Genomic DNA, 72,089 nt, shown 5'->3' with positions numbered 1-72,089 from the left:
TTCTGACTATTCCTGAAGGTGAAGGCCCAAGAAGATCTATTAAGTAAGCTGATGCCAGCAGTTATCTTTCAATTGCACATTTGATGTAAAGTTCTTGTCAAAATGTTATAGGAACCATTGTAAAATGCAGGAATGGACGTACGTTTAAAATGAGGGTCAGGGAGTCTGTTAGAAAAAACAGACAGGAGTCAGAGAGACTGGGTGATTCAAGTGCTAAACTACTTGTCTGCAGTATCAAATTTACTGCAGTTTAAGGAATTTTGCAAGAAAAAAAATATTCTTTTTTAAAAAAGAAAGAAAGAATTTACCCTATAAGATCTGGTTCTTTGTCACCTGTCAGAGTAGCTCTCATCGAAAAGAAATGTTGGAAAGGATGCGGAGAAAAGAGAATGCTCCAACACTGTTAATGGGAATGCAAACTGGTACAACTACTGTGGAAAACAGTATGGAAGTTTTTCAAAAAATTAAAACCAGAACCACCATAAGACTCAGCAATTCCATTTTCAGATACATATCTGAAAGATACAAAACCACTGTTTCAAGAAAAATCTGTACCCCAGAGTTTTTAACAGCACTATTTACAACAGCCAAGGTATGGAAGCAACCTAAATGTCCATCAACAGAACAAATGAATAGATAAACACACACACACACACTACTCAGTAGTAAAAAAGAATGAAATGTTACCATTTGCAGTAACATGGATGGACTTGGAGGGCATTATGCTAATGAAATGTCAGACAGAGAAAGACAAATACTATATGTTATCACATATGTGGCATATAAAAAAATAACAAACTAGAGAATATAACAAAAAAGAAGCTTACTCACAGATACAGAGAAAAAATTAGTGATTACCAGTGGGGAGAGAGGTGAGGCGAGGGGAGAAGGGCAATATAGGGGTAGGGGAAGCTATTAGGTATAAAGTAAGCTACAAGTATATGTTGTAGAACACAAGGAATATAGCCAATATTTTATAATAACTATAAGTGGACTATACACTTTAAATATTATGAATCACCATATAGTATACCCATAACTTATAAAATATTATACAGCAATTATACTTCAATTAAAAAAAAGATCTGGTCATTTTTCTCTGATGTGCCCTTGGTCATGACTGAGGAATCAGCTGTGGGCTATGCCCAGGTTCAGGCGTGTCTCCAGAATATTGGCCACTAACCACTCAATTTGTTGACATCATTGTCTAACTGTAAACAGTTAAGTAATTACAGATGCCATTAACTTAGGCCAAGGAGTTGTGGCCCCAAAACCACAAGGCACTTTAAAGGAAAAGTAATCCTTTATGTTCCATTCATTAGCTACTACTTTGCATTCACTAAACTTGGACATACTCCAGTACGAGAAGGGGAAGTGAGTTCACTGCTCTCATACCAGGATTCAGTTCTGGCACTTGTTTTCATACTAGACTCAAGAGCAGTGGTATCAAATGTTAGCAGCATCAGAGTCATGTATCCTCTTGTGATTACTGGGCCTCACTCTCAGAGTTCCTCATTTAGGTTTGGGGTAAAACCAGAGGATCTGTGTTTGCAACAAGCTCCAGGTTATACTGATTCTGCTGGTCTGGAGCCACCCTTTGGAAACCAGTGACCAGGAACTGGAAGCTATGTCCCACATAGGTTAAGCTCTTTCTTTCCCAGCATATGGTAATAGCAGATACTACTCAATTCTGAAACGTTAACTACCATTTTGACTCAACTGAAGGATACAGGCAGTTTTGAGAATTTCTAAAGTCTCTTTGCTAATAACCCATAGGGACCTACATTTTAGCCTTCTTCATGCCCTGGAAAGACTGTTTAATAATATGTGTAAGTAATGAGTAACTGTATGCTCAGGGTGCAGCTTTAGCTGAGTCCTTTGCATCAGGAAGATGCCCTCAACCATGAACTCTGCAGTCAGGGTTCTGCAGGTTTGACAACCTCAGCAAAGAGCTTAGCCCAGATCTGTGTTCATTCATTGATAATTTCCATTGTCACAGTTAATTATGGTGACAATACACCAAAGGCCACCCCTATAAATATCTATGTGGGGCTTCATGATTGGATCATTTTTTAAAAAACGACAGAACGAACACATCTAAGTTCAGGTGGAGGTGTAAGTTCCAGTGTCTGTTAAAAATTCTGTCAAACTACTTCGCAGTAAAACACATTTATACTGTTCTACATATTCAATTATATCGATTCATATGGTGAGATTGGGTTTTTAGAGAGGAATGGCCATGTTTTCCTTGAATCTCAAGACTGTGTATGTCACGGTCTAGTAAGGTCATGAAGTCTGGGGTCCTGCTCTTCAGAACTGAAAGGAGGAAGAGGAAAGAAGAAATCGTCAGATTCCAGGAAGAGCGTGGAGCTCCAAGCTGGGGGTTCTCATGGGTGCAGACTGGGCAGAAGATGGAAGAGCACAGAAATCCACAGAGGAAACAACTCTGGTGTTCCTGCCACACATAAGGTCATTACATGCAAAGTCCAGACTTACACCTGTTCCCAGCAGGAATTTCCTCAACACTGAAGGGAAAGATGTTTTCCGTCTGAACCCAACGACTATGAGCCCATCTCTTGGCACCTCCAGCAGCACCGTGTTCACAGCACTCAATAAAAAGCAGTTGTTATAATGAAAATTTTCCAGGAACTGACACTCCAATGCTTTGCAACATCACTAAACATAGCTGGATATTCATCCAAGCACAGGTGAAACGATAGATGTAGATTTTGTTTTCTATAAGACTCAGAACAATAGCTCTGACTCCAGGAATCTAAAGCTGTCAAAGGCCACAAATTTGCCTTTTTAATTGGTATTTTATATCCTACTTAGTTCCACAAATAATTTGAAGAGGTTTATAATATGCATGGAGAAGGCAATGGCACCCCAGTCCAATATTCTGGCCTGGAAAACCCCATGGACGGAGGAGCCTGGTAGGCTGCAGTCCATGGGGTCGCTAGGAGTCAGACATGACTGAGTGGCTTCACTTTTACTTTTCACTTTCATGCACTGGAGAAGGAAATGGCAACCCACTCCAGTGTTCTTGCCTGGAGAGTGCCAGGGACGGGGGAGCCTGGTGGGCTGCTGTCTCTAGGGTCGCACAGAGTCTGAGAATGACTTAAAAAAATAATATGATAAAAAGGAAAAAAAAATAATATGCATGCCACCTTAAAATAAGAAAATGTGAATGAAAAGAATGAGAAACAACGTGGATAGAATGGAAAAACATGATCAAAAAGCCTTATGCAATCTCCAAAATTGGAGACTAGACCAGAAATTGGGCCCTGAGCTTTTCAGCAGCCATAATATTAACGGAAAATTCATACTATCAAACAAAGCATACCAATTCACCAGAAGGAAGGCTCTTCCCCAATTTGGGGGATGAAAGTACATATCTATGGGAGATGGCCTGGCCTTGGTGGGTTAACCTCACCCTTCCAGTCAAGCCTGCCAGGGAAAATCACAAATGGAATTGATGTCAGATGTGCATCTGAGTGGTGGTTCCAATTGATCTAGGGTTAGTTACTTGCCTCTTAAAAAGCAGAAAAACATACTCCACAGCTGGCATGTGAATTAAGATGAGATAAACAAAAATCACTAAGTGCTGTTCAAGGGGGAAGCATTTTAAAATCATGTTTTATTACTCTTTTAGCTTTCCTTGCCATGAAATCAAGCATGCCTTCCCATGCATCCTCCTGGGTCCCTGAGACCTACAGGTGAATCTCTGGTTTCAAAACTAGCCTACATCCTGGAGAGCTGATTTACTTTGGGGGCTTGCTCTCAGTAATCAGTAACTGTGAACAGCCCCTGATTTATTACAGCCCTTCTCAAATTCAATCTCTTCACCAGCAAGTCAGAGATTAATCTGAGAAACCCAGTCTGTGTTCATTTGTCACAATCTCTACTTTTTGCCCGGCTCACTCCATCGTCCTTTCTCACCATCCTTTCTGTGGAGCCTGACACATTCCAGAAAACCCCTGCATGTATCCACAATTTGTATATTCAATTCTTTAAAAGCCATTACACTTTGTTCCTAAAGCTATGTAGAAATGACATCAGTTGCTTAATGTGAAATGTTCAATATAATGAAAGATTGTTTTTAATCCCAAATTTTCAAATACCAGAGATAAAATACAAACTATAAGAAAAGTGCTACAAAGCCAAGGTGAAAATTTTACCAAAAGACCATCAAAAACAGAGGCTCCAACTTGTAAGTAATATGCTAACATTATGGGAATTTGTCTATATTTACTTTGATATTGTTGGTGGTGACTGGACCATTTAAGATGATAAAATCTCTTTACTCAAAGCAAAGGAATTCACACAAAAGAAAAGAAGGGGTTATCCATTTCTTGTTCTGTAATTTTTCATCAGCTCTACTTTGTATTTTTCATGACACATGGGGACAGGTCCTCCAGGTGAGAGGGGGCTCAATGGCTCAAGTTGATAAGATACATGAGTGCATTTCATCCATGAGATCACCATACAGAAAACTGCTGTTTCAAGACACTGGCCATATGTGAATGAATGTAAGTGGCACTTTCTTCATATTTAAAGAGATAAGATGTCTTCTATTTGAAGAATCTACTTCATTATTAACAGGACACTATCCATCCCAGATCCCCGTAATTTCTCTGTATTTTATTTTTTAAGACAAGTGATGAAGTAGGAACTGTATTAATACTTTCTCTGAAAAAAAGATTGATAACTTATAAATTAACTTTCTAGATAGAGTAATCTTGCTGCTTTAAAATCCCAAACTTAGAAAAAATCTGCCAACTTGAATGGCAATCTTTCTAAAATGAAGTGTATGTGTAAATGATTTACCAAAGAATTTCAATTCTTTGAGAATATAAGAACAGTATTTTCCCCTCAACCACCAATTTCAGTGGTGCTACATCAGCTGAGCTTTTCCCCTCTAATGATGTCCTTCAGCAGAATCTGTCATTACTGATTACTTTCAGTCATTAGCACATAGCTAAATTCAAAGCTCCTCCTTGTACCTAACACAGGCTAGATGTTTGAGGGCCAAGAGCTAGGAGTGGGGTCTGGACCATGGTTTGCTTATTCTTTCTTTCTCCCACCCTAGCAAGCTGGATTTGAATACTGGCCCCACTCCTGGGTCCAGCTGCTTCCCGGTGGGAAGGGAAGGAAAGGTAAGGAAAGTACCACTGCAGCTCTGTGCTCACAGCACTTAATAAGCAGCAGTTGTGATAATAAAATGTTTTTAGGAACTGATGTTTCAGTGCCTTGCAAAACCCCTATATATAGCTGGGGCTGTGCTGTGTGCTTAGTCGCTCAGTCGTGTCCACTCTTTGCGACCCCATGGACTATATAGCCTGCCAGGTGCTCCTCTGTCCATGGAGTTCTCCAGGCAAGAATACTGGAGTGGGTTGCCATGCCCTCCTCCGGGGGATCTTCCAAACCCAGGGATCGAACTGAGGTCTCCCACATTGCAGTCAGATTCTTAAGCACCTGAGCCACCAGGGAAGCCCATGTATAGCTGGATATTCACCCAATTGCAAATGAACAGATGGCTTTGACATGCCATTTTACAGAACTCAGAAAGGCAGCTCTCTGACTTGCCTTTGGTTTAGTCTGATAGTTAGTGACTTGGGTTGATGGGGTACACTCCTCACAGGGGGCTTCTCCCCTTCAGATGGATGGTGTTCAGCTGCATCTCAGCCCCTCTGTTACAGAAGATCCCTCAGAGCAACAGCTGAGCTCCCTCTGCCTCTCTAGCAGTCCACATGTCCGGCCCCTTCTCAGAATGGACCGCCCCATCATTTGGCTTGAGGACCTCCTGGGAAGCCTCACAGCCCTTACCCTTTCTCCAGTTTCCATATTCCTTCATGTGAAGCCATGGGAATAATTAGAATACTTTCCCCATTCTCTCAAGAAGCACAGAGAAGTTGGTTGGGGTGGGGCTGCACCCTACTTCTTCCAGGCCACCTTCATGGTTTAAGACTTGCCTGCACAGAGGACTCTACTGGGCACCCCTGGCCTAAAACTGACAACAGCCCTCTTGTGCTTGTATACCCCAAACTCCAGAGAATGCATGCTGAGTATTCTTATGAATTCTCTCAGCATCTTTTGCTCTAACTTGTTAAGCCTCCAGCGAGGGGATCAGAATCAAGTCTATTGTAAGCACGGCAAGTTCTATAAATAATTATCTTGAGGAAAAAGAGAGAGTTAAGTTAAAAAACAGATAAAGAAGGCAGAGTTTGCTTAAGTCCTCTTCTGTAATATATTTGATTTGATCGAAAAAGGGAATAGAATCAAAGTCCTCAGGGAAAGAACTAGAATACTGTTTCACTCCTCTTGGAAAGAGTAACTCCTAAAAAGTTCACTGTGCAGAAGAAAAAGAGACATATGTGATCTTCAGATATCCACTAGTGATCAACAAGGTACGTGCTATGGTTTTCTCTTTCATTGTTTCTTAACCCTAGAGAAGAAAGTTCCTTATACATCATGTCATATGACACAGGGAAATATTGCCTCATCGCCAAAAGACAACCTTCAGCTACCTTGACTTGTCTGGCATTAGTATGTCAGGATTGATGGAGTGTTCTTCAGGGGGAAATTAATTAATACGCATACGTGACTAAAACTTTTCATTAGTTTTGTGTGTGTGTGTGTGTGTATGGTGGTGGGTTAAATACTTTGACATACAGTTTGGTCAATGACTCAAGTCTAATTAGAAAACTAACAGAACTTTTGATTGAAGAGATGGCCTAACAAACCAGAGTTTATACAATAATTTCATATCAACTATTAAATATATAGATACCTCCCAGCATAGTGTGGTATCCTCAGAAATGCTGCTGACTCATTATTAGTCCACATGAATACTCATACCCTATACTTTCTTATAGAAAAAGTCTTCTTACTCTTGCATGTACTTGTTTCCTTAAATGCTAGGATAATTTTTACATCCATGAGTAAATATCCAGTTTTGGTAGGTTAAAGTATTAAATAATGTATTATCTTTTGGAGACTAATTAAAGACTGGCTAGTATGATGATATTATTTGTTGGCAATCTTCTTATCCTCAGATATCCATCTGAGAGTTCAGTGTTCTTTGTTTGTATATAATGTGACATGTCTGCAAAATATAGGTAGAAATTCAGATGTGATCACATCTCAGGTTTTAGTCTTTATCATAACAGAGTAAAGCAGGACAGTAGAATCCTACTAAAGCCACATTAAACTTTGGCTGCAAGTAGTTCTGACCACCTAATCAGAAGGAATGATTTCCAGCATATATTAACCTGGATGTAAATTTGTACAGCAAAACATGCGGCAGGTCCAACCAAAGCTTTTTTAAATTGAAGCACAGTTGATTTATAGTATTATATTAGTTTCAGGTGTACAACTTAGTAATCCAATATTTTTACAACCAGTGGGATTTGGTGAGAATTTTCCTTCATGCCTGTAATGCTTATCAATCACTCTTTCAACTTGACTTCTTCAAGACCTTTTCCAAGTCTCACCTCTTCTATGAAATGGAAGTTAGAAAATCAAAATTGGAAGCTATAATAATCACAGTTATGATAAAATTTCATCCACAACTAAATAGTGATCTTAAAATAGTGTTGGGCAGAGAGCAGACCTGAGGCTGAAAAGTGGAGTGAAGCTGAATTTAAGCCATTTCTCATTGAATGGAATCTAAAATATAATATTAAATGGGTGTAAATATTCTCAGCCTTCTGGTTTGCAAGGCAGGCAAAAGCATATAGGCATAGTGTTGGTACTATTTGCAAAATCCTAAATCAGGATCAGTCCCATAGTCTCCCACAGTTAATAAGAATAGATATTTCACTCCTGTTATATCTGATCCCCCTTGTGGAAGCTACATGAGAGCATGATGGTTAAGAGAACAGAAAGTAGAGCGAGGCAGCTGGACCATCAAATTCCCACATCCCTCTCCTCCCCCGCCACTGGCTGTGGAGCCTGGGGCATATCACTTCCATTTGTGAACTTCAATTTCTTCATCTATGGTAGAGTGGCAGGGATAATATATATTTCTGATAGAAGCCACATTCTTAGGGAAGTTAAACAAGATTAGAATGTACTGGAATGGGAAGAGTACCTGGGTTTCAAGGAAGGCTAGCATTGGTTCTTCTTGATGTTCTCAGCCAATGTAGTTCTCACAGACAGCCTGCCTCCTCTGCTCTGCGTCTGTTTGCTGTGCTACTCTTGCTTTGAATGCTTTCCTTCCAACTTCAAGGGTCTCTCTCCATACTTACTTCAGTCTCACTACTGTGAAACCATCCCTGACTCTCCCATCTCCTCCACAGGGACGTTTCTGCTCATGCATGGTGTGTGTGTGTGTGTGTGTGTGTGTGTGTGTGTGTGTGTGTGCAGCTGTGCATCTTGACGGCCCAGTTTGGTTAGAGACATTATGAAGACAGAGATACTATCGTGTCCTTTATCTTCTGAATCTTCATGAGTGTTTACTAAAGACTTGTTGACTTAGTCCTTCAATGAGGTAGCAGTCACAGTGCTGAGTGTCTACAGATGATGTCTCATATCATAATGTGAACATAGGCTGCTGCTGCTAAGTCGCTTCAGTCCTGTCCGACTCTTTGTGACCCCATGAACTGTAGCCTACCAGGCTCCTCCATCCATGCGATTTTCCAGGCAAGAGTACTGGAGTGGGTTGCCATTTCCTTCTCCAATGTGAACATGTGAAGTTCTAGAAAATTATAAATACTACGGGATCAAGAAGTAAATGATTTTTATTCAAGTGAAGATTATTTATTTACAGAGGCATAAAAATAAATGACACCCTGTGTAGAAAATTATCCAATTTATGTGAACTTAGCTTTCAGAGAAATGGTGTGTGAAGTTCTGCTTTTTAGTTTGCTATTCAGTCATTCAAAAGCCCAGACAGATCTGGGTAAGTAAAGTGAGGCAAAATATAGTGAAAATAACCTGAAATGGCATGCTTATTCAGCTGTAAAGTGGATACTTTAAATAAAATGTATGCATTCATTACAACAAAAATGAATATGTTCATTAAAACATAGGCCTTTAGAGCAGTAAACCAAGAATAAGGAGGTTAGAATGCATTAAGATAGTCAAGGCAAAATAGATATGATCGTTAGTCATTTCTGTCTCACCATGGCTGCCTACAGAGTTCACCAGTGAACAGAACTTACTGAAAATCAGATCTACCTCTGATAAGGGAACCAGAAGAGATGAATCTTCCATTTGCACAATAAAACATAATCTACACTGTAGGTCCGGAGAAGGCAATGGCACCCCACTCCAGTGTTGTTGCCTGGAGAATCCCAGGGATGGGGGAGCCTGGTGGGCTGCCGTCTATGGGGTCACACAGAGTCGGACATGACTGAAGCGACTTAGCAGCAGCAGCACACTGTAGGTCAGATAACACATGCTGTCAATCTGCCTCTGAGCCTTTCAGTGTGCGAGATTGGGGAAAATGTCATCCTCTCTGCGCCCCATTTGACTAAAATGCAAATGAAAAGGTTGAATATGATGACTCCTAAGCACCCTTCTACTCTGATATTCAACACAATTCTTACATAACTCTGATATAATGCACAATTCTTGCATTATCTTGGGCAGCTAAACTCCTCCTATGCTATGTATTATACTCAAGTTCCTAATTATAAACGCTAAGATTACTGTACCTTTTAAAACATTATTTCATGAACTGTAATGGGTTGACTGCTCTCTAGCTTGGTGGTGGTGTGGATAGATTTTCTGGGGTGGAGCTTCACTTTAACCATGACCAAATTCAGAGTATAGACCATTAAAGTCCTACTATTCTCTTAGGGTCAAGGCACTTTCCTAGACTAGAAGATGAATCAAAAGGCTCAGGGAAGTTAGGAAGCTTGAATTGGGTTCCCATGGCTTTGACTGAAGAAGAGACAGGGTTTCGAGACCACTCTTGAACAGTGAGAAATAAGAATGTGTTCATTTGGACAGGAGAATGGGAGGAAGGTCAGGCAAACTAGTTTTCTGCCAGCTGTGTGTTTCTGGTCTTTCTAAAACTAGCTGTATATATGCTGCATATACCTAAATTCCTCCCCAATTCCTTTTTAGGTAAAACTCTAGTATATACAGACTTACTGTTGTATAAAATTTTTCTGTAGCTGCCAAAATTCGAGTTTGCGTATAAGCAAACCTTGTGGCACTCCTATTATGGAGAACCAGAGAAAAAGAAAGAACTGGATATAGAGAAAAGGAAAGGAGAGAAGAATTAAAGATCAGCAGGTATATTTTCAGGACTACCTTAGGAAAATGAATGGACAAATGAAAATATAGTGTTCCTTCTCTCAATACATGAAGGTTTATATTTCTAAAAACCCTTGAGCTGACTTTTGGGTCTGGTCATGAAGAAGTAACAAGAATCGGATTCACCCTCCCAACATAAAAACTACAAAACTGAACAAAAACTACAAAACTGTTCCCAGGCAGTAGACAAACAGGCAGCTTGAGGCTGTGATCTCTGAAAGAAAGGATATGGCACATCCACCCTGCAATCTCCTTCAGGGCACTTTCCAAGTTGCGGCACAGGGAAATCACATTAGAGGAAGGAGACTAAAAATCACCATCGACTTCTAAGACACAGTGAAGCCAGAAGTCCATGGAGTGACATTTTTAATGTGCTGGTGCTTAGTTGGGGGACGGGGAGGGTCTGTCAACCTAGAATTCTCTAACTAGCAGAAATATTTTTCAAAACTGAAGGTGAGGGCCTCCCTGGTGGTCCAGTGGCTAAGAATCTGCCTGCCAATGCAGGGGACATGGGTTGGATCCCTGGTCCAGGAAGATTCTACTTGCCCAGGGTCAACTAATCTGGTGCGACACAGCTATTCTTGAGCCTGTGCACTGCAGCAAGAGAAGCCACCGCAATGAGAAGCCCGCACACCCACCTAGAGAATGCCCGCACCCAACAGTGAAGACCCAGCAAAGCCAAAAGTAAGTATATCTATTTATATTTATATATTTATAAATATATACGTGTATATTAAAAGCAAAGGTGAACGGGGCAGGGACAAATTAGAAGTTTGGGACTAGCAGATACAAATAACTATGAATAAAAGAGAGAAACAATAAGGCCCTACTGTATAGCATAGGCAGCTATATTCAATATCTTTTAATAAACTATAATGGAAAAGAATATGAAAAAGCCATAATATGGTGTGTATATATATATAGAACTGAATCACTCTGCTGTTCACCAGAAACTTAAAAAAAAAATTTAAATTAACTATAGAGTAATTTTTAAAATTGTTATAAAAAATCTAATTCTTCCAAAAAATGAAGGTGAAAAAAAGAAATTAAAAAGAGAGAGACTTTGTTGCTAGCATGTCTGTTTCACAGTAAATACTAAAGGATGTTCTTCAAGCTAAAGGGGGAACTAGTATCAGTTGGAAACTCAAATCTGCACAAAAGAATGAAGAAAACCAGAAATAATCAACTTTAAAAAAAGCTTTTTTGGTTGTTTTTAAATTTTTTCTTTACAGTTTAATTGACTGTATAAAGCAAAAATAAAACAATATGCCGTGGGGTTTATAGTGTATGGTGAAGATGCATAACAGCAACAGCACAAAGTGAGATGGTAATAAGTGGATGCATATGGTTTAAGATTTTATCTGGGACATGGGATAATGAGCTGTGATAAGTTAGGATATATATGATAGTCCCTAGGGTGACCATTAAAAAAAAATAAAGAGGTAACACTTAAAAGGTCAAATATCTAAATCTAAATATTGTTTAAAGCATGAACTATAACATAATGAAATTAGCACAGCATTTAGCAAAAAAAAAAAAAAAACTTAAAAAGCCAACAGAAGTGGGGAAATGGAATCTCAATCCAAAAAAAAAATCTCAATCCAAAAAAATTCAAGAAATGAGATTTAAAAAGAAACAAAAAACAGATGCAGCAATTAGAAAACAAAAGTAAATAATGCCCAGGCCAAGTGTAATAGTGCCTGGGGATAGCTCACTTCCTGTGGAAAAAGATCTTACAAATATCATTATAGTCACTAAATCACGTTAGCATAGTGGCACACAAAAATCAACAGTGATATCTACGCAAACTTTAGTTTTAGTCACAAAGTCTCACCCAATTCTTTGTGACCTCATGGACTGTAGCCCAACAGGCTTCTCTGTTCATGGGATAACCCAGGCAAGAATATTGGAGTGGTTTGCCATTTCCTTCTCCAGGGGATCTCCCTGATCTGGGGATGTCCATGATCTAGGGCTCTAACCCACATCTCCTGCATTGCAGTGATTTCTTTACTGCCAAGCCATGGGGGAAGCTCATGCTAACTGCGCTATTTACTTTAATAAGTTGATATATTAAATTAGCATGAATAGGTTCTTAGTAATTCCCACTGACTATGTTGCACTCAAGATAAATTTTTAGGACCTTCTTTCCTAGCACTTTAAACAAAAAGCTTGAAAATTTGCCTTGCCTCAGTTCAGTTCAGTCACTCAGTCATGTCCGACTCTTTGCGACCCTATGGACTGCAGCACGCCAGGCCTCCCTGTCCATCACCAACCCCCAGAGCTTACACAAGCTCATATCCATTGAGTCAATGATGTCATCCAACCATCTCATCCTCTGTCGTCCCCTTCTCCTCCCACCTTCAATCTTTCCCAGCATCATGGTCTTTTTCAATGACTCAGTTCTTCACATCAGGTGGCCAGAGTATTGGAGTTTCAGCTTCAGCATCAGTCCTTCCAATGAATATTCAGGACTGATTTCCTTTAGGATGGACTGGTTGGATCTCCTTGCAGTCCAAGGGACTCTCAGTCTTCTCCAACACCACACAGTTCAAAAGCATCAACTCTTCAGTGCTCAGCTTTCTTTATAGTCCAACTCTCACTTCCATACATGACTACTGGAAAAACCATACCCTTGACTAGATGGACCTTTGTTGGCAAAGTAATGTCTCTGCTTTTTAATATGCTATCTAGGTTGGTCATAACTTTCCTTCCAAGGAGTAAGCGTCTTTTAATTTCATGGCTGCAGTCACCATCTACAGTGATTTTGGAGCTCTCCCCCCAAATAGTCTGTCACTGTTTCTGCTGTTTCCTCATCTATTTGCCATGAAGTGATGAGCCCAAATGCCATAATCTTAGTTTTCTGAATGTCAAGTTTTAAGCAACTTTTTCACTCTCCTCTTTCACTTTCATCAAGTGGCTCTTTAGTTCTTCGCTTTCTGCCATGAGGGTGGTGTCATCTGCATATCTGAGGTTATTGATATTTCTCCTGGCAATCTTGACTCCAGCTTGTGCTTCTTCCAGCCCAGCGTTTCTCATGATGTGCTCTGCATAGAAGTTAAATAAGCAGGGTGACAATATACAGCCTTGACATACTCCTTTCCCGATTTGGAATCAGTCTGTTGTTCCATGTCCAGTCTAACTGTTGCTTCCTGATCTGCATACAGATTTCTCAGGAGGCAGGTCTGGTGGTCTGGTATTCCCATCTCTTTCAGAATTTTCCACAGTTTGTTGTGATTCACACAGTCAAAGGCTTTGGCATAGTCAATAAAGCAGAAATAGATGTTTTTCTGGAACTCTCTTGCTTTTTCGATGACCCAGCAGATGTTGGCAATTTGATCTCTGGTTCCTCTGCTTTTTCTAAAATCAGCTTGAACATCTGGAAGTTCATGGTTCATGTACTGTTGAAGCCTAGCTTGGAGAATTTTGAGCGTTACTTTGCTAGAGTGTGAGATGAATGCAATTGTGTGGTAGTTTGAGCATTCTTTGACACTGCCTCTCTTTAGGACTTGAATGAAAACTGACCTTTTCCAGTCCAGTGGCCATTGCTAAGTTTTCCAAATTTGCTGGCATATTAAGTGCAGCACTTTCACAGTATCATCTTTTAGGATTTGAAAAAGCTCAACTGGAATTCCATCACCTCCACTAGCTTTGTTCGTAGTGATGCTTCCTAAGAAGCATTGGACTTCGCTTTCCAGGATGTCTGGCTCTAGGTGAGTGATCATACCCTCATGATTATAAGGGTCATGAAGATCTTTTTTGTATAGTTCTTCTCAGTATTCTTGCCACCTCTTCTTAATATCTTCTGCTTCTGTTAGGTCCATACCACTTCTGTCCTTTATCGAGCCCATCTTTGCATGAAATATTCCCTTGGTATCTCTAATTCTCTTGAAGAGATTGCTAGTCTTTCCCATTCTGTTGTTTTCCTCTATTTCTTTACATTGATCACTGAGGAATGCTTTCTGATCTCTCCTGGCTATTCTTTGGAACTGTGCATTCAGATGCTTACATCTTTCCTTTTCTCCTTTGCTTTTCTCTTCTCTTCTCTTCACAGATATTTGTAAGGCCTCCTCAGATAGCCATTTTCCCTTTTTATATTTCTTTTTCTTGGGGATGGTCTTTATCCCTGTCTCCTGTACAATATCATGAACCTCTGTCCATAGTTCATCAGGCATTCTGTCTATCAGATCTAATCCCTGGAATCTATTTGTCACTTCTACTGTATAATCGTAAGGGATTTGACTTAGGTCATACTTGAATGGTCTAGTTGTTTCCTCCACTTTCTTCAATTTAAATCTGAATTTGGCAATAAGGAGTTCATAATCTGAGCCACCGTTAGCTCCCAGTCTTGTTTTTGCTGACTGTACAGAGCTTCTCCATCTTTGGCTGCAGAGAATATAGTTAATCTGATTTTGGTGTTGACCATCTGGTGATGTCCATGTGTAGAGTCTTCTCTTGTGTTGTTGGAAGACGGTGTTTGCTATGACCAGTGCGTTCTCTTGACAAAACTCTATTATCTTTTGCCCTGCTTCATTCTATACACCAAGGCCAAATTTACCTGTTACTGCAGGTGTTTCTTGATTCCCTACATTTGCATTCCAGTCCCGTATAATGAAAGGACATCTTTTTTGGGTGTTAGTTCTAGAAGGTCTTGTAGGTCTTCATAGAACCGTTCAACTTCAGCTTCTTTAGCATTACTGGCTGGGGCATAGACTTGAATTATTGTGATATTGAATGGTTTGCCTTGGAAACGAACAGAGATCATTCTGTCGTTTTTGAGATTGCATCCAATTACTGCATTTCGGACTCTTTTGTTGACCATGATGGCTACTCCATTTTTCTTCTAAGGGATTCCTGCCCACAGTAGTAGATATAATGGTCATCTGAGTTAAATTCAGCCATTCCAGTCCATTTTAGTTCGCTGACTCCTAAAATGTCGACATTTACTCTTGCCCTCTCCTGTTTGACCACTTCCAATTTGCGCTGATTCATGGACCTAACATTCCAGGTTCCTATGCAATATTGCTCTTTACAGCAACAGACTTTACTTCCATCACCTGTCACATCCACAACGGGGTGTTGTTTTTGCTTTGGCTCTGTCTCTTCATTCTTTCTGGAGTTATTTCTCCACTGATCTCCAGTAGTAAATTGGGTACCTACCAACCTGGGGAGTTACTTCATCTTTCAGTGTCCTATCTTTTTGCCTTTTCATACTGTTCATGAGGTTCTCCAGGCAAGAATATTGAAGTGGTTTGCCATCCCCTTCTCCAGTGGACCACATTTTGACTGGTTCCTCTGCCTTTTCTAAATGCAGCTTGAACATCTGGAAGTTCTTGGTTCATGTACTGTTGAAGCCTTGCTTAGAGAATCTTGAGCATTACTTTGCTAGCATGTGAGATGAGTGCAGCTGAGCAGTAGTCTGAGCATTCTTTGGCATTGCCTTTCTTTGGGATTGGAATGAAAACTGACCTTTTCCAGTCCTGTGGCCACTACTGAGTTTTCCAAATTTTTTTGGCATATTAAGTACAGCACTTTCACAGCATCATCTTTTAGGACTTGAAACAGCTCAACTTGGCTTCAGACTCCAGGGTGCCTGGCTTTAGGTGAGTGATCACACTATTATGAATATCTGGGTCATGAAGATCTTTTTTGTACAGTTCTTCTGTGTATTCTTGCCACCTGTTCTTAATACCCTCTGCTTCTGTTAGGTCCATTCCATTTCCGTCCTTTATTGCGCCCATTTTTGCATGAAATGTTCCCTTGGTATCCCTAATTTTCTTGAAGAGATCTCTAGTCTTTCCTATTCTATTGTTTGCCTCTATTTCTTTGCATTGATCGTTGATCACTTAGGAAGATTTTCATGGCTCTCCTTGCTATTCTTTGGAATTCTGTATTCAGATGGGTATATCTTTCCTTTTCTCCTTTGCCTTTAGCTTCTCTTCTTTTCTCAGCTATTTTTAAGGCCTCCTCAGACAACCATTTTTCCTTTTTGCATTTCTTTTTCTGGAGGATGGTCTTGATCACCGCCTCCTGTACAATGTCACGAACTTCTATCCACAGTTCTTCAGGCACTCTGTCTATCAGATATAATCCCTTGAATCTGTTTGTCACTTCTACTGTATAATTGTAAGGGATTTACCTCAGATAATACATTTTAGGACTAAGAACAATTTCCCCCATCATTGAGGTACTTCTGATTCTATGTTTGGGTGTTCCAGTGGCTGCTTGAGACAAAAAGCTTTGGGTATTATCTTTTATTTAAGCTGCCAGGCTTAGTGACTGTGATGTTTTGGCCTCCTGAAGGAGGCAGAGCAAGATGTTAAACTTTGTAGCCAAACAGACCCACAGTTAGGGTGTTGAACAGTCCCCCTGTGTGAACTCAGGCTGCCCCACAGAGAGGCTGGAGAGATCGAAAAAGGGCCAGTTGAGGATGTCCTCAGTGAATGTGGGAGAATGACCTGAAGGTTGACAGATGGCAGGACAGAGGACCAGGTCCCAGGCATTGTAGGCATAGGCAACCTGAGAGCCTCAAGGCAGGGGTTTGTTTGTGGTAGAAAGAGTTCCAGAGGGCACATCAGAAGAGCCTATGCAGAAGGGAATCCAGGGGAAGAAGGGAGAACCTGGGTACCGTGAAACTGGACTGTGGGAGACATGGGTGAATGGAAATTAATCTCTGTTTCCTTCTGATTTGCCTTTTGCATTTTCTCACACTCTTTGGAAACTGCCCTCCCACCTGCGCTGTGCTCAGGGGAGCCCAACCCAGTCTTTTATTGTTGTTATTTACAGCAGAGCAAGACAAAGAGGTAGGATGCATCCAATGGGATAAAAGAGAGACCCATGTGTGGACTCTGTGTAGGACGGGAGACATCCTTTCTGCAGCTCTTCTCTGTCCAAACACTGGAGGGCTCCAGGTTTCACATGTCGAGGCAAATTTTTCCTTTACAGATAACGTCTGCAATTTAATCCCATCACTGTTATTGTAATGTGAATAAGAGCAACTTAACATTCACAGGCTTTGCTATCTCCATCTATAAACCATGGAATAGGAGACTGACAACATTCCCAACTGGTAGGGAGTCTGGTGAAACAAAGTCATTACAAACACTTTTATGTCATGTGTGATAAAACAGAATTAGAATTCCATTTCTCCAGCATTTAAAAACAACATGTAATAAAGTCAACGCACCATTTTACAATGACTAATAAAATCTAATTTAAATACAAATTTAGTAATTTATAAAATTGAGAGAGATGCCAAGGACCTACTGTTTTTTTTACTTCAGTCCAAATGCACTAACACTGCTTTCTTGTTCTCTCATAATTGTTGATAGACATTAAAAGCAAAGCCAAGTTATGACCTACATAAAAAACGTACAATTTTTATAGTGTCCAGAAGTGATTTTTTAACTCCATCATCTTGGTAGTGTATCTAAGGAGGCTTTTATACAAGGACTATTCTCTCCTTCATCCGCTTTGTAACTCTGAGATCTTTGTTTTTCCAGTGGAATTTAGGATGCTTCACTTTTTTAACCTTGCAGCAGCCATCAAATGAAAGAAAACTTTCAACACCTATTTTTTTAAAAAGATTTATTTATTTTATTTTTTGGCTGTGGTGGGTCTTTGTTGCCATATGTGGGCTTTCTCTAGTTGCAGTGAGCAGGGGCTACTCTTCGTTTTTGGTTCTTAGGCTTCTCATTGCAGTGGTGCCTCTTGCTGCAGAGCACAGGCTTTAGGTACTCAGGCTTTAGTAGGTGCAGCTCTCAGGCTGTCAAGCACAGGCTCAGTAGTTGTGGCACACGGATTTAGTTGCTCTATGGCATGTAGAATCTTCCAGGACCAGGGGTTAAACCGGTGTCCCTTGCATTGCAAGGTGGATTCTTAATCGCTGGACCACCAGGGAACTTCCTTTCTCATACTTGAGTATAAATTGTACTTCTATGACTTGCTGAAGGTTGTCTCCAGTTTCCATTGCAGAGTTGTCCCTATAATGAGCTCTGGAAACATCTTGCCTCAGATTGCCTCAGATCAGAAGCCAATCAAGCAGGCAAAGGCGAATCCAGTTACGTGATCACTTCCCATATACAATGTTTTGATGCTTTGTTTTACTTTAAAACATTCCAATTCCAAATGCCTCTGGACTTATGAGCAAAATCAAAATAAATACACACACTGATGCAGAACAGAGGGTAACCTCTCTCACACTCAGATATAATAAAACTCAATCAGACTCAGCTGTCTGCATGGCAAAGGCCCTAAAAAGGGCTCTGCACAAAGCTTTTGAGGTTGAGAAACCCAGGGCTACGTAGAATAATTTGCTCTTATTTCCCCCCCGCCCCATGGTTCTGATTTTTAAGTGTAGGGGATTACCCATTGCCTGCAGCTCATTAATCATGGTAGCTTTTGATTATGAAAAGTGCAATCCAAAAGATAGTAGTCTGAGGACTTGGCAGAGAAGTTCTATGCCCATACCCGAGATGTGCCAGAACACCCCATACTCTGCCAACAGTGATTACACTTGGCATTAATTGAAGATGCTGAGAGCTATAAGCCTTCCTGAGTTTAGCCACCTGGAGCAGATTAAAATCTGGGTCCTGTCGGTGAGGAGGTTTGAGGGATTGGGAATACAAGGCTGTTTTAATCTTTTCCAAGTCAGGCTGTTTAGAAATATCCATACATCAAATGTTCGTGGATCTCATACAATTTCCTTCTCAGGGGAGAATTCAATCACCAGTAACACGAAGCGGGATTAACTTGTAGAGAGCCATCTGGAGAGAGACGATTCACCTTCCCCTGTAAATATGCTCAGAGATTTGCCACCATGGTTCTGAAGAAGTTGCTAAAGTTGCTCAAAGGTACAAGGTACAAATGATATTTCCTCTGAAAACCTTGTTCATTTGGCCCAGTGAAATTAAAATGCAACTGAAGGAAAATCTAGAACTTTCTTTGTGTTTTAATATTTCTCTGCTACAGGAGGGTGGTATCAGGGCTTCATGGATTGACCTGAGTTCTTGCAAAGATGTGATAAAAAGCCAGTGGAAACTGTCTTGAAACTATATTGCATAGATAAAGAGAAAGGCTCATAAAATGGAACAGTGAGCAGAGGGAGGGACTAATAGGGAAATTACTATGAGTCAGAATTCAGCTCTCAGGATCATGCTAGTGTGTCAGATAAGGGCTGACTCACTTGAAGAACACAGAAACAATTGTATGTCTTCCTTTTGGACTGATCTCTTGATCATTATGTAGTGTCCTTCCTTATCTCTTGTAATATTCTTTATTTTAAGGTCTATTTTGTCTGATAAGAGGATTGCTACTCCAGCTTTCTTTTGCTTCCCATTTGCATGCAATATATTTTTCCATCCTCTCACTTTCAGTCTATATGTATCTTTAGGATTGAAGTGGGTTTCTTGTAGACAGGGAGACAAGAATTCTATCAAACATTTAGAGAAGAGCTACTGCCTATCCTTCTAAAACTCTTTCAAAAAACTGCAGAAGAAGGAACACTTCCAAACTCATTCTATGAGGCCACCATCACGCTGACACCAAAACCAGACAAAGACAACACAAAGAAAGAAAACTACAGACCAATATCACTGATAAACATAGATGCAAAAATCCTCAACAGAATTTTAGCAAACAGAATTCAGCAGCACATCAAAAAGCTCATACACCATAATCAAGTTGGGTTTATTCCAGGGATGCAATGATTCTTCAATATATGGAAACCAATCAATGTGATATACCATATTAACAAATTGAAAGATAAAAGTCATATGATAATCTCAATAGATGCAGAAAAAACTTTGACAAAATTCAGCACCCATTTATGATTATAAGTTTTCAAAAAATGGGCATAGAAGGAACCTATTCAACATAGTAAAGGCCATATATGATAAGCCTACAGCAAACATTCTCAATGGTGAAAAACTGAACGCATTCTCCCTAAGATCAGGGACAAGAAAGGGGTGTCCACTTTCACCACTATTATTCAACATAGTTCTGGAAGTTCTAGCTGCAGCACTCAAAGAAGAAAAAGAAATAAAAGGAATCCAGATCAGAAAAGAAGTAAAGCTCTCACTGTTTGCAGATGACGTGATATTGTACATAGGAAGCCCTAAAGATAGTATCATAAAATTAGTAAAGCTAATCAGTGAATTTAGCAATCAATACACAGAAATCCCTTGCATTTCTATATACTAACAATGAAAAATCAGAAAGAGAAATTAAGGAATCAGTCCCATTCACTACTGCAACAAAAAGAATAAAATATCTAGGAATAAACTTACCTAAGGAGACAAATGAACTGTACACAGAAAATTATAAGACACTAATGAAAGAAATCAAAGGCAACATAAATAGATGGAGAGATATTCCATGTTCCTGGGTAGGAAGAATCAATATTGTGAAAATGACTATACTACCAAACTCAATCTACAGATTCAATGTGATCCTTATCAAATTATCAATGGCATGTTTCACAGAACTAGAGCAAAATATTTCACAATTCATATGGAAACACAAAAGACCCCCAATAGCTGAAGCAGTCTTGAGAAAGAAGAATGGAGCTGGATGAATCAACCTTTCTGACTTCAGATTATATTATAAAGCTACAGTCATCAAGACAGCATGGTACTGGCACAAAAACAGAAATATAGGTCAATGGAAAAAGATAGAGAGCTCAGAAATAAACCCATCCATCTATGGGTACCTTATTTTTGACAAAGGAGGGAAGAATATATAATGAGGCAAAGACAGCCTCTTCAATAAATGGTGTTGGAAAACCTGGACAGCTACATGTAAAAGAATGAAATTAGAACACTTCTTGACACCATACACAAAGATAAACTCAAAATGGATTAAAACCTAAATGTAAGGCCAGAAACTATAAAAATCTTAGAGGAAAACATAGGCAGAATGCTCGATGACATAAATCAAAGCAAGATCCTCTACGACCTACCTCCTAGAGTAATGGAAATAAAAGCAAAAATAAACAAGTGGGACCTGATTAAACTTAAAAGCTTTTGCATGCATAGCAAAGGAAACTATAAGCAAGGTAAAAAGACAGCCCTCAGAATGGGAGAAAATAACAGCAAATGAAACAACTGATAAAGGATTAATTTCCAAAATATACAAGCACCACATTCAACTCAATACCAGAAAAACAAACAATCCAATCAAAAAGTGGGAAAAAGACCTAAACAGATATTTCTCCAAAGAAGACATACAGATGGTGAATAAATATATGAAAAGATGCTCAACATTGTTCATTATTAGAGAAATGCAAATCAAAACTACAATGAGATGTCACCTCACACCAGTCAGAATGGCCATCATCAAAAAGTCCACAAACAATAAATGCTGGAGAGGGTGTGGAGAAAAGGGAACATTCTTGCACTGTTGGTGGGAATGTAAACTGACACAGCCACTATGGAAGATGGTATGGAGATTCCTTAAAAAACTAGGAATAAAACCACCATATGACCCAGCAATCCCACTCCTAAGCATATACCCTGAGGAAACCAAAATTGAAAAAGACACACGTATCCCATTGTTCACTGCAGTACTATTTACAATAGCTAGAACATGGAAGCAACCTAGATGTCCACTGGCAGATGCATGGATAAAGAAGTTGTGGAATGGAATGGAATGGAATATTACTCAGCCATAAAAAGGAACTCATTTGAATCAGTTCCAAGGAGGTAGATGAACCTAAAATCTATTCTACAGAGTGAAGTAAGTCAGAAAGAGAAAGATAAATATCATATTCTAATGCATATGTACGGAATCTAGGAAAATAGTACTGAAGAATTTATTCACAGGATAGCAATGGAAAAACAGATATAGAAAATAGACTTACAGACATGGGGAGAGGGGAGGAGAGGGTGAGATGTATGGAAAGAGTAACATGGAAACTTTCATTACCATATGGAAAATAGATAGCCAACAGGAATTTGCTGTATGGCTCAGGAAACTCAAACAGGGGCTCTGTATCAACCTAGAGGGCTGGGATGGGAGGGAGGTTCAAGAGGGAGGGGATATATGTATACCTATGGCTGATTCATGTTGAGGTTTGACAGAAAACAATTATCCTTCAATTAAAAAAAAAAAAAGAACACAGAAACAAATTTAGACTAGTCTTAGAAAGCAGAGGACCCAAAGGAGTATGGAAGGCAGAGAAAGCCTTCACATTTTAATGGAAGAAAATGAATTAGCAAAATCTAGGGATAGAGAGACAGAGAAGGCAATGGCACCCCACTCCAGTACTCTTGCCTGGAAAATCCCATGGACAGAGGAGCGTGGTAGGCTGCAGTCCACGGGGTCGTAAAGAGTCGGACACGACTGAGTGACTTCACTTTCACTTTTCACTTTCATGCATTGGAGAAGGAAATGGCAACCCACTCTGGTGTTCTTGCCTGGAGAATCCCAGGGACGGGGGAGCCTGGTGGGCTGCCATCTATGGGGTCACACAGAGTTGGACACAACTGAAGCGACTTAGCAGCAGCAGCAGCAGCAGGGATAGAGAGAAGATGGCCCAGGAGGTCAAAGACCAACCTCAAGTTCCCTGGGCCAACCCAGGTCATCTGAAATCATGCCAGTCTTCAGAGCAGAAAATATGTTAGTCTTCTGGAAGAAGAAGACTTGGTATGGTAAGAGCCAGCCATACCAATTTGACCTGAAAACTGCTGTGATATGGAGGCAGAGTCAGATCAATCAGGAAAATAACAGATTATTTAAAAATAGGTTTTATTAAATATTTAACATCTTCACTATTAAAATTATAGACAAACTAGACACATGGTATTGTCTTCAATTTGTAAATCAACTATGATATAAACAATACTGAAGCCATTAAAATTAAGATACATTGATTGATTGTGAACAATATCCATAAGCCTCTAGACTCATTTGGTGGCATAATTTTGATATTTAGACCATGCAGTGGCACAATGAGAGAAGAAACTTATAAAGTCAATTCAGTTTTGAATATAGATGTGAAAATCCTTAACTAAATATTGGCAAACTGTCTAAAAATGTGTAAAAAAAAATACTGAGTTGGCCAAAAAGTTCATTTGGGTTCTTCTGCAAGATGTTATGGAAAAACCCAAATGAACTTTTTGGCCAACTCAATACATGACTAAACTGGGTTGATCTCAAGATTTCAGTGATGGCTTAACGTTAGGAGGAAGTTTATTGATGTAATGCTCTACATAAACATAGTAAAAGAGAAAGGCCATATCACTAGATACTGGAAACCATCAAATAAAATTCAACACTCACTGAAGCAAAATCTCTTAGTAAACTAAGAACAGAAGGAAATATCCACATCTTAGTAAAGTTTACCAAATATCTACAAAAAATATCGTGTGCATTGGAGAAACATTAGAAGCATTTTCTTTAGAGCTGGGAACAAAACAAAGGTGCCTGCTTTCACTACATCTATTCCACATTTATTGGAAGTCCAACCAGTTCAATAAGAAATAAAAGATATAAGGGCTGGAAAGAAAGAAAGAAGATCTAACAATAAGATTGTTTTCATAGTCAATTCAAGAAACTCTTCAAGAAAAACTGTGGAATATAAGAAGAGAATCTGTCAAGACGACTAGATAAAATAACAATGTATTAGAATTGCATTCAAAAACACAAATAACAAATAATTAGAAATTAGAACATGAAATGAAACACAAAATAGCAACAGAAGTTATCAATTTTCTATGAATAAATCTAACAAAAGATGGGAAACTCCTTTATCAATAAACTTTATCAACTCCTTTATCAATAAAATAAACCTACAGAAAAATATAAAGTAAACCTAAATAAATGAGCCATATTACTTTAATAAATACTATCAAACATAGCAGTTGTCTGCCCTTTAACTTGTAAATTCAATGCAATTTCAATGAACACTTCAATAACATTGTTTTTATACAACTAAAGTTCACGTGAAAGGTGATCGTATATTTCATTTGGATGAATGAAGAGCCGAGAAGAGCTTTTGAAGAAGGGAGACATCTATTCACTAGATAGTAAGGTTTAACATAAAATTATAGGATTAAAACAGTGGGTATTGCCATAGAAAAAGACAAATAGGATAATGGAACAGAATAGACTGTTTAATAAATGGACATTTAATAAAATGGTTCTGACAACTGTCTCTCCATACAGAAAAAGACAAAACTAGATCCTTACCTCACCCTAGACACAAAAATTAATTTCAGGTGGACTTAAATATGAAAACAAAACTGTAAGCTTTAGAAGATAAGAGAATCTCATTATTATATAAGATCTGTTAAAAGAAATAGATTTTTAAAATCCATACAGGAAATTAAAAGACACTTGTTCCTTGGAAGACAAGCTATGACAAACCTAGACAGCATACTAAAAAGCAAAGACATTACTTTGCCTGCAAAGGTCCGTATAGTCACAGGTATGGTTTTTCCAGTAGTCATGTATGGATGTGACAGTTGGATCATAAAGAAGGCTGAGCACCAAAGAACTGATGTTTTTGAACTGTGGTGTTGGAGAAGACTCTTGAGAGTCCCTTGGACTGCAAGGAGATCAAACCAGTCAGTCCTAAAGGAAGTCAGTGAATATTCATTGGAAGGACTGATGCTGAAGCTGAAGCTCCAACACTTTGGCCACCTGATGTGAAGAACGGACTCACTGGAAAAGACCCTGATGCTGTGAAGAAGAGGAGGCAGGAGAAGAGGAGGAGGAGGAGAAGAGGACAGCAGAGGATGAGACGGTTGGAGGACATCACTGACTCAAATGACACGAGTTCGAGCAAGTTCTGGGAGTTGGTGATGCACAGGGAAGGCTGGCATGCGGCAGTCCATGGGGTTGCAAACAGTTGGACACGACTGAGCGACTGAACTGACTGCTTGATATAGGTAAAATGTTAAAACAAAATATTGAGTAAGAAAAGTAAGTTGGAAAAGAATGAATACATTTTGATAATAGTAGTATGTACTGTTTGTGTAAAATTATGTATGCACAAGTATGGGAACAAATGCAATAGAAGAACATAAGCAAACTCTATAGGTAGATAACTCTGACTACTCAAAACTTAAAACTTCTATATAAAAGATATAGTAAAAATTAAATTCACATAATGGGAGAAAATAATTAAAACCCATATAATCATCAAATAATTGATATACTTAATAATAAAGAATTCCAACATGGCTGTAACTAACAATCTAAAAGAGAAAGAGACAAGAAGGTAGGCAATTCACAAAAATTGTGAATTGGTAACTATTAAGCATCTAAAAAGATTCTCAACCCCGTTAGCAATCAGGGAAATGAAAATTGAAACCTGATTTTGAAATTGAAAATGATTTTGCACCCATCATATTGGCAAGAATTAGTAAATCTAATAACATCAAATATTGGTTAAGATGTAGGGAAATGGACTCATAAAAATTATAGGTACCACCACTTCGGAGAGCAATTATTGAAGTCCTAGCAAAGCGGAGGAGAAGGCGATGGCACCCAACTCCAGTACTCTTGCCTGGAAAATCCCATGGACAGAGGAGCCTGGTAGGCTGCAGTCCATGGGGTCGCTAAGAGATGGACATGGCTGAGCACCTTCACTTTCACTTTCATGCATTGGAAAAGGAAATGGCAACCCACTCCAGTGTTCTTGCCTGGAGAATCCCAGGGACAGGGGAGCCTGGTGGGCTGCCGTCTATGGGGTCACACAGAGTCGGACACAACTGAAGTGACTTAGCAGCAGCAGCAGCAGCAGCAGCAGGAAAGCGGAAGATGCATTAATCTCTGATCCAGTAGTTTTAGATGTCTTTTCTAAAGTAATCTTGGGTGAACAAAGAGGTTTGTACAAAGTCATTCATTTGTAACATGTTAGTTTGGTTTGCAATAGCAAAGAATGAAAACATCTACTGTCTCTAAGTAAGATAATGGACATCCTTTGCTTTGTCAGTACAATGCATTCTATACAGCATTTAAAATGAATGAAGTAGATCTGTATCTGTGTCTTTTACAATAAATCTTGAAAAACCAAAATATTGAATGATAAAATCAAGTTGTAAATGCATACTGACAGATTTTAGAGCACATTCCTTGGAAGGAAGGCTATGACAAACTTAGACAGCATATTAAAAAGCAAAGACATTACTTTGCCTGCAAAGGTCCATATAGTCACAGCTATGATTTTTCCAGTAGTCATGTATGGATGTGACAGTTGGGCCATAAAGAAAGCTGAGTGCCAAAGAATTGATGCTTTTGAACTTTTTCTTTAAAAGTTGTTGTAGGGCTTCCCTGGTGGCTCAGAGAGTAAAGAATCCGCCCGCAATGCGGGAAACCTGGGTTCAGTCCCTGGGTCAGGAGGATCCCTTGGAGAAGGAAATGGCAACCCACTTCAGTATTCTTGCCTGGAAAATCCCATGAATGGAGGAGCCTGGCAGGCTACAGTCCATGAGGTTGCATGGAGTCAGACACGACTGAGTGACTTCACTTTATGAAAAGTATAAATATAAACATCTATGCAAAAATCAGGTGTTTCCCCTTACTGAATTCTTTCCTTGGGATTTGCTCCCCAGAGCAGATTTGCCACATGAATTCTATAATGTTGTAGATTTTTTTCCAGAAAAATTATGCCTCTAAATAGAGGCAATGCATGGGTATATCTGAGTTTCCAAAGCACTGTTAATTTTGGTTTTAAAAAAATCTATTATTTAATATATAGGAAGTAGAGTACTGGGCTCTTCCAATTTGCAACTCTTTAATTATTAGGGAAGCTAAACATTTTCCCAAGTGTTTGTTCACTATTTGTATTTTCTCCTGTGCAAACCATCTGCTCATATCCTTTAGCCATCTGTCCAATCAGAGCTGAGTATTGTCCAGCTATTAACAGATATTAATTTTCCTTACATTCATAACAGTAAATCTTTGTAGATTATTACATCACTCCCCTTACTGTTTTCCTATTTATTTTTCCAATTTGGGACTGTGATGGTTAATTAAATGGGTCAATTTGACTGAGCCAGCAGATTTTCAGGCAATGGGTTAAATATAATTTGGGTGTATCTGCGAAGGTATTTCTGGAAGACAGGAGCCTTGGTGGAGTCAGTATACTGGTGGCCCTCCCTAGAATGGAAGGTGAAACAACCACTTTGGAAAACATTTTAGTAGTTTTTAAAAGTTACACTTATCTTATAACCTAGTCATTCCATTCCCAGTTATTTACCCAAGAGAAAGGAAATCACATGTTCACACAAATGAGACAGGCTGGGACCTGGGACTCCGAACACTTTGCTATAGTGCTTGCACCTAGACAAATGTCTCCTCCAGTAACAAAATACAAAGAAACTATAAGGGACTGAAAAATAAGTGCATGCAATTGGGACAAATTATGAACAAGGTACAAAAAGACCAAAATCACAACTGCCATTGCTGCGGAGCCAGGAGCAAAAACAGGGTACTGTGCATACACCCTGCACACAGCACCATCAAGAGGGTGGGCAAACCACCCAAAGAACCCCTCCAGCATAACCCCTGGACCCGCCCCTACCCTCACTTCATATAAGGAAGCAGCTCACCCCTGCTCAGGGAGGAATCAAGGGCACCTGTTACTTGTTTTCACTCTCTCCTGTGGCAGCACAAGTCCCAGTTAAGCCTTGTCTGAATTTCTTATCTGGCCTCTTTATCAATTTCTAGTCCAAGAACTGTGGTCGGTAACACAAAAGATTTGTACAGAAATGTTCACAGCAGCTTCATCTCTAATAAGGAAAAATTGGTAACTTTATACATATCTATCAACAAGTGACTAAATACATGTGGTACGGCTATAAACGGAATAGTACTCAGCACTAACAAGGAATGAACGGTTGCTATATGCAAAAACTGGAAGGAGTGTCAAGACATTTATTCTGCATGAAAGAAACTAGACCCACCCCCCTAAAAAAATGGTTCCATTTATAAGCAATTCTAGAAAATGCAAACCAACTAAAACAGATTAGTGAGCTGGGGGTGGGGAGCAGAGTGGGAATGCATGCAGTTAGGTGGGACCAGAGGAGGAGCCGCAAGGGTAGAGGCAGGGAAGGGTGTGGTGGAGGCACGCAGGGAGCTGGGGGGTGGTACATGAGTAGAGGGTACCAGAGAAGGCCAGGGGAGGCAGATAGGGACAGGAGCAGAAAGGGATTAGGAGGGATGGAGGAAGGGGAGGAGTGCGGGGCAGGAGCTCGGGAAGGTTTAAAATAGGCGGAGCGTAGCGGTGGCTGTAGTGCCGACGGGAGCAGAAAGAGGAAGGAGGCGGAACCGAGTCTCGAAGACGGGGGCGGGTTCTACGCGAGTGGGCGGGGCCGTGGCGTGGGCTCCGCCCGGCCGCGCTAAACGTCATGGCGCGCCTCCTGCGGGCTCTGCGGGGCCTGCCCCTCCGCGAGGCGCCCGGGTGGACTGCGCGGGGCCGAGCGGACTGCGGCGGCCTCCGCGCAGGTGCTGGATCCCCGCAAGCAGGTAGGCCTCGCAGGCCCCGCCCTCACCTCCCGGCTTTCGATTTTTGTTCGCTTGCCTTGTTTCGGGGGCCCCAGCCGGCTGGTCCTGGACCTGACTCGTCCATTCTCCGGAAGCTCCGTCGGGGCGCTCCTGCCCGCCCACTCCCTGCCATCTAAGGACTGCAGGCTGTAAACTTGCAGGGGCGTGGGCGGGGGAGTCCCTAACCCGTATGAGGGTTTGTGGAAAAGTACAGGTCCTCTCCCCCCACGTGCACACATACTTGTTTTTTTTTGTTTGTTTGTTTTGTATAAAATGTACTCTGGAGCCGGGCTTCCAGGTGAAGGACGGCGGTGTTGGGTCAGCAGCCCGCCCAGAGCGCTCTCTGCTGCAGCCACCCCCTGCGCTGTTAATTACACTGTCCCCCTCGTCCAGTTATGCCTGCTGCTTTCCGCGTCTCAGAAGCAGGCAGTTCTAACTTTGCATGCCTGTGGATCTGCTCCCTGACCTCTATATCTGTGTTTCCAGGACCCAGGGGGAATGTGGGGACTCGTAATCCCTTCCCCCCTCTAACCTGATAACCATCGTTAGTCAGTGACTGTGACACAGACGGGGGAAAGTGTGCGTTTCTAATACGACATAGCTTTGGCTGCTCTGTGGGTTGGGGCACGCTGACACCTCATCCTTTAGTACAGTCACTAAAGGGGATTCTAGTGGGATCTTGGGTCAGCTGGCACTGTATTTCACGTCCAGTTTGGGGGACACAGTGCCATGTGTTGATTGCCTTTCTGGGCAACTGCCCCAGCTAGCCCATCTTGAAATCCATTTGTTATGTGTCCATTGAAGATATTTAAAGATAAATATCTGTGCTATAAATGTCCCCAGTCACTCGGAATTCTTTTTATCCCCTGAAAACTTCAAAATGTAGTGTTAAATAAATAAAAGCCCTGGCAGGGTGCAATGGGAGCTGATCAAATATGACTTGGGGTCACAGACTTCAGACCCCTCCTGGTGTCTCTAGTCAGCCAATCTCCTATTTGTTCTTTGCCCACTCAGTACTAAGTGTTGATTTCCTGAGAACCACAGGTGGTGCTTCAGGCATCACAGTTCTGGGCTGGAGCCCTCCTCGTTCCCCTTTAGAGGGTGGTGGTTTCAGCGGAAATTCACCCTTTATGTTTGTACTTAGTGCTGTCGGAAACAGCCTAATAAATTGCCCTGGAATCTGAGGTTCTTCAGCAACATTAAAATTTGGCCAGACACCAATACTTAACAGGAACTGCTCACTTATCAGACACCCACCCTTGGGAATTTATTCTAAGGAAATAATTCAAAAGAAGAACAAAGTTATATGTGCAGAGATGCTTTTAACAGTACTACTCTTAAGAAGGAGAAACTGGCTATAACCCAAATGTCCATCAGTTAAGGAATGCTTAAGTAAACCATGAAAGTTCAATTCAACAAACTAGTAGGCAACCATTGAGAATGATAGGCAGCTAATACTTTTGTGGTTAAGGGGTTTCAGTGTTGACGGTGCCATACCCACTGGCTGTGTGTCTTTGAGCATGTCTTGAACTTGGTAAGCATAAGCCTGTTTTTTTTTTTTTCTTTGTAAAATAAGGATAATGATAATAATAGGGTTATTATACAGAATAAATGAAAAAAACTAAACGTTTTATTACAGTATTGGTGCTTAGTAGCTATACAATAAGCATTAGTTATAATTACATAAATGAATGGAAAGGATAAAAGTGTAGCTATATTTAACCCTATGCTGTGTACTTAATTATCCACGTTGAGGGAAAACTAATCAGACATAACAAGTACAGAGAGATGCTGACAGGGAGACATTTTATAGTCTATACATTTTATCACTTATATACAGTTGTCACTCAAGCATCTGTTGTCAAAAGCACCTCAATATTCCAGGAAAGTTTTTATCTCTTAACAAGGAAAAAGAAAACCAAATTCTACTTTTATACCAGCTTACTATTAATAACAAAGTATATTTACCTAATTAAATCCAGTCTAATCTTAATCACTCCTGACAACATATAAAACTCTTCTCAAAGTTCCCTTTTTTCACAAACCTTTTGTCACTTTTTGTATCCCTATGAGTTGTCCCCATCCAGAAACAACTGAGGTAGGAGATACATAGGCCCCTGGGTTGGACAGCTGGTGTTTGTCAAGTGGAATAAAATTCAAGCTCTTTTTCTCACCCAAACCCTCCAGTGACAAAGCTAGTGGCAAAAACTGAGCTTGGCTAAAGAGATAAGGTGTCAACTCCTGAGGTCAAAGAAAACTTCCCTGTCTACACATGCACAGGAAGCCTTCTTGGGGGTCGAAAAGGGAGGGGCCCCACCCTATAATAAGCATGGACAGTCACCCCCAGGCCTCTGTGATGGGATCCATCTTAACAAAAAGTTGCGCATCATGGGGAGGGTCCAAGGACCAGTCAGTTGTGGAAAAAAAATAATTGGCCAAATGTAAACAAAGATGGGAAGGACTGTCCAATTAAGGGATTTAAATCACCTTTTTACTGGCTTCTCATTTAGGACGCCCACACTCCTCTCTGGGTGTGTATTTCTGCCTTACTTCTTACGCCCTCCTCCTCCTTAGAGGGTGCCCCTGCCCCTTCTCTCAGCTGTGTCTTTTTCTGTCTTAAATAACAAATGACTTATCTGTATGCCCTCCCACTTATTGTGCTGTATACTCTAATGATAAACTTGGTACCTGTTTTTACAGTTTCTGCCTCCTTGAAACATTCTTGCTTTCAAATGAGGGAAAGAGCCATTTCTAACCTCTTGCCCCTGGTGGTCTGCTGGCTAGGATTCCTGGCTTTCATCCAGGTTACCCAGGTTCAATTCCTAGGCAGGAAACTAAGCTTTCTCTTCAGAACCACTCACTGCTCTCCCCTCCGAGATCACAACCAGCTCCAGGACAAAATTATCATTTTTCCTCAACAAAAAATACCTCCATTCTTTATACCTCCTCTCACCAACAACATGTATCCCACTTGCTTTACACACTGAAGTGCTCCCTCATCATTTTTAGTAACTTTAATTACATATTATAATTTTTAACCCTTTAAAGCCTTAAACCCCCCCAAAAGTAACTGAGCTGTTATACCAATACTTATGTAAGGCAGACTTATGTACATATTTCATAACTGCATATGCAAAAAGAACCAGTTTGGGAATTTCAGAAGAGTTTCATCTTAACCCTTTTTTTTTCTTGGAGTCTAAAGAATACTGTTGCCATATGTTGTTAAAAAAAATTCTTTTTCTTTAATCATAATCTCATAGCTAAAAATTTTCAAATAAATTGAACCAAATCTCCCATTTTTTATAAAAGACAAGAAAAATACCATTCACACAAATGGAATATACACTCACACACCAGAAGACAGAACTGTCACAAATTCTTCAAGACAATAACCAATACAGAGTCCCCAGCACAAACACTCCTTGACATCATACCCATGTCAGAACCAACTGGCGAAATGCCCAAATAGTATTTTGTGCTCAAAGAGAAGTTAGCCCGGCTGCACACTGGTGGACTGACTTACTGGGTCTTGGAGCTCATCTGCTCATCCAGACACGTTTCCATTCCACCAGGGAAAAGTGTACGTTGACAGCCAGTGCCGAGCAGCGGAGAAACAGGGAGGATCCCTGAAACAACAGATTCGGCAGCTGCTAGGAATGTCCCTCATACCCGCCTCTTGGGGCCAGCAAGCCAGGAGCAGCAGTTCCTCACAGCCACCCTGGCGCGTCGTCATGGCCGCAGCCCTGCTCAGGAAAATCCCGCGAGCCAGGTGCTGCGAGAGCGCAGCGGTCCCATGGTGAGAGCCGAAAAGCCTAACTGAAAGTAGGGTCCCACTGCTCGCTGCTCAAAAGCCAATAAAGAGGCGAGAATGGCGGAAAGTTTGCTGAATTTCAGAGGCCCGCAACCTGGGCTTGGCGGGGCAGGGGCGAGGAGGACTCCTGTCCAAAGGCTGGCTCCCCCGCCCCCTTCAGTGCGCAAGAGCTTTAGTAGGTGATGGGAGGGGGCTACATGCAGAAACAGCACAGTCAGCTCTGACAGTCATCTTGAAATTGCTTATGCAGTGATCTAATCAGTGTCACTGATTGTTTCGAGTACAGTTCATCTTCAGTTCCAGGGTAGGTCTGTTCCTATTTCCAGGCCAGCTCTGAGAACTGTGGTAGTTTATGTCATGGCTGCAGTCTGATCATCATGCTTATTTCTTCCACCTGGTGCGGGTTTCAGTATAAGACAGCTCACAGGCTATATGGCTCAGAATATTATCTGCATCCCTTGAGAAGGAACTAAAAGTCGTTGACTTTGCTTAATGACTAAATTATTATTATTTTGTCTCATTTGACTGTTTTCTTTTGTTTCCGTATTTTCTCACTTCTCTGATTAAATGTTGGTGTTTTTTTTTTTTAATACACTTTTTATTTGGCTATTCTGGGATCTTAGTTGTCACAGGTAGGATCTAGTTCCCTAATCAGGGATTGAACCCAGGCTCCCTGCACTGGGAGCTCAGAGTCTTAGCCACTGGACCACCAGGGAAGTTCCTGATTAAACTTAGTCTTTGACTAAAGTTATTTTACAGGCAAAAGGCAGACTGAGGACATGTTGGGGAAGGACCATAGGGTCCTGCTCCATTTCACTAGGACACTGCATCTCGGTTTCCTTCCCACCTGCCTGCTTGCCTCCATGTATCTTCAACCTGTATATCGAGGAGAGCCTCAGAGTACAATCCTCAGGCCTTTCTCTTTTGTCTACACTCACTGACTTGAGGATCTTTCAGCCTCCAAGATAAAAGACAGCTTCAGGCTGAGGAATCCTAAAGTTCACATTTCCCCCTTAGGCCTCTCCCTCTCTGTATCCATATAGCCAACTGCCTCCTTGACACCTGCACCTGAATACCTGATTGGCATTTTAAAAGTTAACAAATTCAAAACCATGTTTCCAAGCCTACTCCTCCTGAAGTCTTCCCCATCTTCCAGAGCCCAGAAGCTGTGGCTTATGACTCTTGACCTTTGCTTTCTCTCACCTCCACAACTGGCCCATCGGCAGACCCCCCCGCCTCCACCATCAGACTGTGTCCACCGACTGACCACTTCTAAGCCACTGTCCTGCTGCAACCCCAATCCAGGCCTCTGCCTTTCAGCAGGGGATACAGATAATATTCTGAGCCATAGCCTGCGAGCTGTCTTATAGATACTGAAACCCCCACCAGGTGGAAGAAGTAAACAGGATGATTAGACTGCAGCCATGACATACGCTGCCATAGTTCCCAGAGCTGGCCTGCCTCTGTAATGGTTCTCCTGCTTCAGCCTTCACCCTGCTTCGTTTTTTTGGAACGTCTGCCACTAATTCTTTTAAAATACGTTAGATCATTCCATGCCTCTGCTAACCTTCCACTGCCTTCCAAACTCATTGAGAACAAAAGCCAGTGTTCTTACAAAAGCCTTCAAGGCCTGAGCATCCCTGGTGGGCCAGTGATTAAGAATCCACCTGCCAGTGCAGGGGACATGGGTTTGATCCCTGGTCTGGGAAGATCCCACGTGCCTTGGAGCAGCTAAGCCCATGCACCACAACTGCTGAGCCCACGCGCTACAACTCCTGAAGCCCACTCATCTAGAGCCCGTGCTCTGCAGCTGCCATGAGAATCCCACTCACAATAATGAAACAGCCTCCACTCCGCAATTAGAGAAGACCCAGCTCAGCCTTAACCAACTGATTGAAATAATAATCTTCAAGGCTCTAAGTGGTCTGGCCCCCATTGCTTGTCTGTTCTTATTTCTGTTAACCTTCCCTGCTGTTTCTGCCCTAGTCGCTCGGGCCTCTTTGTTGTTCATAGGACATGCCAGGCACACCCAGCCTGTTGCTTCTCTTGCCTGCAGTGGTCTTCCAGGTATTCATCTGATGTGTCTGTTTACATTTCCTTCAACTCTGTGCCGAAAGGCCACCTTCCTAATAAAGCCTTCGATCACTACTCTGTTTTCTCCTGAGTAAGCTGAGGTGTGCAGATGATACGATCCTTTCATATTCTTAACATTGGATGATTAGAACATTATAATAGACATTAGACTTCCCACCCCTGCCCCCAACCCTTTGGCCAAAGAGAGTATTATGCTAGTTACTTTGTTTATACTCACTGGAATAAAAGTAACACAGAAGCTGTAGGAAGCAGAAGAAAGGAAGACACAAGTGGATAAAAACCATGAAGCCCAATCATAAGAGTATGGTAGGTCTCAGTTTCCCTTTCAGGAATGTGTGCTGTAGGAGTCTTCTATTTTTCACACAAGAAGAATTTTCAATAGAGACCTCCTTTGATGAACAAAACCAGAGATATCTTTATAAACCAACAAGGAAGAGGGTTTTAATAACCCACTGGCTCAACAATCTTTTCTCTCCAGTCTCACAGCTACTCCCAGCTGTATCCTGACAGGAAATACTCCTTTGAATGTAGTTATGGAAGAAGGATTGATTTCTACCCTTAGCAAACCAAGGAGAATTTATTCTGCTTTATTTCGTATTTCAGCCACCTCTTTAATTTCTGTGCCCAGTACAACTGGAAAACTGGCTCTCTGCTTATTACTCATCTCTTACTAAACTAATGAGTCAATTAAAGCATTTTGTACCTGAACTTTCTGGTCTCTGTGAAGAAGGAAAGGTTGGGAGTGGAGGGGACATTATGGTGTGTTCTGTTGGCAACTGGCGCACTTCAGGAGAGAGGCTTAGCAAGAAAAGGTCATTGTGCCTTCCTGGCTCTTTTCTTGAAGCAAAATATATTTTAATAATATAGAAATATATAAAAACCCGTAACTTGATCAAAGACATCATTTGAAGCCAATAGCACCCATCTAATAATTTGCAATATATCAACCACTGCTACTAAATACATTCTTATAGAGTAGTTATTTTGAGAGTCTAAACAATGCAATGAAATACAAAGAAACAATTAAAATACAAATATCTGTAGTGAAGGCATGACTCTAATTCTCTGGGGGAAATAACTAAATTTTCTTAGACAAATCCAAGGAAGTCAATCTCAGTGTTCCTTGCTTTTTTTCATTTTTTTGAAATTCCTGTTTAACAATACAGGGTCTCTTACAAAACGTCAGCGGACTCTCTCCAAGAGTGAGTGGCAGAAGAAGCTGACACCAGAGCAGTTCCATGTCACGAGAGAGAAAGGGACGGAGCCGGTAAGCTACCCTCATTTACGGTTTCTGAGTACATGTGTTGGGTGTGGTGCATGACAAATTGGAATCGATCTCACTACAAAACCTAACTTGGTGCTGTTCTCTCAGTTCATCCCACCTTCTCCTTACCATGTGTAAAATGGACAGCCAGTGGGAGTTTGATGTATGAAGCAGGGCACCCAAAGCCAGTGCTCTGGGACAGCCTGGAGGGGTGCGGGGAATGCAAGCGGAACTCAGGCGAGAGGGAACACATGTATGCCTATGGCCGATTCATGTTGATGTATGGTAAAAGCCATCACGATATTATACGGTAATTACCCTCCAATTAAAATAATAATTAAAAAAAACCCAACTCATCATTTTCTCTACTAATCTGGCACCCTCCACTGTTCTCCTCTGGCCACGTATATCCATCCAGTTATGCAAGCCAGAAACCTCTCTCTGGACACACTGCCCTCCGGCGGCCGGTCCACCCACTCAGCCTCCTGAATGACCTTCTCATCACCCTGCTTCTCTCTGCCGCTTGCCCTGGTCCAGGCCCCACCATCCCTGGCTCAAAAGCAGCTGCCTCAGCTGTGCTCCTCACATCCGTCCTTGCTCCTCACCTCGCCATTCTCTCAGCCTCGAAATAGATCTTTTGTAAACAGATCTGACCACATCACCCCCTACTCTAAATTCTTGTTTTCAAAGTAAAAGAAAAAAGTTTAAAAGTGGCTAATAAGGCCCTAAAGCTCTGGTCCCTACCTCCCACCTCCATCCTCAGATTTGGCCACTTTTCCTCGTTCAGCTCCAAGACCCTGGGCTTTCCCCACTTTAGGCCCTTTCACCCTCTGTCCTCCCCCAACTCCAACTCATTCAAACCCACCTTTCAGCTCTTGGCCCCAATCTCACCCCCAAAGGGAAGCCTTTCCCCAGCCCCGAGCTGGGTTTTCCCTGCTCAGTACCTGCCGTCCTAGCACATGCAGGTAGTGGGTGCTCAAAAAATCAAGCGCTGGGACTGTTGAACTACTGCAGGCCGAGAGGGGGACATATTACGGAAACTGTCTTCAGTAACCCTGGCTTTCTTTCCTTTCCTGAGAAAGCAGCCCTCAGTGGTTACTCAGTATAGTACCATTTTTACCACGCTGCATTTCACAGCAAGTCATTTGTCTTAGGCCCAAACATGACCACTGGAAAATAGCTATTGGGCCAGGTTAGTAGATATTTTCATTTGTGAATCAGACCCCTTAGAGTGGACCCCAGCACAGCAGTTTTGAATGTTGTAGGATATTTATATCTTTGAAGTTAGCGGTCCCTGCAAAATTCAGGTAAGCTATCCATGTGCTGGAGCCATATAATCATGGTCTCACCTTCAACTTCATTGCCAATCCAAAGTCATTAGATAGACCAGAAGATCCCATAGATTCTGGTGAAATACTGGTATTTTTGAAAACTTCCTGTGGGTGGGGTTTAAATAAAGGCTTTCTCAGAAAGAGACTGTTGTTGTTGTTTAGCTGGTCAGTTGTGTTGTTGACGGCTGGGTCTCTCTCCAGTGCCTGGAAAGGAGCCCAGCATAGAGCAAGTACTCCTTATGTGTGTGTGTGCTCAGTTGAGTCCAACTCTTTGTAACCCCATGGACTGTAGCCTACCAGGCTCCTCTGCCCATGGGATTCTCCAGGCAAGAATACTGGAGCAGGCTGCCACTTCCTCCTTCATGGGATCTTCCTGACCCAGGATTTGAACCCGAATCTCCTGCATTGGCAGATGGATTCTTTAACCACTGAGCCACCAGGTAAGCCCAGGAAAGACACAGGAAACTAGCCATTATGCAGATAGCACAAGAGAGCTACCCGTGATTCCCCGAGCAGTTGTGTGTCTTCCCGGAGCATTGTTAAGTCATCCCTATTCTGAAGGACAGAGCCACACAGGGTTTGGAGTTGGAAATGGCAGCCTGAAGATAAGCTGCCAGATGTTTAGGAGAATAAATACGTGGGATTCTCAAACAGATGGTGTATTATACTCTGCATTTGGCCATTTTACAAAATGAGCATCATCCATTATTTTAAGTAATGTTGTAAATCCCTTTCAGTTGATTCATTTCCACATGTAACTTTTTAGAATGCTGCAGAACAATAAGCCTCCATAAGTTCCATGAGGCTAAGAAAAGAGAAGGGAAATACCTCAGCCTTCTATTTGGTGACTCACAATTAAAATTCAGTTGCATGTGCTTTTTGTTGGGCAGCATTAACCTGCTAGCCCTCTGCCAGGTACGACGAAGGGGTTCACAGACTAGTTGAGCAGTAACTAAAAATCAAATATCAGGGACTTCCCTAGTGGTCCAGTGGCTAAGGCTCTGCACACCCAATGTAGGGGGCCCAGGTTCGATCCCTGGTCAGGGAACTAGATCCCATATGCTGCAACTGAGTTCACATGTCACAGCTAAAGATCTCACATGCCACAACTAGGATCCAGTGCAGTCAAATAAATATTTTTTTAAAAAGTCAAATGTCAGTAGAAGCTAGGTTTTGTGCAGGTTACTGTTTTCCTTCCAGATCTGCCATCCACGTGCTTCACTCTGCTCTGAACTCTGGGAAGGCTAAGCAGCTCCCTTGCCCTCTTGACTCCTGATTGAGTTAGGCCCCTGGGAGAGGCCAGCAAGATCAGAGGACACAGTAGAAAAACAGGCATTGAGGGTCCCCTGGGGCTGTATTCCTCCCACGAAGCTTGCAGCCTCCCCGCCCCCCACCCCTGCAGGCAGCTCGTCCCTCCAGCTTCGGCCTCGTGGGTTCTGCCCACTCTGTGCCCCACAGGCCAGTAGGGCAGTGTGTTTTCAGTCACCGGCCCAGGGATGCTTCACCTTCCCTGGCTGGTATCCATCGGCCCTGTCCCCATCTTTGTAAATAGTTCTCTGTGAAATAACCTGCAAATCATTTAAGTGTATCATCCATTTCCAACAGGTGTGTAGTACTGACAAGATTGAAGAAGGGAAAGGCCGCTCTGGTGTGCACATAGTCTTAGTTTGGACTTCTCTAGCAGGATGTCGCAGACGGGGAGGCTTAAACAACAAACATTTGTTGCTCACAGTTCTGGGGGCTGAGAAATCTGAGATCAAGGTGCCAAACAATTTGGTTCTGATAAGAACTCTCTTCTTGGTTTGCAGATGGTCACCTTCTTGCCGTGTCCCGATGTGGGGGAGAAAAAGGTCATCCCTCCCATGTCTCTTCTTCCCAGGGCACTAATCCCATTCTTGAGGGCTCCACCCTCATGAACTAACCACCTCCCAAAGGCCCCACCTCCAATATCATCACCTTGGGAGTTAGGGCTTAAACATGAATTTGGAGGGGGATACACAAACATTTAGGTGCTTCTGTGTGGTAAAGCAAAAGAATCCATCTGCAATGCAGGAAACACAGGTTCAATCCCAGGGTCAGGAAGATTCCCTGGAGAAGGAAATGGCAACCCACTCCAGTATCTTGCCTGGAAAATTCCATGGACAGAGGAGCCTGGTAGGCTACAGTCCATGGAAGTGCAGAACATTTAGTCCATAGGATAGATTTTGAAAACCCAGGGATGGGGGTATCTTTCTGTCTCTGTCTCTGAACCCCTCCCTATACAGTCACTCATTTCAGTTCTCTCTTCAAAACAATTCTTAAACCCATCGTAGTTAAATCCAGGCCTGAACTGGTGGCCGTTTGACTGTCCTTTGAGTGCTCCTTCTAAAAACCAGCTCTGATTGTGTGTGCAACCCAGTTTAAAAGTTTCCAAATGGCTTTCCATCTTCAGTAACCTGGCACTTTAACTCTTTGGCATCATCGACTCAATGGACATGAATCTGAGCAAACTCCAGGAGATAGTGAAGGACAGAGCAGCCTGGTGTGCTGCAGTCCATGGGGTGGCAAAGAGTCAGACATGACTGAGCGCCTGAACAACAACAACAAGCATGGTCTGATGAAAGCTGCTATGATCTGGCCCTCCCTGCCTTTCCAGCTCCCTGCCTTTCCAGCAACCTCATCTTCCTGCTCCACATTGCTCTGTTCTGTGACGTGAGCCGCCCAGCCCAGGCTGCTCTGGCTGAAATTTATCTGATTAACTCCTTTATCTGATTAACTCCTTCTCATCCTTCAAAACTCACTTTAGTGTCTTGGCATTTTCCTGTAATAAACACCAGTCAGCCATGCAATGAAAAATAATGTTGATAAAAGGTTAAAGAAAAAGAAAACCCTGATCTCAGACATCTCATATATTACCTGGTCCAGAAGGTTTCATGAAGACTTCCCTAGTAGTAAAGGGACTAGTGGTACCCCAACTCGCTGCTAACTTCCCCATCAGAACTGTGGTCGCATGGTGTGACCACTGCCAGCTCACATCTCTTCCTGACTTGCTGGCAAATTCCTAGTGCAGGAACCATGGTTAGTTTAATTCTGTTTTGTTTTTCCATCTCTGCAAGCTTAGTACCCAGTGCAGCATTGGATACACACTTGGTTTTCAAGTAATACTGGAATGAGCGAGTAAAATAGAAGCTGAGTGTGGCCCTACATAATATGACAGGACTTGTATAAAATTAAGGAGAAAGGGTGAGAGGGTAGACAGGAGGAAATCAGGCAAGGAGGCAGAGGAGAGATGTCATTTCATAAAACAGGTCAGTGAAGGATTCTTTTATGTCTGATTTTTTAACTTATTGTGGTTACCAGTTCCCTGTCACTTCCTCTGTCCAACTGCCCCTGCAGTAACAAACATTATATTGTGAATATTAGGATGCTGTCCAGATCCCATAAGTAGGCATTTCTAGATCAGCTTCACATCTGGGTAGCCCTTTGGCGTGTTTGTCTCTTCAGCCCAGGTGGGAGGGAAGCGAAACTTCCTTTTCACCCCCATACCCCTTTGTGCCAGCGTGAGGTTCAAGCCTTCAAGGGGACAGGCCAGAAAAAGACCAGCTCACCACTGTTTGATGCCTGCAGCCAAGTTTAGGGATTTTAGAGGGAAAACATCCACATGTGCCCGGATGGTGGGCTCAGTAGGTTAATCTGCAGTTGACTCTTACGCTGCTCCCTGAAAATGTGCTGTTACTCGTACCACAGGGAATGTGAACGTTTGACTGGGGATTTGTCTAGAGAGGGCTGAAGGGGCCGCCTGTTTCCTGAAACAACTCTGGGACTCAGTGACCCATCCCGTGTTCAGCTTCTCTCCCAGAATAGGACAGTGCCTGCCATCAGCCACTGCTTGTGGATTTTCACAGGAGGCTCATGCAGCAGTTTCTCTTTCTTGAAATTTCTTTGATAGAGAAGATGGAATTGGGCAAAAATGGTCTTTGGTTGTTCCAAACAATGAGATCAGTTTACCAAATAACGTTTAAAAATATATATAATAGTCTTGGCTCACTCATTGATTCAAGTCTCCTGTTCTTGGAACCTGCAAACCCCTTAAGCCACAATTTAACGTGGTAATTTCATCTAAGTACTAACTTAGGCACTGGGAGAATCGCGCTCATTATTTAGCATTTATTCAATATGAAGTATCCTAAACACCACGTGAAGCATATTAAAGGCACAACCCCAATCTCACTGAGCTTTGCTTTTTAATGTATCTATATCCTGTCTTTAATCGGAGATTTCAGAGTGTTTTAGTCAGTGGACTAGATTCCTGTTGTATTAACTTTTGAAATGGAGGCCGAGATCTATCACAATCCAGAGGCCCATTCTCTTGCTTTTTCACGGGCTTTGATGTCTTGGATGAAAGGTGCTATATAAATACAAAGCATTATTAATGTCATAATTTGAATATTTGGCACAATAAAGGCCAGTCGTAAACAAGCCTGCAGACTGCTTCACTGGGCATGTTGTAATTTTCTTTCCAGTGATACTTGTACTTTGTGAAATTAGTACAAAAATTCCTTTATTGGAGAACTTAATCTTGGATTTAGATCTGCTGTATCATGTCCTGCTGGTGTTATGAGAAACCTGAACAGTGATATATCTCATTTACTTTCAGCCGTTCAGTGGGATCTACCTGAATAACAAGGAACCAGGGATGTATCACTGTGTGTGTTGTGACAGCCCACTCTTCAGGTGAGATAAAGACCAAGAGGTACCAAAGAAGAGTGAGCCTCAAAAGTCATAGTGCTCTGTCTTTTGGGGCCTTGGATAAATATGGGATCGGCTAGAAAATTCACTTGGGTTTTTCCATAGGATCTTACAAACTTTTTGACCAACCCAATACATACTATGGTTTTCATTGCCCTTCCCGATTAACTTGGTTACCGTAAGGAGGGCTGTTCATTTAAGATTCTTGTCTGTCTTATTATTATTTATAGCATTAACATCTTAGACTATATTCTTTCTTTTTGTATCTGGAAGAAATAACAAAAAGCAAACTAAAAAAAAAACCACTTGGTGGGCACCTTAAGATAAAGCTATTAGTTTTTTCCCTGGGAACGTATTTAAAGACATCTAAACCATAATGGTATTTGCTTGACCCATGTGATTAAAACTATATCTCTCCCAGGGAAAAAATGGGTTTATAATTTAATTTAGGAAATGTAGAATTTTATGAGGATAGATTCCCCACAGTGCTTGACAGTAGTGAATACCATGCCTTTTCTATGTAGCTAAAAGTAAATTTAATTGTCCCTTGATTTCAAAGCCTCTTTTAAGTCAATCAGGATCTGAAATCTCTCAACAAAGGCTTTTTTGTTTAGACATGCAGGAAACAGTCTAAAAAAAGTAGATTCGATGAAGAAGAAAGGAAAACATCTTTGAAGTCCCATTTTTCAGAAGTTCAAAGATGTTTTTTATTTCTTTTGCATCAACCCTAAATTGGTTTAGAATAAAATATAAATCAAGCCAGCTCTGTGAATCTTCCATTAGGCAGTGCTTCATTATGTGCTCTGGGCTTTCAGCAGACTGGGCTTTCCTGGGCTGCTGGCTGCTAATGGGGGCTGAATTTGGAAAGCCAAACCCCGCCTGCAAAGATGAGCAATGATCAGGATTGATTTTCCTTCATGCTTACAGAAGGGCAGGCCTTCGCCAGGATTCATTCACTCTGTCAGAGTGAAGACAGCAAAGATGGCAGTCAGGCTGAGAAGATGGCCTGGGGGAAGCTGGGAATGGTAAAATGCACACAGATTTCTGAACCATTAGTTACTGTTTCGGAGAAGGCAATGGCACCCCACTCCAGTACTCTTGCCTGGAAAATCTCATGGATGGAGGAGCATAGTAGTCTGCAGTCCATGGGGTCGCTAAGAGTCGGACACAACTGAGTGACTTCACTTTTACTTTTCACTTTCATGCATTGGAGAAGGAAATGGCAACCCATTCCAGTGTTCTTGCCTGGAGAATCCCAGGGACGGGGGAGCCTGGTGGGCTGCCGTCTATGGGGTTGCACAGAGTCGACTGAAGTGACTTAGCAGCAGCAGCAGCAGTTACTGTTTGACCTTTGGTTCTGTTTAAAGGAGGAGAGGTGGGACCTTGAGATGGCCAACCTGCTTTTAGCCAAACAACCGTGTAGTAAACATAGAAAAGATGGCTTTGTGACTGCAGTAAGCCGCCAGAGGTTCTGTTTCTAGCTTTTGACTGTCATCCTTGCCAGAACATGTTCCTACGTTTTAGTCTTTGTTGTTTTGACTTCATTGGTGTTCCAGTTTCTGCACCTGTAAAGATGACACTTTCTTCCTACCCAGTGCCCAGCATGGGTACCTCGCAGGCTCTGTTGGGGAATCAGAGTGTTGGGGCAGGGAGGGACTGGAGAGACCAGAGCAAAAAGCTCTGTCTAGTAGAACTCTCTGCAGTGATGGAAATGTTCTATATCTGCTCCACACACTTTGGTGGCCACTAATCACGTGTGGCTATTGAACACCTGAAATGTGGCTGATGCGACTAAAAAATTGAATTTTTTATCTTATTTCATTTAAGGTAATTTAAACTTGAAAGACCACCATGAGCAGTAACTACTGTATTAGCACATTGCTAGTCCAAATTCAGGAAGTTGAGTGACCATACCCACGGCAGCCAAGACCAATAAAACCAGCCAGGTTTCCAAAAGCCCTTTCAGCAAGTGGCTAGTTTACTGACCTGCCAATCTGCCAACCTATTTGTTTCTTTTTAATCATTTAGTTTTAGTTGCAGTTCCCATTTTCATTTCTTAAGGACTTTTGAGTTTGTTCTATTTTTTGCCTCCTGCGGCTTAGTCTGAGAAAAATAAGAATATATTCATAAGAATCTTTTATGTTCTAGAATCTTCTGTGTTATTAAAGATGCATTTGTTTATAAGAGAGACAATGTAGTAGAGTGGTGAAGTCTGTAGATATACATCCTGGCTTAATTGCTGTATGACCTTGGGCAAGTTTCTTGACCCCTCTGTGCCTTGATTTCCCCACTGGTAAAGTGAGCATGTTAGTAGTACTGAACTCATAAAGCTATTGGAAGGAGTAACTGAGTTATGCGTTAATACACATGAAAGCACCAGAGCAATGCCTGACCCCTGCCAAGCACCAGATACATATTAGCAATGAGATTCTTGCAGACAGAGCCTTCTTAGGGCGTTATGCATGAAAGTGTTTTTGATAATGAGGAACTCCTAAGAAATCTCTTCTAATTAATGAGAATCTATAAATGAAGACTATATTCCTGAAAGTGCTTCCCATTCAAGAGGGTAGATAACTGTCAGGATTCCTGTTGGACCTCTCGTTTTTGCTATCTTCCTGTCCCCAGTCTCCATCCTCAGTAACAGAGAGCAGGGGTAGAGAAGAAATGAACATCCCTTCAAATACTCGCACACAGTCGAAAGGAGGTGAAAAGTCAACCAAACCTAAACAGTTAAGAAACTAAGTGGATGAGGGATCACAGCCACTTGGCCACTGGGCTCCTTGCTGCCTGCAGACTTCTCTTCGAGCTGAATCAGTATGGTTCAGGGGAGCTGCTGACTCTCCAACTCAGAGTCATTTGATCCAGGGTTTCTCGGTCAAGAGCACTGGACTCCAGACTGTCACTTCATTAACCATGGAATTATGTGACTTCGACCCCTCCTCTATTCCCCTTCCTTCCTCCTCTCCAATTATGGATGTGTTTATTAAAATCTACTGTGAGATCACATGTTTCATGGTCATAAATCTTTTTAGAATAGAAGGAAACTGAGAGCCTGATGTTAGTTCCCTTTTTACAGAATATCCTGGCATCCCACGTGTTGTAGGAACTAGGTAATATTGTTAACCTTTTCTGTGCTCCTGTTCCTTGAAATGAATGGGAATTCTTCTACCATGAGGATTGTCAGTTGTCACCAAGTGCCTCTGCTGCTGGTATGGGGGCCATGGAGTTTCTAGAAACAATGACAAAAACAGCAAATAAACATATAACAAAACTAAATAAAAGGAATCCCTTAAAGAGTATACATGATATACATCTTTACTCCATTTAAGAATAAAGATGGTCCAGAATGGTTTTAGTTTCTCAAGGGTGGGCCTTACAATCTGCTAATCATTTAAATATATATATTGCAATTTCTAATTGCCCTTAATATTTAAGTTTTCCCTCTTAAATGATATATGATGGTGCTCTCATATTACCTGGTAAAATCTCCAGATTCTGTTAATTGCATCAATAAAAGTTTATTGTTTCCCATAAAACGTTTTAAATGACTTTTTATTAGTCTTAGATTCATTCATATAAAAAATTATTATATTCATAATTCTCATGATCACTAGTTTATATATAATGTTGAGGATGGAAAAGCTATGATTAAAGGATATTTAAAATGTTTTTCCCTGGACCAAAGTGGCTCAGATGAATATTTTTGAACCCTGGAAAAGAAAAGGGGTTGCAGAGAACCCAGTCTGAATAGGTGTGTGCACACGTGCTCAGTTGTATCCAACTCTTTGCAGCCCTGTGGACTGTAGCCCGCCAGGCTGCTCTGTCCACAGGATTCTCCAGGCAAGAATACTGGAGTGGTTGCTGTTTCCTTCTCCAGGGGGTCTTTCTGACCCAGGGCTTGAACCCGCATCTCCTGCATTGGCAGGCAGATTCTTTACCACCAAGCCACCTAGGAAGCCCCAGTCTGCATGTGCAGACACTTCTAATTGGACCCACAGCTGCCCAAATTTCATGGATACCTGTTACTACTAACAATAATGATATTTTAAAAATCATAACCACTAACTTAGGTACCATGTGTCCAACACGATGGTAAAAATGCTAAATGAAGAAAGCGTCTCAGTCAGTCCTCCCCAACCCTGTGAGGTAACAATGCTGTCACTATTCTGTGGACGAGGGGACAGGGACTTTATGAGGGTAAATAACTTGCCAAGGTCGTACGGACATGCCAGAGCCCGGATTCACACCCCAGGCTCTCAGAAGTCAGCCTCAGAGCTGTACCTGAGTTCCTGGGATCCTTCCAGGGCTCTTCAAGGCGCTTTCTTTTCTAACTGTGTATCCAGGAGACTGGGGCTTCCCTAGTGGCTCAGATGGTAAAGAATCTGCTGGCAACGCAGGAGACCTGGGTTCGATCCCTGTGTCGGGAACATCCCCTGGAGAAGGGCGTGGCAACCCACTCTAGTACTCATGCCTGGAGAATCCCATGGACAGAGGAACCTGGCGGGCTATAGTCCACAGGGTCACACAGAGTCGGACATGACTGAAGCAACTTAGCACACACCCACACGTCCCAGAGACTACATCCTCTTCCTACACTTCAGTCAAAACAATGCTGCAGATTGAATGCATGAGCACATCTAGAGATACAGTTGCCATTTTTTTAAGGCTAGACCTTAATGAGATTTGCAAACAGTAGAAATAGAGACAGACATAGAGATCAAACATATGGATACCAAGGGGGAAGGGAGATTGGGACGAATTGGGAGATTGGGGTTGACATAGATAATCTATTGATACTATGTGTAAAACAGATAACCAGTGAGAACCTACTGTGTAGCACAGGGAACTTTATCCAGGGCTCTGTGGTGACCTAAATGGGAAGGCAATCCAAAAACAGAAAGAACGTTTGTATATGTGTGGCCAATTCATTTTGCTGTACAGTAGGAACTAACACAACACTGTAAGGCAACTACATGCCAATAAAATTAATTTTTTAAAAAGAGATTTGCAAAATTATGAAACAGTGCAACTCATCCCACTAAATGTTTGTTTCAGTTTGGAAAACAGAATTATCTATTGTAACAATATATAAACAAATTCTCCAAGCCAGGCTTCAGCAATACGTGAACCGTGAACTCCTTGATGTTCAAGCTGGTTTTAGAAAAGGCAGAGGAACCAGAGATCAAATTGCCAACCTCCGTTGGATCATGGAAAAAGCAAGAGAGTTCCATAAAAACATCTATTTCTGCTTTATTGACTATGCCAAAGCCTTTGACTGTGTGGATCACAAGAAACTGTGGAAAATTCTGAAAGAGATGGGAATACCAGACCACCTAACCTGCCTCTTGAGAAATCTGTATGCAGGTCAGGAAGCAACAGTTAGAACTGGACTTGGAACAACAGACTGGTTCCAAATATGAAAAGGAGTACGTCAAGGCTGTATATTGTCACCCTGCTTATTTAACTTCTATGCAGAGTACATCATGAGAAACACTGGACTGGAAGAAACACAAGCTGGAATGAAGATTTCCAGGAGAAATATCAATAACCTCAGATATGCAGATGACACCACCCTTATGGCAGAAAGTGAAGAGGAACTGAAAAGCGTCTTGATGAAAGTGAAAGAGGAGAGCGAAAAAGTTGGCTTAAAGCTCAACATTCAGAAAATGAAGATCATGGCATCCGGTCCCATCACTTCATGGGAAATAGATGGGGAAACAGTGGAAACAGTGTCAGACTTTATTTTTGGGGGCTCCAGAATCACTGCAGATGGTGACTGCAGCCATGAAATTAAAAGACGCTTACTCCTTGGAAGAAAAGTTATGACCAACCTAGATAGCATATGTAAAAGCAGAGACATTACTTTGCTAAGGTCTGTCTAGTCAAGGCTATGGTTTTTCCTGTGGTCATGTATGGATGTGAGAGTTGGACTGTGAAGAAGGCTGAGCGCCGAAGAATTGATGCTTTTGAACAGTGGTGTTGGAGAAGACTCTTGAGAGTCCCTTGGGCTGCAAGGAGATCCAACCAGTCCATTCTGAAGGAGATCAGCCCTGGGATTTCTTTGGAAGGAATGATGCTGAAGCTGAAACTCCAGTACTTTGGCCACCTCATGTGAAGAGTTGACTCATTGGAAAAGACTCTGATGCTGGGAGGGATTGGGGGCAGGAGGAGAAAGGGACAACAGAGGATGAGATGGCTGGATGGCATCACGGACTCAATGGACATGAGTCTGAGTGAACTCCGGGAGATGGTGATGGACAGGGAGGCCTGGCGTGCTGTGATTCATGGGATCGCAAAGAGTCGGACATGACTGAGCGACTGAACTGAAGTGAACTGAACTGAACAATAGGTTGTATTAGCCTATAATGAATTTAATATTTTTTAAAATAATTCAATGCATAAATGTCTCTAAAACTCACTCATAATTTCTAATTTGTTAAGTGCTAATAGGCACAACTCATGTAAACCAAGCTCTCAGAGATCCTCGATAATTTTTTAGTAACAGATGGATCCCAAGACCGGAGTGTTTGAGTCACTGACTTACCCTAGACTCTTTCTGCTGGGTGTGTGCTCTAAACCGAGCTTCCTTCTGTGCTCAGAGTCTAGGGGGTTATTTGCCACTTTGCCCCTCTTTTCACTCAGTTTTTGTTTTTGTTTTGCAGAATTTACCATTCATTTCTTGTCTCTCCCCCAGATGGAGAGAGCCATTTCCCTGCCATTTAAATTTCTGGAATTTGTTTTTCTAGCATGATGTAAAGGGTTTCATCTTTGGAGGTCCCTGGTGGTCCAGTGGTTGAGACTCTGTGCTTCCAATGCAGGGGACACAGGTCCGATCCCTAGTTAGGGAAACTAGGATCCCACATGCTGCAAAGTGTGGCCAAAAATTTTTTAAAAAGAAAGAAAAGGAGTTCACCTAACAAAGTACTTAGAGAGTGGGTCTCTGATGAGTAGATTTGCTTGTTGCCCTCCTCCTCCTTTTGTTGGCGCCTCTGTTCTCCCCACCCCCCACCCCCAGCATCATTCATTCCTGTGGGGCTTTCCCAGGAAGGTCACTGCACTGCAGTGATGAGTCTGGGTGCCCAGGCTTATTAGTCACTACGTGCTCCACTGCATAGCTCCCTAAGCCCTCAGAGCATCTCTATAACATAGATGTTACTGTCCCCATGTTACAGGTAAGAAAAGTGACTTGGACAGGGAAGCAGCCCATCCAGTTTCACACAGCTAAGAAGTGGCGGAGGAACTCTTGAATCCCCAAAGGCAGTCAGGCTCCGTGTTCAGATAACCAGCAGTTCCTGTGGCTGAACATGGCCGTTTGATCAGTTCTCACGTTTCTCTGATTTGGTGAACCCACGATACGCTAAACCCTTTGACCACTCGTTTCACTTCGATTTCCCCCTTCCTTACATTTCAAACACGGGCATTTAATCTGTTTCCTAACATGGAGCAGTTCACAAAGCTCCTCGTGTTTTTGGTCCTTGTCGAAGCTTGAGAGGGATGCCTTCAACATCAAAGGAATAAGAAATCTTTGACGTGACGAGACAGCATCTTGAATAGTGGCGGTGCAGTGGGAAGACCCCTGTGGTTCAGAGAACTGGCCTTGAGATCTGGCAGAGAAGGGAATCAGTTTGTGCTCTGTAGAGACGTGGGTTGGGGCACACAGTGCTCTTTGTTTGTTCATAGCAGTTTTCACAGCTGTAGGTGTCCTGATTTCTAACACAGCTCTGAGAAGAAGTTCTGCTCCGGCACGGGATGGCCTTCGTTCTCTGAGGCTCACGGGACGTCTGGCTCTGATGAGAGTAACACGGGGATCCTGAGACGTGCTGACACCTCGTTGGGACTAGCTCGCACAGAAGTCGTCTGTAAGCAGGTGGGTGTCTTTGCTTGGTGTGTTTTGTTTTCCCCTGTGCCTCCTGATTGCAGTGGAGAGCTCACTTGTCCTTTCACATCTGGTGTTATGGACGGGAGCACTTTTGTCATGGAAGCACTTTGGGTTTCTCCTGAACTGCTACCAGTTCCTCTCTCCCATCACTCCTGGCACTGCAGACCAGAGAAGGAGCCTTGCCTGGTTCTAGCCTTGCAGAGATGGGAGTGAGTGAGGGTCTGAAAGAAAGAGCTGGCCCTTCACATTTTGTTGTGCAGGGAGAGCGGCAGGAAGGTCCAGGGTGGCTGGCATCTCTCTGCCCCCTTCCCGCTCTGCAGCGTGTCGCCTACAAGCAGAGCAGAGCAGTACTAAAGGTGATGTCAGGGCTTATTTCTCCTGGGAGCCTGGCAGGAGAAAGTGGCTTAAATCCAGACAGCAGATTCAACTTGATATCTTTGGGTGCTCAAATGTTCTGGATTTGTAAGCAGATAAATGTAGCTTAGTCTTTTCTTCAGTGAAAAAAACAATAATAATATACTGGCTACAAGATTCACTCACCCAGGAACTGTGCTACTGCTTTTTTTTTTTTTTTTAATATTTATCTATTTGGCTGCCCCTGGTCTTAGTTTTGGCATGTGGGATCTAGTTCCCTGACCAGGGATAGAATCCAGGCCCCCTGCATTGGTATCAGGGAAGTCCCAATGCATTGTATCAGTGAATCATAATAACAGCTCTGTTACGTAGGTATAATTATCATCCCCATTTCATAGATGAGTAAATCAAGGCCTAAGTTAAATCACTTGCTTACATTCTCACTGATCAAGTAGAGAGCTATTTACCACCCCATATACTCTACATCCTTTTATTTCTGAATCAAATTCTGACACAATAGACTTTCCCCCAACACCGAGGTCAAAGACTCGAGTGGGCCTGCCATGTGGGGTTCATCTGTCTGGGTTTTACTTAAAGAGCCTTGTCCCTGGTGAGAGATGACAGAGGCTGCTCTCCTTGCAGTGCGAAGCTCACCTCGGCCATGTGTTCCCCGATGGACCTGGGCCTGCTGGGCAGAGGTTCTGCATCAACAGTGTGGCGCTCAGGTTCAAGCCAAAGAAACACTGACCACCTCCGAGTTCCCTTCCCTCCCTCGCCACTCCCTCACTTCCAAATTCAATTTGCAGAACTCACATGAATGACTCTTTGTGACCCCATGAGGTGTAGCCGGCCAGCCTCCTTGTCCATGGAATTCTCCAGGCAAGAATACTGGAGTGGGTAGCCATTCCCTTCTCCAGCTCTTCCCAACCCAGGGATCAAACCCAGGTCTCCCGCATTGCAGGCAGATCCTTCGCTGTCTGAGCCGCCAGGGAAGCCCAATGTGAATGACCACCCGATGTGAATGGTAGTTTTATTAACTACCAAACCAAGGCTAAGTTCGCTGCTGGCACCATGCAAACCACACCTTCTCTAATTTACTACCTGGGGTCAACTCAGCCCTGGCTCTGGTTTTGACTAGAATTTCACAAACTGACAGAGGGACAACTATTTCCATTAAATCGACTTCTGTGGGCTTTGCCTGGACCAGAGGACATGACTCTCTAGGGACGCTTGGAGGCAGATGGATAAACCAAAAAAAAATTTCCTACAAAACGACCCTAAACTTTCCATCACAGTTCTTCCCAGACATATACAGGTGAGAGATCAAGTGAAAAAGAGGAAGGAAAATATGGCATTAGAGTACTCCACAGTTCCAGCATGGAAGGAGGCATTGAGGAGAAGGAAGAGGAGGGTTGTGGACAAGGTGGGTTTCGGGAGCACGCCTGGAGATCCATGGGATGCATGACTTTTTTTTTCCAAAATGTTAATAAACTGTCTTGAACATTCTAGTTCCAGCCTCTCTACTTGCAACTAAATTTCAATGGGAATCTGCTAGATTTCAGTGATAATACAAGTGGCTACAAAGTTAAACTTTAAAATGTCCAAATAAAATATTTACTAACATTCATTTGCTTTTTGTCTAAATGTGTGAATTTTCTCTCTTACAAAAGTGACTAAATCAAATGCCAAAAAATAATTAAATCACCTGGTAGTAGCTATTGGTTACATCAATGGTAATAGCAACTCAAGTGTTTTTTATGAACTGAGTTTTTAATGATTTGTTACTGAAAACGTTTACATTATTTTCTTTGAGACTTTATGGACAGAAAGGAAGCTTAAGTGTTCCATTTTTCTCTGTATTACTATGCCAGTGTGAATGAATTAAAGACCTTGATGTAGGGAAATAGATTATCCTGGATTCTCTGATAGGTCCATTGTAATCATGAGTCCTTAGAAGTAGAGAACCTTTCCTGGCTGGGGTCAGAGAGAGAGGTGGTGATGGAATATGGGTCAGAGAGATGCTGCTTTGCTGGCTTGAAAGATGAAGGAAGAGAACCATGAGCTCAAGAATGGGAACAGCTTCGAGATGGAAAAGGCCAGAAAACGGCTTCTCCCCTAGAGCATCCCAAAAGGAATGCAGCCCCACTGATAACCAGCCCTACTGGTTATCTATTTTATAACCCAGTGAGATGCTCTTCAGACTTCTGTGTAACTGCAAGATAATAAATGTGTTGTCTTAAACCACCCAGCTTGTGGTGGGTTGGTACAGCAGCAACAGAAAACTAATACAAGAATCTTTTCCGAGTTTTCCTTCTCACTGCCAGTCTTCCTGACCTACAGCAACTTCAGGCCCGTTTCCCGAGGCCTGGACAACAGTTTTCCATAAACCTTTTACCAACTTCCATAATTGTATAAGGTCTAATGCTTATGTTCCTTATTCTGTCTCACAGATGGTGGTTCTGCTTATATGCCTGCATCCTATCCAATACAGAGACTAACATACATCTTTTATTCAATCCACTAATAGGATTTCCCTTTTTCCTCCATGTCCTTGACCTCCATTGCATTGGGCATCTGGTGAAGTAGTTGGCTTGAATATAAGAACTATGTTGTTTTAAAAAATACATATCTTTAAACCCTAGATTCATATTCTCTGCAGTCAGATGCACATAACTTCATTTCATTTCTTCATTTCGAATCTGCCTGCAATGAAGAGACCCGGGTTTGATACCTGGCTTGGGAAGATCCCCTGGAGAAAGGAATGGAAACCCACTCCAGTATTCTTGCTTGAAGAATTCCATGGACGGAGGAGCCTGGCGGTCCATGGGATTGCAAGGAGTCAGGCACAACTGAACGACTGACACAGATTCACCCACAGTGAGAGACACTTACAAGGTCAGGAAAAACCAGACTCCTGTTGCCCTTCTTGGTCTCACTGCAGAGCATGGTTCACTGAGCTGGAAGTGTGCACAAAATCAGCTATACCTACGGAGTCTTCGGGAGTGCTTTACCTGGGCTCCCAGCCCTCTGCTTGTCCTCAGCTGTCCTTCAGTTGCAACCCATTGATCCCTGTCCTGCATACGGACTGATGCCACCCCCGCTATGCTGACTTAAGTGCTGCTGCTGCTGCTGCTAAGTCACTTCGGTCGTGTCCGACTCTGTGCGACCCCATGGATGGCGGCCCGCCGGGCTCCACCGTCCCTGCTATTCTCCAGGCAAGAACGATGCATAGCCAGGCAACTGATTTTTGTTTGTGCGTTTTGAATGTTGTAACTTCGCTGAATTCATCTACTAGTTTTAATAGTTTCTTTGTGGAGTCTTCAGGGTTTTCTCTGTATAAGATCGTGTCATCTGTAACCAGAGATAATTTTACTTCTTTTCTAATTTGAACACCTTTTGTTTCTTTTTCTTGTCTAATTGCTTGGGCTAGGACTTTTAGTATTATGTTGAATGGAAATGAGGAAAGTTGTAACTCTTGTTTTGCTGCTGATCCTATAGAGAAAGCTTTCAGTCTTTCACCATTGAGTATGATGTTAGTGCTGGCCTTTTCATGTGTGTCATTTATTATGTTGAGGTAGTTACCTTCTATTCCTGGTTGTTGAGTATTTACATCATGAAAAAGTGTTGAATTTTGTCAAATGCTTTTTTTTCCATTGATTGAAATGATTATAGATCCCCTACTCTCCCTCATTTTGCTAATGTGGTGTATTATGTTGATTAATATTTGCATGTTGAACTATGTGTGTACTCCAAAAATAAATCCCATTTGGCCACAGTGAAAAAAAAAAAAGAATCTTATCCCCTTTAGTTCTAGTCACCTCAGAAATTTTCTGCTGCCTATGGAGATAATTTATCATTAATAATTTATAGTCTAACAGATTTAATACATATTTATAAATTAATAAGTCCTTGTTCTGCCTGGCTGTTCTTGTCCTGGATGGGGGTGCTGGTATGCTGCTAGCCACTCATTGCCCATGGATAACAGCTCACAATTTTAGTCTCCAAAGCCTTTCAACTTTGCTTTGGGTATAATTTATTCTTCTTTTTGTAGTTTCTTAAAGTAGAAGCTTACATCATTGAGTTTTAGGCTTTTCTTTGCCCACATAGGTATTTAAAATTCCAAATTTCCCTGTGGGACTTTCCCTACAGTTCAGTGGTTAAGAGTCCACCTTGCAATGCAGGGGACTCAGTTCGATCCCTGATTGGGGAACTAAGATCCCACGTGTGTGTATATTCTCAGTCATGTCCGACTCTTTGCAACCCCATGGACTGTAGCCCACCAGGCTCCTCTGTCTATGGAATTTTCCAGGCAAGAATACTGGAGTGGGTTGCCATTTCCTCCTCCAGTGGATCTGCCTGACCCAGGGATTGAACCTGTGTCTCCTACACTGGCAGGCAGATTCTTTACATCTGAGCTACCTGGGAAGTCCAAGATCCCACGTACCGCAGAGCAACTAAGTCCACTCACTGCAACTACTGAGCCCAAGGGCCACAACTAAGACCCAACACAGTCAAATAAATATTTTAAAAATTAAAAAATAAATTTCCCTGTTTACCTTATTTTTGCCATCTCACAAATTTTGATATGCATATTTTAATTATCATATTTATATGATATACTATCAACATATTTTCTAATATTCCCATGACTCCTCTTGGACACCCACCATTCCCTGCCCCCACTAGGGTGCACCACAGGCTTTTCTTAGCCTCGGGCTAAAATCTGGGCAGATGAGACTTGCCGGTGTGGTTCCATTGTGCCTTCTTCAAGCAAGCTGGCATTCTTCACTGGAGGTAATTTGCTTCCTTTTACTCTCTGGTTCCTCCAGGTAGTTGCTCTTTGTATGATGTCCAGTTTCATAGTTTTCTGCAGAAGCACAATCGTCTGAAGGCATTTTAGTCATTATTCGTGGAAGTGGAGACGTAAGACTCTCAGTTGCCAGTACTTTTCTTAGTGGTGTATCCTCCTTTCTGGCATAGTCTCCAGAACTTTAATTGGATTTTTGTTCGATGATGTTATCCATTCTTCAGCTGATATGTCCTGGGGAATTTGCCAGAAAGCTACACAGATTCAAAATTGATGTTTTAGAGGCTCATCATTGAGAAATTTCTCTAAAGCCAAAGGTTGTTAATTTAAATATTTTCCAGCCTGTAAACTCTCATGGCTATGCTTTGTGGCTTCACTTCTTAACCTGGGGTCATTTTTCTCCTAAATTCTCAGGAAATGGGTTCTAGCAGCTCAGCCTCTTTTCCACTGGTTCTCATGAAGTGGGCTTCCTGGGTAGAGTAGCATGGGCCTCAGGTGAACCAGGTGCCTTTGTTTTCAGCTTTCTTCTTTTTCTGATCATTTTCCTTCGTGTGTCTCAGGTCTGGGAGAGCATAATAGGCTCAGTATGTACATTGATTCTCTTGGCAAGAATCTTGCCCTTGTTGGTTTTCAACATCAAAGGCATGCTAGTGACACTGTAGAATCTTCCAGTTTTGCAATGGGAGTACTGGCGGATGAGCATATACATGTGAAAACAAAAAAGAATGTGTGTTTGTTTAATTTTTTGGCCACACCTCATGGCATGCATCAGGAGAAGGTAATGGCAACCCACTCCAGTACTCTTGCCTGGAAAATCCCATGGATGGAGGAGCCTGGTAGGCTGCAGTCCAGGAGGTTGCTAAGAGTCGGACATGGCTGAGCGACTTCACTTTCACTTTTCACTTTCAGGCATTGGAGAAGGAAATGACAACCCATTCCAGTGTTCTTGCCTGGAGAATCCCAGGGACAGGGGAGCCTGGTGGGCTGCTGTCTATGGGGTCACACAGAGTCAGACACAACTGAAGTGACTTAGCAACAGCAACAACGTGGCATGCAGAATCTTATTTTCCCAACCAGGGATCAAACCTGAGCCTACTACCGTGCAATCTCAGAGTCCTAATCTCTGGACCACCAGGGAAGTCCCAGGCATGCATTTTTAACAGTTCCCATTCCCCTGACCTCTGCAGTATCACCTTTCTGGGAGATTTACGTGTACATGGCCAAAGAAACAACTCCATGCTTTCTAAAGGTCTAAAGAACATAGAGCAGGCTCCTCCTCTCTTTTGCTTGAGCTCATCATTTTGGCGAATTACTGGCAGGTAGAGGTTCCAGCCAAAGGCCTTTCAACTCCTCCTGTGGTGTCTAATGAATCAAGATATTTTGTGCTAGATGCTGGCTATGAATACAATTTATGTGCTGTATTCTGGCTCCTAAACTTTTTGTGGGTTTTAAAATATGTTCATTATATTACAGCCAGTTGAGAGCACGTTACAAAAATATAAATCACCATTAACAGCTGGCTATTATCATATTATAAAAAATATAAATCATTGTTAAGGATCACAGATTACATTTGCTAGATATTATGTTGTCAGTTAAAAAAAGAAAAATCCCTAAAAAAAAAAAAAAAGAATCCCTGGTGCCAATTTCATTGTGCCTCTGTCAGCTGGGTTCTAATATTTTATTTTTTTATCACTATGTAAGAATTTGAGGAAGTGTATTTATTTTAGAAAAGAAGGAAGTCTAGGAAGACGAGTTGTATATTTATCTGTGGCCATTTTTCCTTGATATTAAATGTTTATTTCTGTTTTCTTTTTACTTCCAGGGGTCCCATTCTGCTTGTCTCTGCTCCTTCTCTTTTTCTTTGCCTCTCTCAACTTAAAGAAATTAAAGTTGCTCTAACTGTCAGAGACTATGATTCAAGCTCTTGGGCTCTCATAGCATTTCAGATAGAATCTCCTGGAGCAAGAGGGTGGGAAAGACCCATTAGAAAATAATGACTCATCAGAAAAGATCCTTTGCCTCATTCAAGGCCCACCACTGCAGCACTTTTTCTCCAGGCGATTTCCCTGATTTCAGGCGTGTTTGCCACATATCTGTTAATGTTTCCACTCTGACCATATTTTCATTTAAGACTTTTACTAAAAAATAGAAACTATGGTTAAGATTTCATGCATCCAATGCAGGGGTTGTGTGGGTTTGATCCCCCGTGGGCAAACTAAGATCCCACATGCCATGTAGCATGGCCAAAATTTTTTTTTTAATAAAATAAATTTGAAAACTAGAAATAGTGATTGGTGCCCTAGTCTACTTTGCTTTCTGGAGGCCTCCGACACTCATTCCAACCAAGTACTAACCATGTGAGCGTTCTCCCACTGAAGCACCAAGTCATGCATGCAGAGAAATAATAGCAATATAATAGAAAGTCATTTTCATCTCCTCTCCAGGCGTGTCTTTCTTTGGTCACTGAAGAGAACCTCAATCATTTTTTTTTACTGGATTAGCAGCTTTATAGATTAACCTCATATCCAGGAACATGCCTACCCGTCACCATCCAATCAGCACACATACACACAGTGTGGAAAAATAGAAGAGTCATAAAGAAGTTGAAACTATGACTCGTTTGAATAGCTACAGAGACTTATGACTGATGAAATGGCCATTGGACTGGTGAGCTGGTTACACCTCTGCTCCTCTTTGTTCACAAAACAGCAACAAATGAAAAACAAAATACCCCACGACTATTCCGAATTATATCGAGAATCTGGAAGGAATATCAAACAACTCCTAGAGCAAAGAGATTAAAATACATGCTCGTGTTAAAAAATAAAATATTAAATAATGCATAGACTGCAACTCTGCAGTGCGGCTCTGACGCAAACCATCCAGAGTTAGCACCCTGTCCACAGGTTCGGGGCCTGATCCCCAATAAGGCTGCCCTCATTTCAGGTTCCAGTGGCAAATTTTGGGGATCCCTAGGCCAGCTGCACTTCTGACCAACTGGCTGCAATCCAGGGGTGCTCTTACGAAGTCACACTCAGCTTCAATAATTCACTAGCCACACTCACTGAATTCAGGAATGTGCTATGCTTACTGTTACAGCTTTATTCTTAATGACACAAACCAAAACCAGTCAGTGAAGAGACAATAGGGGAGGTCCCAGCACAGAGCTTCAGCGCCCTCTCCCTATGCAGTCAGGATGCACTGCCATCCTGGCACATCTCACCCAAGCTTCAGTCTTCAGAGTTTTTATTGGGGTTTCACTCCCTGGCATGACTGATTGCATTGCTCATGTGATTGAACTCAATCTCTCTTCCACCTTACCTATCTGGAGGGCAGGAGGCTGGGCTGGCTTGTATCTCATGGCTTAAAACAGAAACCCACTAATCACATGGTTGGTCTTTCCAGCAAAACCAGCCCCCACCTGAGTCACCTCTTTGGCACAAACTAAGGTAGAATCCAGTGCTTATCATGAATAACAAAGATTCAGACATCACTTGGGAATTTCCAAGAGTTTAGGAGCTCCAGCCCAGGAACCCAGGACAAAGATCAGACAAGTTCTTTATTATAGGACTTTTAGGCAGTAACACTACATATAAAAAATATATAGATTTTTAAATATTATATTCATAGACTTAAATGCTTTTTTTATTTATAAGAGAAAATAAATGAAGTTAAAAGTGCATATAAAGAAGTTAGAAGGAAAGAGTAAGGTAACCTTAAGGAAAATAGGATAAAGAAATAACAAAAGGAGACATTAATGAATTAGGAGAGAAACACAGCAGAGTAAACTAAAGAAATGTAGAGTAAAATATCAATGAAACACAACAGTATAAAACAAACTTCTAGTAGTTAATCTAGAAGAATATCTGAACTAAAATTAGATATGAAATGTATTAAAACAGATACAGCAAATTTTAAAATTGTTAACATATGCTCTGTAGAGCTCAAATGAAAAATATAGGTGAACTAGATAATTTTAGCAGAAAATATTACATTATCAAAATTACTGTAATAAAATCTATAATACTGGAACAGACTACTGTGCATGAAGGAGACTAGAAATTACTCACTGCTGCTGCTGCTGCTAAGTTGCTTTAGTCGTGTCCAACTCTGTGCGACCCCATAGACAGCAGCCCACCAGGCTCCCCCGTCCCTGGGATTCTCCAGGCAAGAACACTGGTGTGGGTTGCCATTTCCTTCTCCAATGCATGAAAGTGAAAGTGGAAGTGAAGTCGCTCAGTCGTGCCCAACTCTTAGCGACCCCATGGACTGCAGCCCACCAGGCTCCTCTGTCCATGGGATTTTCCAGGCAAGAGTACTGGAGTGGGGTGCCATTGCCTTCTCCGAGAAATTACTCACAGTTGCCTGCAAAAATGACTGGACCTGGAGAGTTTCCTGAGTGAGTTCTTTCAAACATCCAGTAATTCCTGTGTCATAACATAGATCCTGGAAGCGGGGCAGAGGGAGAGAAAGTCAATTTAATGTTTGGGAAAATAACATAACAATAAACATTAAATCATGTCACAGGTAGAGTATAGCACAAAGGAAGGAGATGTATAAACCCATTTCACCCAAGAAAATGGGTGTGAAAACATGAAGCAAATTTCTAACAAAATGATTTCAAAGGTTATTAAAAGAATCATTCAGCTTTTACTCTGATCAGTATGAAAAATTAGATTCTTTGGATGTCCCTCCCAGTTCAAGACTAAACAAAACAAAAATAGAACTTGCGTGAAACAGTCATGTCTCGAATTACATTGCTTGGCCTCCAGGACCTACCAGAAGGCACTTGGGACTGGTGGGGGTGGGGCTCTAACAGGAAGAGAGACAGTGAGCATTCAGAAAAGGCTGGGTCTCCTGGGGGTGGAGAGTAATTAAGCCCACATCATTCATCATTCAATCATTTATTTAACTAATATTTAAAGGGTACCTGGGCTTCCCTGGTAACCTAGTCAGTAAAGAAACTGCCTGCAGTGCAGGAGACCTGGGTTCAATCGCTGGGTCAGGAAGATCCCCTGGAGAAGGAAATGGCAACCTGCTCCAGTATTCTTGCCTGGAGAACCCCATGGACAGAGGAATCTGTCAGGCTACAGTCCATGGGGTCACAAGAGTCAGACATGACTTGGCAACTAGCCTACCACCACCAAAGGGTACCTGCCCTATGCTGGGCTCTTTTCTAGGCACTGGAGACCCAGCCATCACCAACACAGTAACTGATCGCTGCTCTCATTTGGAGCATCAATTCTAATAAAGAATCAGTTAATAAATACAATAAAATTTTAGGTGGTTCTAAGTGCTATGGAGAAAAGCCTAGAAAGAGCATAGGATGGGTTGGAAAGGTTCGTGTTTTTAATTAATAGTTATTTATTTGGCTTCCTCGGGTCTTGTGTCATGATCTTTCCTTGTGATGCATGGAAGGCTCCAAAGTGCATGGGCTCAGTAGTTCCAAGGCATATGGGATCTTAGTTCCTTGATTAGGGATCAAAGCCACATCCCCTGCATTGCAAGGCTGGTTCACTGGACCAGCAGGGAAGTCCTGGGTTGTAGTTTTAGATAGCATAGTCAGGAGATGCATCACTAAGAAGTACCATGAAAAGACCTGGAGCTGAGGGGAGCCATTGCAGGCAGAGGGAACCACACCCTGTAAAGGTTGTGTGGGGGTATGTTCTTTAGAAAACAGAGGAGACTTGTGTGACTGAAGAGGAGGCAGAAGAAGGTGGTGTCTGCTCTCTTCAATGAAAAAGTGAAAGTCACTCAGTCGTGTCCAACTCTTTGGGACCCCATGGACTATACAGTCCCTAGAATTCTCCAGGCCGGAACACTGGAGTGGGTAGCCTTTCCCTTCTCCAGGGATCTTCCCAACCCAGGGATTGAACCCAGGCCTCTCACAAAGCCCTTTTCAATAGGCTGCATTAAATGGAGATGAACTGGGGACACCACCCCACATCCTTTAAGTCTCTGAAAAAAGTGGAAACGTTCATCGCTCAGTCATGTCTGACTCTTTGCAACCCCATGGACTGCAGCCCACCAGGCTCCTCTGTCCCTGGAATTCTCCAGGCCAGAATACTGGAGTGGGTGACCATTCCCTTCTCCAGAGGATCTTCCAGACCCAGGGATCAAACCTGGGTCTCCCGCATTGCAAGCAGATTCTTTATTATCTGAGACAAGCCTCTGAGGGTGGTACTAATTCCCCTAATCTTCCCCCAGAGAGAACTAGAGTCCTGTGCTGTGGTCACTGAATACTAGGGAGGAGAAAACCTTGAACTTTTGAGGTCTGTTGGATATGGGATCTGAGCTGTCACTGATTCCAGGGACCCCAGAAGCACCATGGTCACAGGGTATACAGAGCACGTGGGCCTGGTCCAGATTCATTCAATAGGGGATCACTGAGCCCACAGGCCCACCCTGTGGTCATTGCCAGTCCTTACTTACTCAGGATGCATATACCTCCCAGCTGGCAGGACCCCATCTGTTGAGCAAGGGCAACCGTGATAGGAAGGTTCAAACTGTGCCCCCATCTCATCCCAACCAAGACAGTAAACCAGAAGAATACTACCTCCCAGGGAAAATGGCAAAGACCCATTACACTTGGAAACAAATAATTAAAACAAAAAACAGAAGTGAAGCCGAGGAAGAAGGGCTGCTTTTTGTAGAGAGAGCTCCGTTTTGCCTGTCTCTGACATTCTTCTTGCTCTGTGTACGTTTCTCTGAACTGTGATTTCCTTTGAGGCAATGGAAGACCTGAATAGTCTTGTGGGCTAATATTGGACTTAGGAAAGGAGGGAGCAGACACAGGTCACATTGCCTCCTGTGTACACATCTTGTCCTGAAGTTAGACTTGGCTAAAAAACTGAGCTTAAAAAGTGACCCAGTTTGAGAGTCCCTTGGACTGCAAGGAGATCAAACCAGTCAATCCTAAAGGAAATCAAACCTGCATATTCATTGGAAGGACTGATGTTGAGCCCCAACACTTTGGCCACCTGATGTGAAGAGCTGACTCATTGGAAAAGACCCTGATGCTGAGAAAGATTGAGGGCAAGAGGAGAAGAGGGTAGCAGAGGATGAGACGGTTAGATAGTGTCACTGACTCAATGGTCATGAATTTGAGCAAACTCCAGGAGACAATGGAGGACAGAGGAGCCTGGCAAGCTGCAGTCCATGAGGTCACAAAGAGTCAGACACAACTTAGCAACTGCACTTGGGAGCCTTCCATGCATCGCAAGCAAAGATCATGACACAATTAAGACCTGAGGAAGCCAAATAAATAACTATTAATTAAAAACACAACTGAACAAGGCACTCATGCCTTAAAAAGGTGTAGACCTCAGTCTGAAGGCTGGTTGATGACTAGAGGGGTACTGGAGCAATGGAAAACCCCATTGCTCTGAGGGGTTTTAAGACCACCTGTCCTGAAAAATAGCCCAAGGATGTTTCTCATGGGTCACCATGGCTTGATTCTGCCCTGGCATAGGTGGTTGAACAGCATTATCCATCCTCCATAATGTAAAGGTGATCTGAACACATTATATTACCAGTGACCTTGAGGTTCCCAGGCCTGTCAACCCACTGACATTGTAAGGTGTCCCGCAAGATACTCCTGGGGCTGCAGGACTCCAGGAAAAGGCTATTTTCTCCATACTCCAGCAAGAGAGGAATTCTTCCAAGAATAGGCATTCTGCAGACTTGCTGTCTATGTCAGCTCAATTTCCTCAGGCTCTCTGACCTTTCTCCTATATTAAAATGCACCATCAAGGAGCCCCCCGAGTCTAGTTCTGGGGAGCAGAGATGGAAAACAAAGAGGCTTCTGTTCTTTTCACCTGAATTGGAGGTAATCCCATGAGGCTGCCTCTCTGCCTGGGTCAGGGAGGAGGTTTGTGTGTGTGAAGGTATCCAAGCCAGGGAACTGGAGTCTCAGAGCTTGGGACACCCTTAAGTCTGACCCTTTATCCCCTCCCCACCGAGAGTCGTGAACAAAAGAATAATTCCTGTTGCATTTATATGCTGATTATGGGGGAGGGGTAGTAAGAAGTGAGGGTGGGAGGGGGAGATATTCTTAGTAATCGGAGTATTTGACTGATTGGTAACTGTTTACAGCTTATTTCTTTCTAGCATGTACCCCTTGAAATCATTTTCTTTGTAAATGTTAAAAGCCATATGCAAAAAACAAAACCAACCTTGATTACCCTGCTTTGTACTTCAATCAGCAGCATGTCAGCCTCTGAATAAACTGTAATTCCTTCACCCATGCCTGCGAGGAGAACATTTAGGCCACATTAAAAAAAAAAAAAATCTTAGTAGGGGTCTTAAGAACAATTAGCAATGAAAAGCATCTATTTTCTACATGTTACTCTATAAACACGGCTGCTTGATTGATTTCAGTCTCAAGCTTTGCTCGGGATCAGCATCTTCATCGATGGCCCAGCTCTCAGAATCACTGAAGGCATCTCAAACAATGAGGATGCTCTTGTCTGTGAATCTCTTAGCACATCATTAACTTGAGAACCGGACTTGCTTCTAAGGGTCACCGGACTCCCCTCCGATCTCCACTGCTGGGGACTGATGTCTTGGTAAGAAACCACCTGCCAGGGTGAGTGCTGGCAGAAGGCCAGGGGTATTCCATGTTCTCCCTGGTCCCTGACCATCACCTGCAAAGCCCTTCCTTTGCCTACACAGAGTATCCTGTCATCAGGACTCTTCCCCCAGACACCAACAGACTCCAAACACCATAAAATGCCACTGAGAGAAGAGAATGAGAAGGCACTAGGTCCGATCCCTGTACATTTTCAGTTCAGTTCAGTTGCTCAGTCGTGTCTGACTCTTTGTGACCCCATGCACTGAAGCACGCCAGGCTTCCCTGTCCATCACCAACTCCTGGAGCTTACTCAAACTCAACGTCCATCGAGTCAGTGATGCCATCCAACCATCTCATCCTCTGTTGTCCCTTTCTCTTCCCACCTTCAATCTTGCCCAGCATCAGGGTCTTTTCCAATGAGTCAGTTCTTTGGATCAGATGGCCAAAGTATTGGAGTTTCAGCTTCAGCACCAGTCTTTCCAATGAATATTCAGGACTGATCTCCTTTAGGATGGACTGGTTGGATCTCCTTGCAGTCCAAGAGACTCTCAAGAGTCTTCTCCAGCACCACAGTTCAAAAGCATCAATTCTTTGGTGCTCAGCTTTCTTTATAGTCCAACTCTCACATCCATACATGACCACTGGAAAAACCATAGCTTTGACAAGATGGACCTTTGTTGGCAAAGTAATGTCTCTGCTTTTTAATATTCTGTCTAGGTTGGTCATAGCTTTTCTTCCAAGGAGCAAGCATCTTTCCGTTAAGCAAACTGAATCCCAGAGAGACTGAACTAGCTCATGACGATTGGAATACCCAAGGTTCCTGAGCTCTCACACCTCACAGCCTCCCCCAAGGTGATCTTCATGGGTGGAAACTGCATTAGGCGACTTCGCTAGGATGTTAAACTTGCATAACGACTCAGGTACAATCCTGATTTCAGGCAGAAGAATGGACTTGAGGACTTTGCAAGGCCACTGTCAGGGGTCACCAGGAGTCTCTGAGAGCTTCAAGCTCTGTGCTCCATTTTCAGCAGTGTTCCACCACATAAATGGGTGGCCATCCCGCACCCCCTCAGACCAGCCTTCCTGGAGCCAGAACACTGAGGACTGAGGCCAAGACCTGCCTCAGTGCCTGGACAGTATGGGATGGGAGAGGCCCTGCCCTGGGGAGGAGAGCACCGAGGCAGCCCATGCTGAAATGCTGCCTCCAGGTGCCTTCCTGGCCTCAGGCTTGTTCCTGCAGGTACCCCAGAGGGCGTAGGAACAGGGGGATGAAAAGGACAAGGGGCAGAGTGACCTGCACTGGGGGTGGGCACGGAGGAGGGCCACTAAGAGAAGGGACAATGAAGAAGAATCGTCCCCAGCAGGAGTGGAGCCTCCCTTACCTGGGTCTGGGCCCTGAGCCAGGACTGGGAGGAGGAGCCCCTTTGAGAGGTCCTTGGGGTGGCCATTTCCACTGAGCATAAGACATGCCATCTCCCCAGATCCTAGGCTAACATGTGATCCCAGGACGGGAACAATGACTGCAGGGGCAGAGATGCTCCCTGAGGTCTCCTCCTTGGGCCAGAGACCCTCAGGAAATCCACAAGCAGGGAGGATGGGCAAGAGCACGGCCCCCATGACACCCACGGTGATCACACCCCCTCCAAAAGGGCTTCAGTGAAACCTAGACCATGGTTCAGTCTAAGTTCAACAATGCTTCTAGAATGGCTGAGCAATGTGTCACATGTTTTGCCATAGACAGGAAGCAGCCAGGAGCCCAGGGAACCCCCATGGTGGTCTCCACTTAACAAAAGTGGCTCCACCTCCAAACCAAATACGTGATAGCTTTATGACACCGAATAACCAATTGTAAAAGCTACAGAAGTAAAAAATAGTAAACTAAATAAATAAAAATAAATACAGGGACTTCCCTGGTGGCATGGTGGGTAAGACTCTGCCTGCCAATGCAGGGGACATGGATGCGATCCCTGGTCTGGGAAGATTCCAAGTGTGGCAAAGCAACTAAATGCTTGAGCCACAACTATAGAGCCTGTAGGAAGCAACTACTGAAGCCCAAGCACCCCTAGAACCTGTGCTCCACAATGAGAAGCCCTCAAACTGCAACTAATGGCCCCTGCTTGCCACAACTAGAGAACGCCCACGTGGGGCAGTCCAGACCCAGTGCAATGCAAACAAAATTCTGGCAAACTTTTATGAGCCTTTAAGCATTTTTTTTACTTACAATGATTTTTTTTTTTTTTTAGTGTAAGAGTTTCGATGAGGATGATAACATTTACAAGTCCTATGAATTTTTGTATTTTTTAAGAAAATTGTTTCCAAATTGGGGGATATTTTTCCAATGCTTTTGAATAATTGTGCTTACTCTGCTTGCTTAACACTGTTTTCCATGAATGAATTTAAAATTTCCTCCTTGGTTCTAAGCAAACCTCTGAAAGACTGTTGATCAAAATGAATCTTTCAGATCACTAGTATTTTTTATTATTAATGTTTGTGCACTCCAGAATAATCTACATTTAAATGTATTTTCCAGTCATTTTGTCCACTTTTGTCCATTATTTTACCTTTTAAACTGATGTGGGACTTCCCTGGTGGTCCAGGTTTCAGAATCCGCCTTGCAATGCAGGGGACTCGGGTTCTGTCCATCCCTGGTCTGGGAATTAAGATCCCACATGCCCCATAGCAACTAAGCCTGCGTGCTGCAGCTACCAAAGCCTGCCCACCAGAACTGGAGAGTCCACACACCACAACAAAAGAACCTGCTTGACGCAATGAAGACCCAACTCGGCCAACTAAATAAATATGGAAAAAAAGATATGGGTGATTCAGTTTACCTTTAATCAATAAATAAACTGATGTAAATTGGTTTCCAATCACTAATTCCTGCCTATTATAAATCAGAGCCAGCTAATGGTGTATTCTGCTGTGCGCTCATGAGACACACAGAGGTGCCCCTGAGATGGGACATTTTGGGGTGGGGCAAAAACAGATGCTGTTAGTACAGGTGACGCTGTCAGTATAGGGAACTCATGTTCCCGGATCTGCTTGCGATCATCCATAAGCATGACAGCATTTGTGTTACAGAGGAAGGCCTCCTGGATGGGGTTTGAACCATCCAGGGAAGGAACTCTATTCATGAAAATCTGTAAGATTTTGGACAAGGATCAGAAGCAGGTCTTCTGGAGATAGTTAAGGAGAATAGTACAAACTAGGAAAGAGGGGAGGAAATAGTCCAGCACAGTGCTGGGGGGCGGCCTTTACACCAGCCTCTTCAGGTGTCCTAGCGGGGTCTCGTTCCCTCGAAGGTCCGTGGGGGGATGAGGGAGTGGTCAGTGTTGGTGTCCCCATAGCAGCCGCCACTGACACATCACTGCCTCCTGCACCCCAAGAGCCTCCACCAGGAGCTGCACAGCTTGGTGACTGCACCAGAGACTGGCTGGAGGCTGCCTCCACAATCCCTTCAGAGACTCCCCAGAACAACTGGGAGACACAAAGATAGCTATGTCCCTTTTAAGGTGTATTTAAGTGTTAGTCGCTCAGTCGTGTCTGACTCTTTGCAACCCCATGGATTGTAGCCTACCAAGCTCCTCTGTCCGTGGGATTTTTCCCCAGGCAAGAATGCTCAAGAAGGTTGCCATTCTCTTCTCCAGGGTATCTTCCCAACCCAGGGATTGTACCTAGGTCTCCTGCATCTCAGGCAAATTCTTTACTTTCTGCGCCACCAGGAAAGGCACCAGAGAACCTCTAGTTATTGTAATTTGGGCATTAAAAGTTAAAAGAGGGACTTCACTGGGTCCAGTGGTTAAGAATCTGCCACGCAATGTAGGGGACGTGGGTTCCATCCCTGGTGGAGGAACTAAGATCCCACATGCTACAGAGAAACTAAGCCTATGTGGCAAATAGTCTGTGCACTGTAACAAAAGATCCAACGAAAGGTGTGCTGCAACTGAGACCCAACCCAATAAACCCAATTTATTTATAAATAAATAAATAAATATTGTAAAAAGATCTTTAAAGTTAAGGAGAGGGACTTCCCTGGTGGTCCAGTGGCTAAGACTCCATGTTCCCAATGCATGGGGCCTGGGTTCGATCCCTGGTCAGTGAATTAAATCCCACATGCTGCAACTAAGACCCAGGGCAGTCAAAAAAGTTATTATTATTATTATTTTTAAAAAACCCTCATTTTATCTTAAGCAAAATTAATGCTCTAACTGTCCACGAACAGCCCTAGAAATAAGGAGCACTCCAGAGATAGAAGGTAAGTTCCCAGTGTCCCTGGTCAGTCATGAATCCTGGATCAAACGTCCCAGGTTGATTCCCAGGAAGATCGTGGCAGTGAAACTACTGCCCCAGAGGAAAGGGCAAAGCCAGCCTGGCAGAGGCAAGAAGACTGTTTTCCTAGAGCAGGATTTGCCCCTGTCTCATGATGATTCCCGGAGAAGGCAATGGCAACCCACTCCAGTACTCTTGCCTGGCAAATCCCATGGACAGAGGAGCCTGGTAGGCTGCAGTCCATGGGGTCACACAGAGTCGGACATGACTGAAGCAACTTAGCAGCAGCAGCAGCAGCAGCATGATGATCCCAGCTGGGTCCCATCACTGTGGGCTCCTCCGCATACAGAATTCCGGGGCCACTTGAAAGATAAAACCCTAACACAGGAAGCAGCAAGCAGGAGTTGGGGACATCAAAACCAGTCAGCTCATAAAAACACGCAGAGGGGCCCTGACAGAACACAGCTGCTGGCCTGCGGCGGCACGGGGCCACCAGCAGCACATGTCCCAGGATGCCTGGCCATGCGGTGCTGAGCAGGGGTGGGTCCGTCCCCAGGGTCAGCATCGAAGGGATTCTCCCCACTCTCTGGCTGCCGTGGAACTCTGGGCACATCCCAGGAAACCAGTGAGTCTGCAGACTGCTTTACTCGAAACCGCCAGGAAGACTTTTAAGTTTTATTGATGTGCATTTGATTTACAACAGTGTGTCAGTTTCAGGTAAGCATAGTGATTTGGTATTTTTGCAGATTATATTCTGCTATAGGTTATTACAAGACAATGGGTATGATTCTCTGTGCTTGCTTAGGATTTATCCTTGTTGCCTTTTTTTTTTTTTTTTTATTATATGGCTGCACCGGGTCTTAGTTGCAGCGTGTGATATCTAGTTCCCTGACCAGGGATCGAATCCAGGCCCCCTGCACTGGGAGCATGAAGTCTTAGCCACTGGACCACCAGGAAAGTCCCCTTTGTTGCCTTTTATTGCCGAGTCAAATACTCAAAATGAAGCGCAGCTTTGAAGAGCAGGATGGGATTTTTTTTTTCTAATAATGTAGGAAAATAAAAAATAAGCCAAGCACATAAACTTCTCATTTGAATCCACAGACATGCTGCGTGCTCATTCTTTTCAATGTGAGAAGGGCCTCTTGGTAGAATCCCTTGTCCCTCCCACTGGCCTCATTCCTATCTCTCTCTTAAGTCTCAGCTTCCAGTCACTTCCTTAGGAAAACCTGTGAGGTCCTGGGCAGCATCAGATCCTCCCATTCATGCACCCTGGACTCTCTGAAATCACTTATTGCATTTGCAGTTCATAAATTATATAATTACTTATTTAACATTCTTCCCCTCTTAGGATATATGTATATGTATAGCTGATTTACTTTGCTGTACAGTAGAAACTAACACAACATTGTAAAGCAATTATACTCTAATAAAAATTAACTTTAAAAATGTTAAAGTAAATATTGATAGAAAAAAGAGAATGTTTTTATTCTTCCTGTCACAATGATGGGCTGCAAACATCCCCATTACGGTTTGCTGGCTTCCATTCAGCCGCAGTCCCTCCCGACCCCTCTTCCCTTCGCTGGTGTAAATAGCCAGTCTCACGTGTAGCCTGAAAAGCCACAGTCTGCTGTTGTCCTGCCTTGGAGCAATGGGCCCTAGGCAGGGCCAGTCTGCTCAGTGAAGGTATTAGCTCAGAAGCTATTAGCTCAGCCACCAAGGCTATCAAGGTCACTGCAGTTTTTTGGGGGACCTACATGTGTCTGATTCGCAGTAGGTGCCCAGTAAGTACCCCACGGGATGACAATGCATGTTGGGTGGCTGGCCGTCTGGGTCATGGCTGCACAAAGTACTTCTGATGGTTGTCCTTAGGACGACCTTCTGTCCCATGCGCTGGGCGGTACTGACCTGTCAGTTGTCCCATCCTTCCGAAGACTGTCCTAGTTTGGATGACAACATATTCGGACTATTCTGCAGAAGTGTCAGTCACGTCAACATCTTCTTCCTATTAAATAAAAACATCTTAATAAAGAAATGAAAATCCTTTCAAGGTGTTTATATTTTTGAACTAACTTTTATGCAGGTTAACGGCAGGTCTGTGTAGTATTGCTGTATGAATACAGCACCTTACTTCTTCCTCTATTATTAAAATTTAGGTTGTTCCCAACAGTTTACTCTTACAGTTGATGCTGCAAGAAATCCCAGGCACAAACTGCCTCCTGCACTTCTTCAAGAGTTTCTTAAGATATGTATTTAAAACTAGAATTTCTGAGTTGAAGGGTATAAATATTTCAAAACTGACTAGCTAACTTTCAAAGTAATTTTGCCAATATACACTCCCTCCCATAATACATGTGAGTTCCCACACATCTACTTCTGCTTCATTGACTACACTGAAGCCCTTAACTGTGTGGATCATAACAAACTGTGGAAAATGCTTACCTGTCTCCTATGAAACCTGTATGCAGGTCAAGAAGTAAAAGTTAGAACCAGACATGAACAACAGACTGGTTCCAAACCACGAAAGGAGTATATCAAGGCTGTATATTGTCACCGTGCTTACATAACATATACAGAGTACATCATGTGAAATGCTGGGATGGATGAATCACAAGCTGGAATCAAGATTGCCCGGAGAAATATCAACAGCCTCAGATAGGCAGATGACACCATTCTAATGGGAGAAAGGGAAGAGTCATTGGATGAGGGTGAAACAGGAGAATGAAAAATCTGGCTTAAAACTCAAGATTAAAAGAACCAAGATCATGACACTCGGTCCCATCATTTTTCAACAAATGAGAGGGGAAAAAGTGGCAGCAGTGACAGATATTATTTTCCTGGGCCCTAAAATCACTGTGGATGGTGACTGCAGCCATGAAATTAAAAGACGTTTCCTGCTTGCTTCTTAGAAGGAAAGCTATGACAAACCTAGACAGCATATTTAAAAGCAGGGACTTCACTTTGCTGACAAAGGTCCGTATAGTCAAAGCTATGTTTTTTCCCACTAGTCATGTATGAATGTGACAGTTGGACCATAAAGAGGACTGAGCACAGAAGAATCGATGCTTTCGAATTATGGTGCTAGAGAAGACTCTGGAGAGTCCCTTGGACTGCAAGATTAAACCAGTGAATCCTAAAGGATATTGAGAGGGTAACAGGCAGAAAGACTAGGGGTCTCCAAATGGAGGAATTAAGCTGCAAGTTTCAGACATCTTTTATCTCTCTCTTGAGTGGCAAGAGGAAACTCTACAAGGGTCAGATTCTTCTCCCCTTCTCTATACAAAATTAAGGGGCTTCCCTGGTATTCTTGCCTGGAAAATCGCACGGACAGAGGACCCTGCCGGGCTACATATAGTCCACGGGGTCATAAAGAGTTGGACACGACTTCACATGATCATTTGTATACAAAATTAAAAGGACATTTCTCTTAAAATTCTGTGTTGCACCAATACAGCATATTAATGCATATATATGGAATTTAGAAAGGTGGTAACGATGACCCTATATGCAAGACAGCAAAAGAGACACAGATGTAAAGAACAGACTTTTGGACTCTGCGGGAGAAGGCGAGGGTGGGATGATTTGAGAGAATAGCATTGAAACATGTATATTATCATATGTGAAAAAGATCGCCAGTCCAGGTTCAATGCATGAGACAGTGTGCTCAGGGCTGGTGCACTGGGAAGACCCTGAGGGATGGGCTGGGGAGGGAGGTGGGAGGGGGGTTCAGGATGGGGAACACATGTACACCTATGGCTGATTCAGATCAATGTATGGCAAAAACCACCACAATATTGTAAAGTAATTAGCCTCCAATTAAAATTTTTTTTAATGTAAAGAAAAAAAATTTTGTGTTGCCATGACAATATCTCGCCCCACCTGAACTTAATTTTTCTCAAACCTTGAGCTAACCAATGCGTTTTTCTTATGGAAATGTTTTTCTTAAGCTATGTTAATCAACTATATATTTACCCTAGACTGTCTTTCTTCAAGTCGGTTCACTTAAGACTCAGAACCAATAAGGGCTCAACAAATCTGTATGTTTTACTCACACATTGTTCTCCTAATCTATGTTAATGAAACTATATATTTACTTGGAAATCTGCCTTTCTTCAAGATTCATGTCAATCATTTTTGGCCCAGGATAACTCACCTGGTGCAAATGTTATCTCAAAATGCATGTTGTGGGTGAGGGGCCTGGTGCCACTCTGAGTTTTTTGAGACATCT

At 42.6% G+C, this 72,089-nt stretch overlaps 1 protein-coding gene across 1 annotated transcript; it reads left to right on the top strand.

Moving 5' to 3' along the window:
* The first annotated feature begins 28,594 nt into the window (after nt 1–28,594).
* On the top strand, nt 28,595–51,838 carry MSRB2 (methionine sulfoxide reductase B2). Its single transcript, XM_040248575.1, has 5 exons — nt 28,595–28,734; nt 35,824–35,924; nt 41,889–41,965; nt 49,700–49,847; nt 50,856–51,838. The coding sequence occupies exons 1-5, from the start codon at nt 28,617–28,619 to the stop codon at nt 50,958–50,960; spliced, it is 549 nt and encodes a 182-aa protein (XP_040104509.1). The 5' UTR covers nt 28,595–28,616; the 3' UTR covers nt 50,961–51,838.
* Nucleotides 51,839–72,089: the final 20,251 nt, after the last annotated feature.

The sequence above is a fragment of the Oryx dammah genome, unplaced genomic scaffold (genome assembly GCF_014754425.2).
Source record: "Oryx dammah isolate SB20612 unplaced genomic scaffold, SCBI_Odam_1.1 HiC_scaffold_10, whole genome shotgun sequence".
NCBI classification, from domain to species: domain Eukaryota; kingdom Metazoa; phylum Chordata; class Mammalia; order Artiodactyla; family Bovidae; genus Oryx; species Oryx dammah.
The sequence above is the reverse complement of the archived record's forward strand: the minus strand, read 5'-3'. Positions and strand labels throughout refer to the sequence as shown.

What these genes read in the sequence shown, in the direction of transcription:
- MSRB2 (XM_040248575.1), top strand. Translation starts at nt 28,617, where the DNA reads ATGGCGCGCCTCCTGCGGGCTCTGCGGGGCCTGCCCCTCCGCGAGGCG. An exon ending in TGTGACAGCCCACTCTTCAG is followed by an intron (nt 41,966 to 49,699) that starts GTGAGATAAAGA and finishes TTTCTAACACAG; the next exon opens with CTCTGAGAAGAAGTTCTGCT. An exon ending in CAGAAGTCGTCTGTAAGCAG is followed by an intron (nt 49,848 to 50,855) that starts GTGGGTGTCTTT and finishes CTCTCCTTGCAG; the next exon opens with TGCGAAGCTCACCTCGGCCA.